We start from the raw sequence: 72,089 nt of genomic DNA, 5'->3' as shown, positions 1-72,089 counted from the left end.
CTTTGCCTTCTAGAACCTCTGCATATTCAAGATTGAAAATTAAGTGATAATACATAAAGTGTTTGATGCTGGATACAAAAATCAGCAAGTCATATGACAAACAGCCGATACAAAATTGCGGTAGAATGGTATATATGAAACTATAATTTGTCATTGTTTGGTAATACGTAGTCGTGTGATGCTGTTCTAAATCTGATTCCTTTCGAGAACAATAAGTAATAGTTCTTTCGAATGTAAATTATTAATACGTTAAAATGATAGACTGGGGACTTACAATTTCGAAGAAAGGAACCATGATGTCGTCAGAAGTAAGTTCCTGGACTTATAAAGCCATATTCTGGGGTTTGATAGCTTGTGGTGGACAAACTACAGATTGGGGCTATGTACGCTATTTAATAACATTATGAAACAAAATAATATGGATAAACTTGGCTGTCGAAAACTAACGAGAAAGAGATTCGTAATAAAAGTCATACCTCAGACTGGAGAAGAAAATTGTAGCGCCTTTTAACAGGCAAGAATTCACAAATACAAAGGACAATGACAAAAGCTGTCTACGTGACCCAGGCAACACTAGGCAAAAGAATCAAAAAGGATCTTTCTCTTTGAATAAACTATACAAGTTGCTTCAACGAAATATCCAGGATTAGAGATCCAGTTGTTGAAGACTCTATGAATATATCTATTCAATGCAAATGCAGTACGTCACGACACCCTACAAAGAGTATGTGCACTCTGTTAACTATGAAAACTTTGATGTAATTTTGTATTAGGAGACTGGTGAAACAAATTTTCAAAAGGTACATGACATACCGCGAAACTTTGTCGAAAGATTCACGATTATTAGTGAAATTGCACCAGAGATAAGTTATGAATCAAGAGGGTAGGTACAAAGGTCAAAGTATTTTAGTTTTGGAACTTCGTGCAAGGCTATTCGAGAGCCATCCTTTATTTAGTAGTGTCAGACTAGAGGAAAACCAGCTAGTCAACAACACCCACTGCTTTCTCTTGAGCTATTCTTACCAGTGAAAACTGAGATTGACTATTACATCATAATATCCTCCTTTGACTGAAAGTTTGAGCGTTGTAACCACCAGAACAGGTCAGAATATACTCTCGTTATAATCAAATCAATCTTCTTCTTACTTTGTACTGCATATAAATACAGAATTTGTAAGGAAAAGAGGCCTAATCAAGGACATGGACGGTTTTCTTTTAGTGGACATTATTCAAAATCGAGCCCTTTCCCCAGATATCGATTTCATACAGTTCCATTACTGGCTCTTCGGTCATTGAGCGGTAAATTTGAAGGTTAAAATAGCCCAATTTGTAACTTTGCGCTTGAAAACAAACATGGCCTTTAGTGTATGTGTTAGTTTTTATCGACAGTTTAGGTAACATATGAGAGGTTGATGTTTATTTGATGGTTTGAACTGCATATCTAGTCTTTCTCTGGAAATATAAAATAGTATAAACCTGTTTCAAGTTTATCTGAACATTCATGGTCGTAATATCAAAATGTATTGATTTCTCTGTTGAGAGTTATAAAATTTTTGGAATCAAATACCAGGTTTTTATATACCTTTATAGATGTGTTTGAATCTTACTTGGCCAAATCTACTGAAAAAAAAGTTATTTTATGCATGGACGAAAAAAAACATTATTAAAAACGTAAATGTCCTTTTAATCTGAAATTGATTAGTTACTGAGTGCTTTATGTGTTTTGGTAATATTATTTGTTAAAATCCTCCCATACATATTTTAACTTAGGCTTATTGTATTTACTTGCTAGACAATTTTCCACTGCATGTGCTGATATACATTTAGTGCAATGTCTACGCCTTCAAAACTTCAACTACATGATAAGAGTGAAATGACGAAAAACAAAACAAAGAGCTCACCTTGCTGGTGAATCTGGATTTTATCTTGCGGAAAAGAATTCCTGGTGACGAAAACGAAAGCGAAGAACATGAAGACGGTGCCGGTAACGTGTTTGCTCTTTCGGCCTCTTCGATTATTTTTTTCTCACCAGGGCTCCTTGGACTATCTTCTGGTTTTTTGTAAAACTCTGTAAAGTTGTTGACAATGATTGGTACAGACATCTCAATAACCACTACACCAGCAATACAGCAGACACTCCCAATCACTTTGCCAGGTAAAGTAACGGGAACCATGTTTCCAAAACCAACAGTCGTCATGGTAACACAAGCCCACCAAAAGGCAGAGGGAATGCTGGTGTAAAGAGTTTCAGGTTCATCTTTCTCTGCAAAATGAGCGAGACGAGAAAAAAACACGATGGAAATTACAAGGGATAAAATGAGCAACCCGAACTCTGGGATACTTTTCTTCATTGTATATCCCAAACTTTGCAAGCCTCTCGAATGTCGAGCCAGTTTTAAAATTCTCATAACCCTTGCCACACGGAAGATTAGGATAATTTCGTGAATGTTTTCAAAATCTTTAGGAACAATATTTGTAGCTACAAGAATTGAAGACACAATGAAAGGGGTAATAACTAGGAGGTCAACCATGTTTATTATACTTTTTAAAATCTTCCCCTTGTTTGGTGCAGAAAATAATCTTAAGATATATTCTATACTAAACCAAACCACACATGTGATTTCAATCATACCCAGTTTTTTGTTTTCTTTGTGTAGCGGAATTTCTTCATTGACATCATCATATTGTTCCTTTAAGGAAGGTATCGTACCCAAAATCTGTGTGATGGATGATAGCAGGATGAAGAACACAGAGAAGCTGGTAATGATCTAAAGAAAAAGTTAAATTCTAATCACTAATCGATACTTATTGTCACTTTATGTAAGTATATGTGTTTAAGACATTCACGAATTACGCAGCCCTGCAATGATTTTATTGTCTTGAAATATTCACGTTTTACAGTAATTCTTGTACGCTGAATTCAACAATGATACCAATTTTCTTCGTCGCGTACAGATTTTTTCATAATACGCCATATGTATGTTTAGACAAGTGAATTACTTTCATTAAAATCGGGTCACACTTTGTAACGCTTAAAATATTGACAATCGATAAGACGCTCGCTTCGCCGATTGGACTGTCACCCAAACATAATAATAAAAAAATGTTCATTGTGAGTAAACGAAATAATAATTTGATTCAAGTAAGAGTTTTTCCTTTTATGATTTGCAAATAATCTTTACATGAGAGACAAAATGAATATTATTTTCGAAATCTGCGTAGCTAAATTACGAAACATCCGTTATTAAAACGAAAACAGATTTTATAAAGTTCTAATTCGCAAACCTGTGTTACGTAAGAATTAATAAATAAATACCAGTTTTAAGAAAATCATAAGAAGTACATTTTGTAATATAACAAATAAGGAATAATTGCAGCAGTAGCACCCGAACATAATGTAAACAATGGGCAACCAATCAAAAAACTATTTTAAGGGTAAAGATCAAGTGCCAAATCCAATAATGTTTTTAGTTTAGCCATTCATTCCCTCTCCTTGGCAAGTTGTAGATAGATATGGATGTCCTTTAACAAAGTAAAATAACAATCACGGAAATGCAAATATTAAGTTTGACTAACTTTTGTAAGAAATGCCTTTAGCTTAGTTCATACTTGCAGTGATGAAGAAATGATAGATGGACGATGGTCCATGATTTTATTTAGAGAGCTCCATCTATTCTCTGTTTCAACTATTTGAACTGTACCTTGCATGCCTTTCATTTTATGAACCAAACACAAAATACAAAATGGGGACGTTATAAAGTGACTGTCAATCACACTATTCATTGGCAAAAGAGTAGCTCTAGAGTTGGCGGTGGGTGGTGATGACTAGCTGCCTTCCTTCTAGTCTTACACTGCAAAATTAGGGACGGCTAACGCAGACAGACATCGCGTAGCTTTGCGTGAAATTCAAAACAAACAAGACTTCTAGATGGACAAAACACAAAATAATTAGGTAGGCGTATAGTCCTATAGATAAATAAATCAATTAATCATACAATGAAAAATTAAATAATGTTGCCAAACCTAGTGGCTTTTTGAAGAGCTCGCTGTACATATAGCACCAGCTTTTCCCTCATGGCTCCCACCCACTGAACTGTTAGGTGAAACTAAAGACGTCTAACAATTCTACCATGCCACATGTTATTGTTGCATGATAATATATTTTGTAACCAACTTGGTGTCCTTTCTGTTTCGTGATATGTCCCGATAGTTCATCTACAACAATTCCTTCTGAGTTTTGTACTTTCTAAGACTGATGATCAACACCCATATTGTTATTTTGTTTGAATTTGAAGAACCAGCAAAACAAACAGTAACGCTCTTCTGCTTCTTGAAATACAGATTTTACAGTAAGGGAAGGTGCAACTTTTGCTTTGTACAAAACATGAAGATTTGTCAGATTTTTACTTTGCAAATTAATTCGGTTAAAAAGGGTTAGGAGAACAGTGAATGAATGTTAAACCATTCCTTGTTACCCATTAAACATTTACTTCCAATACTTACATATGCACAGAAACGGAGATTTGGAGGCTATTGGATTTGACCTGATTATTTGAAGATTTCGATACCGACCTGGGGCTATTATGTATGTATCTATTTTCCCAGATTCAACTATATTTGCTTCGAAGTTATTTTAGTGTACTAAAAGTCCGATCAAGGCCTGAGACATGCTTCTATCGATCTTTTAACATTGGGAAAGTAGAGGTCAGCGATACTTCTGGACTTAGAATGCTAAAATCCGGGATTCAATTCTCATCAGTATACGAAATACAGATAGCCCATTGTGTAGTCTCGCGCTAAAACAAACGAATGCGTCTGGGAAAGTTCTCAACCACAAATTGTGACAGGAGCTCAGTTGATGCCAAGTCTTTCGTCACTGTGGCTCATCTTATACTTAAGTGACAAATCTTATGAGAATAATTTTAACATCATGAGATAAGACATTCAAAACGGTGAACGTACTTTTCTACAATATATAAAGCCATAAGTTTAGCATATAATCTAAATATTTTTTTTCAAGTTACTAATATGCATACGCATATGAAAATACTTTACTTTTAACTTGCCCCCCGCTAGTACAGCAGTATGTCTCCGGATTTACAACGCTAAAATCAGGGGTTCGATTCCCCTCGGTGGGCTGAGCAGATAGCCCATTGTGGCTTTGCTATACGAAAAACACAAACACACACTTTTAACTCAGTACAAAACTGCAGAATGGGCATTCTTAGATAATTCCTTCCCAATGATTAAACCCTAAAAATTAGCGCTGTAGGTCCCCAAGCTTATTATTATTTTTACAAAAAAAATACAAAATGTTTATTCTACCATGCAATAAATCTAGATCTAATACCCCCACCAGCCAATCAACTTGGCTATTTTTTAAGGGTTTATTTAAAGATACATCCGTCACGCAAGCCTAATTCATTTCAATGTATATATATATATATCTTGGATAAAACATGTTTTTCTTTATTTCTTCCAATCGTATTGTCATTAGTATTAACTAATGATGACATCTCAAATTAATTATTATATTTAAATAATCTTTTTTTCGACCTTTAAACCCTAATTTCTAGGTTATATTATGCAAATAGAAAAATACGTCTTGGTACACGTGAAATACCGATGAATTTATGTAACCTTCCACTTATCACAGAGCCACTCGAGAAAGACGACTTCATGAAATAGATAATTTGGGTGTAGTTCAACAATTTCTGCTGGAACGTTATGGGTAAAGATTTGGGCAACAAGAGTATGTTGATGCGAAAAATAAACAAACAAAGGTTTACGGGTTTAATACAAAGTTACATTTAATAACTAAAATGCTATACATGTATTGGTATAAACACATTTTCTTAGCTGTCCAACTATAATTACAGTAATTAGGCGTATTGCGTTTTTAGTATTATGTTATTTATTCAGTTTCTCAACATTTCTTCTTGAAAAAACAACTAAGGGACTGAATAGCGAATGTAGTGTTAAAGTATAATAGATCTAATACTAATATTGTAAACTGTACGATCCGACGAATGGCAATAAATCCAAACGCTTTCTTTCTTTTAATAAAAAATATAAATAACTTGGATATTATTCAAAACTAGTATTTAATTTTATGATACTAATGTTAAACTTGTTTAAATAGTTACAAAAATGCTTTGACGAGGTTAGGTATATGAAGTAAAAGAGAATACAACAAGGATTAATTTAATTCCTAGTCTTCAAAACATTAAAATTCTGAATTTTAACAAAAATTACATAAATTCAGTACCTTTTTTTCCAGATTCTTCTTAAACTGTCCATTTGGGATTTATGTGCTTTTAATTTTAAATACGAAACTGACAATTAATAGGATCGTAAAATACAACAATAACAAAAACTCAGCAGCTTACGTGAACTTTATCACATACTTTAAGCCCAAAAAATAAACGTTACTCGTAAAATTATCATAAAGTTAAATAGTTCTGTTACGTATTTCAACGAGATGAAAAGCTTCGCCGAAACATAGTCTAGAATACACTTGTTAGTATTTAGCCAGTAATCCACAACATAGTGTTACGTACTGTGATTCACATCTACAGAACACACACGTAATTTTTTCAATCACATTAACTCTATACATCCCAACATTAACTTCACATGTGAACAAGAAGAAAGAAATCAAATATAATTTCTTAACCTCAAAATTACAAGAACCGATACACAATTTAAAACAGAAATCCACCGAAAAATCACCCATACTGGACTATATATTCCTTGGAACTCAGCACATGAAACAAAACAAAAACTCAACATACTAAGAAACCAAATAAACACAGCCATAAAACTATGCTCACCAGATAAAATGAAGGATGAATTAGACAAAATAGAACAATACTTTATCAACATCAATAAGTTTCCTTCACAAACCGTAGAAAACATTATACGCACACACCTAGACAGAAAGCAAAATCAACTAACAAAAGTAAATATATCTCACGAATTAAAAAATCACGAAACCATATACTACTGAATACCATATGTTCCCGACATCAGCAGAAAAATAACTAACATTTTGCAAACCTAGTAACAAAATATGGCATTCTAATTAATACCCAAATCTATTCCAAAACCAGGCACAAAACTAAGATCTATTCTATACTATGTAAAAACTACACTGACAAACGCCATACCAACATTATTTATAAAATACAATATGATAACTGCCGCGACTTCTATATTGAAGAAACAAGTAGAAAAATGGAAACCAGATTCAAAGAACACAAAAAGTCACCTTCACACATTTTCGAACACTGCAAATCAAATAAACACAACATAACCAAAGAAAACACCCAAATACTAAATAAAGGAACAAACATAAACAAATGCAAAATTAAAAAAGCCTTACTTATACAATAACTCAAGACCAAAAGAAACCAATACAAAGGTACACCTTTATACCTATATTAAAAATAATATAATAAATAATAATAATAAAATAAATAATATAAAATTATATAATCAAACATGGCACGCTCTCCACATTCCAACACTCAATTACACAACCCCCTTCAAACATGTGGTCAGCTATAGGTCAGTTACCTCTTTCTTTCTTTGGGAACCTCATCTACATAAAAATTTTCTCAATCCATATCAGCCATTTTTACATATATAAATTTGACATCTCAGACTCAGGTCAGATGGTCTCAACTCTTTTTACTCTTACTTTAGCTCTTGCAAATTTATTGTTTTTGCTTTTAAAACGTTAATAGTTGCTTCTTCCCATACAATTTCAGTTAAAACTCTTCAAATGCAAGAATGCACTCATTTATAGTAAGAAAATTGGGTTTTAAGAGAATTTATCATCTATGTCTGTAAAATATATACTTTCTGCATACCAACACAACATTAAATGTGGCAATGTCCGATCGTATTCACTAATCTGACACTTGATTCATCAACCTCTTCTTCTACCTGTATACCACACACATAAACATCTTCCTCTCCACTATTCATGGATGAGGCTTGGCTAACGCTTACGGATCTGGATCCTGCGAGATCAATCCTCAATTTGCTGATTTGACTGTTGCATTTGATAAGTTACCTACTGACACAACTCCTGAAGTTGTTGATTTGTCACTACAATTTGTTGATTAAACTTTCACTGGCCTGCTGCATTTGTCAATCCGGTTTGTTGGTTTATCAATTTCTTCAAAAAACACCTTGAACTGGCGATGATTAAGTGCATGACCCCGAATGAAGTTCACTGTAGAAATGACTGGTTTCAGTATGCAAGAAATATCTAAGTCTTTTCCACAGAGTGCTTGCTGATGTATGATGCTGTGTATGAAGAGAGCGCTTGGGAGTTAAAGATCTTCCAACTGTTTCCTGATCAGCCCCACCAGATCTTTCTTTCTCCAGCCATGTTTTTCCTCCATTAACTGTTACACCTCTAAGCTGATTCCACTGAAGGTTACAGTCTTGCAAAGTTTTATGCACTTCCATGAAAATGTCTTCTCCAGTTGTTCTTCCGTGCGTGCTGCAAACTGATCCTAACTCTTCCATGATCTGAAAGTCCAAATTAACTCCACGAATGAACACGAGAAGTTGTGACGTACTCGAGAGATCAGTAGACGCATCCAGTGCCAGAGAATACTATAAGAAGTTCCTAGCTTTTTGGAGTATCTGTAATGCGATGTTCTCTCCAAGTTCTTCTGCTCTCCGTACAACTGAAGTTGCTGAAAGGCTGATACTTTCAAAGAAATTGGCTTTTTCAGGACACAGCTCATTTGCCGCTTCCATCACACACTCTTTGATGAAGTTGCCGTCAGTAAAAGGTTTTCCTCGCTCTGCCATCCGTTGTACTATTTTGTAACTTGTATGAGTGACAGATTCATTTTCAGTAAACTTTCTCGTGCAGAGATTCTTTCGAGATTCAAAAACACGTTTCATGGATTCAAATTTCTCAGAAAGGAGCTTTCCTGAAAATTTCAAATATGTTGATAGATGTTTTGTTTCATAGTGACGCCAAAGATTGTACTCTTTTAAAACGGCAACACTTTCTGTGCATATCACACAAGTAGCTTTCTGGTTTTATGTTTCCACAAAGAAGTACTTTTCTCCCCATTCTTCATTGAAAGCACGACACTCAGAGTCCACTTTTCTTCTTTTAAAAGCAGCCATAACGATGGGTGAAAAAAAAACAGGATGTGAAAATAAAAAACACAGAATGCTGTGGGAAAAGTATTATACAGGTCCAAGAACGCACAAACAAAATATGTTGAAATGTACGTTTGCCACGACACTGACCTAAGAACGAGTTACGAAAAGCGCATAACCCCACTAATAAGAGAAATGAGCTTGCTGAAGCGGTAACCCTCGGCTGCTGAATTTACAAGACGAGTCGTTGGGACGAGTTCGAGTTTCACTGTGTGGGTATTTGGGTATTGATGTTAAATTCCCAGGATGGTCAGGTACATTAGACCTCTTCCTCCCTCCCGAACGTTGATAGCGTTTTTTTGTTGTTGTTTTTTTATAGCTTAGGACATAAGCAAAGTATAACATCGTACTCAGGCCCATTTCAGGGCACAGTCCATGCATGGACGCACAAGTTTGTTTGTTTTTTTTCCTTCCTTTAATTATTTCTCTTGTATTTTTTTTCTTCTTTATGTTTTTTTAATTATATTTTTTTTGTATTTTTCATATATCTTTTTTTTGTAATTTTTCTCCTTTTTCTTCTTATGTTGTTTTTCTCCATGGAGAAAATGCTACTACTACTTGTAGTAACAATAGAATAATTATAATAAAAAGAAAAAAAAAGAAAAATAAATAAATAAATAAAACAATACTAAAAAAAATAATAATAATAAAAAATTGTAATTGTCTAGTGCAAGGTGGCCAGCTTGTGTAACATTTCTTAAATACATGTTAAAACGGGAGAGGTATTTAGGACTATTTACATCATGTGCGTGGAATCTGTCGAGATCACACATTAAGTTATTCTTATGCCAATTCTTATTGAAATATTTTAGAGAATTATGCAAGAGTCTTTCAGATGTTGTGTCTATGTTTGCATACTTGTGCATGAATGTGGATGAAGTGCTTCGTGGTACTTTATATGCCGAAGTTAGAACTGAATTTTGTATTCGTTGAAGTTTCTGTAAATGTGTGGGTGCTATGTTAATCCACGCAGGTGATGCATATTCTATTACGGGTCTAATGTACGTTTTGTAGATCTTGAGTATATTACCTGGAGATGTTCCTTGGTTTTTACCTGAAAGACTTCTTGCATAGTTTGCTCTTTTCCAGATTCGTTTCATTATATTTTTAGTATGCGGTAACCACGTTAATTTTGAATCGTATGTTAGACCTAAAAGTTTAGCAGATGTAGCAGTCAGTAAAAGTGATCCATTCATGTAGAGCTTTGGTGGATCTTTTTTTCAGCTTGTTCAGTCTGCTGAATAATATCGCTTGGGTTTTCGGAATATTGATTTTGATTCTGTATTTCTGGCAGTATTCTTCGATGTTATTTAGAACTGGTTGTTGGTTCGTTGCTGCTATTGACGGAGTGGGGGCACTTTTCCAGACTGCTACATCGTCAGCGAACTGTGATGCAAAACCTAAATTTAGGTCCGACAGAGGCATATTACTCACATACATGATAAATAATATAGGGCTAACAACCCCTCCCTGCGGGACTCCTGCTTCGGGTGAAAAGGACCCTGAGTGGGCTCCATTCACATTTACTTTGCACATTCTGTTTTCCAGGAAGTTGGACAGCCGGCGAATAGTTTTCTGGGGTAATGCCATTTCATGTAATCTATGACGTAAACCGTTATGCCACACTGTGTCAAAAGCTTTCTCAATGTCGAGAAAGCAAGCTACAGTGCATTCGTATTTGTTAAAGCTATCAGTAATTGATTCTCTAAGTCGAATCAGGTGGTCTGTAGTTTGGCGGTATTTTCGAAATCCGTTTTGAATTTCTGGTAATTTTGAATTTTCTTCTAAGTATACTGACAGATGATTACTAATTATCCTCTCTAATACTTTGCCAATACAACTGGTTAAGCTAATCGGGCGGTAGTTGTTTGGTTTATTCGCTGGCTTTCCTTCTTTTTGGAACATTAATATTATTGCTTCCTTCCAAGAAACGGGGATATATCCTGCTGATAGTGATAGATTAAATAAAGCTGTTAGGTGTTCATATAATCTCTGAGTGCCGTGTTTTAGGAAGATAGCTTGAATACTATCTTCTCCAGGGGCTTTGTTTTTTGTGTTGTTAATAGCAGTTACGACTTCCGTTACTGTGATATTTTTAATCAGTTGATGTGTGCTCCAGTCTTTTGGTTTCTCTTGATGTGTAGTAGTGTTGACTGGAAATTTAGGGTGTAAATGCTTTTGTTGTGTTCAATAAAGTTATTAACTGTGTTATAAAAGTATTTGTTCATGTCTGGTTCATGATGCGTGTTGAACGTGTTTTCTAGGTGTTTTTTAAATATCTCGGCTTTTTCTGTGATAGTGTATGCTATTTCTCCATCAAGTTCAAGTGGTGGATATATTGTGTTTATTGTTCCTGTATTCGTAAATCTTTTTAAGTGTGTCCAGAATTGTTTTGGATCAGTTTTATGATTTAGTTCGGAACAAAAGGTGTCCCAGTTTTCTTGTTTTTGTTGTCGGATTAAATGTCGTATTTTATTCCTTATAGTGTTGATCTGTGTTTTAAGTGTGGGGTTGCGATTTTGAATGTACTGTCTGCGGAGTATACGTCTGTTTTTAATTAAGTGTATTATATCTTTATGTGGTTGCCATGAATGAGTTGTTGTGAAGTGTTTTTGTTTCGGTATTGAACTGTTGGCTGCATGTTTTAGACACTCAGAGATGATATGACAGTATGTATCTATATCTGATGCGTCCGCGGAAATATGTAGTACTTTGGAAGGTAAGGTTTGATTTAAGATAGTTTGAAAAACTGGCCAATTTGCTTTGTTATAGTTCAGTTGGTCTTTAACTTTAATTTTATTTAAGTGGGGGGTGAGATTGAAGATACACCAAACTGGGAGGTGGTCACTGTCCAAATCGTGACCAACATGAAAGTTTACGAATTTGCGACTCATATTAGACGAACACAGGCATAGGTCCAGTATTTCACTGGTGCCGTATGCGTACGAGATATGTGTCGGTGTTGCATCGTTTAATAAAGTCATGTTAGATTCATCCAGAAATTGAAAAAGTATATTGCCATTTGCGTTTGTACTTCGACAGTTGAATGCTATATGTTTACCCTTTAGATCGCCGGTAATAATAAGATTTGGATTGCTATTATACAATAAATACAGAAGATTCGCATCTAACACTGTACTAGGCGAGCAGTAAATGCCCGCCACAGTAACGTCAGTATGATTTTGCGTTTTTATATTGATGACTATAGATTCGTTACTGGAAGGGATACTAAGTTCCTGAACTATAAGTTCAGTCCTATACAATAATAAAATGACTCTGTTTGAATCTCTATTATCCTTCCTGTCATGCCTAATAATGGAGTAGCCGTTTAGTTTAAATCGATGGTAGTTATATAGGAGAGTTTCACTAATTATAATTACATCAGGTTTTATGGAGTTTGTTGTATCTTCAATCTCATATTTCTTGGAAGCAAGAGCACCTTGGATATTGATGTGTAGGACTGTAAAGTTATCCATTTTTAGTGGCGTTTATGATGGAGGTTAATATTTGCGGCAGGAATTTATGTATGTTTTTCAATATGATTTTAACTATTATGTCTGTGAGACTGTTGGTGTTTGTAGGGTTTGTATATTCTGCCATTATTTCCGAGAAAGTGGAAGTTATGGCAGATGTCAGTGTGGTTTCAATCGTTGTTGGTGTGGTTGGTTGTGTGTCTTGAGGTGATTTGGGTAGTTCGTCTTCGCATTGTGATGGTTTTTCCTGTGGGAATAATGAAGTTTTAACCACTGCAGTAAAAGTGTTTGTTTGTGTAGTTGTATTTTGTGGCGCTGGAGTGGTAAGTGTGGGTTCGTTAATTGTACGTGGTGGTGGCGGCTTGTTCGTGTTGGGATTTTTAATTTCATACAAGTGTGTTTTAATGGATTTATATTTCTGGCATCCTTTATAGTTAGCCGTGTGTTCCTCCGCACAATTGCAGCATTTGGGTTTGGGGTTTTGTTCAGTGCATTGTGAAATGTGGTGATTCTCCCCACAACCCACACAACGCGCATTTGCTTGACATGCTGCTGCTACATGTCCAAACCTTTGGCATTGGTAACACTGTGTGACAACCACTGCTGGTGTTTTTGTATGTTCAACTGTGTACCTTTGGTACCACATAGTGATACCATTATTAATGATCTGTGTAATGTCCTGGCTGTTATCTGTGACTACTTTGATTAAATTAGTGGGTTGTTTGGTAATGTTTGAAATTTTTCGGTCCACTGAAATATGTTTAATGTTTTGTGTACTTAACGCTTCCTTTATGTCTTCTGTGTTTAGTGACTTATGCACACCCCGGATCACAAATGATTTGGGTGTCGGTTTAGCTCCAGGTAAGTGGATTGTTATATTTCCTGTTTTAAACGCGTCTGAAGGCCAAGCTTTCAATAGGCCGTTCAAGTCAGCGGGTTCCTTTCCTTGAACCAGAACACCGCCTCTAGGCAGACGCTTAATGTTAATGGTCGTTGTTGTAGGTTTGCACCTGTATATTTCTTTAGCCAGTTGTGGTTGGTTGTAACTACCAGGGACTCCTTGGATTACAATGGCGTGTTTCGGTAATTTTGGTGCGGGTTGTGTACGTGTTTCAGTGTTTGTTGTTTTTTGTTTGAGTTGTTTTTTCTGACTACGAGTCTGCACAAGCGTGAAACCGTCGTCGTCAGAAAGAACTTCTTGTTCTGATTTAGTATGTTGTGGAATATCCAGGGTGGGGTTTAGGATATTTAAACTGCTAGTAGTTGGCTTATTATTATCTATTTCCGTAATATTAGCTACATTATCTTCAGATGTTAAAAGTATAATATCCTTAACTAGTTTTCTTTTTTTTCTAGTCCTAACAGTATTATCTATAGTAGGCGTTAACTTGGCTTTTAATTCTTTTTCAGCTTTCAGCTATAAACATTAATGATTTTAATTTTACATTTTCATTTAGTATTTGGCCACCGTCACTAGACTTACTTTTTGTCCCTGATATAGACGGGCTTGCTCCCTCTATTTCAGACGCTATAGCGTTCTCCATGGTGTCTGACCGCTCCGACAGAAGACCTTATTACCTTAAGAAGTAGCCTGAGACAGCGAGTTAAATTTCGTTAAACAGCGACGCCTCGCTGTTTAACGAAATTTAACTCGCTGTCTCAGGCTACTTCTTAAGGTAATAAGGTCTTCTGTCTCTGTATCTACTGGCTTGAAACTCGAAGTGAATAGTAGGAACTCGAAGAATATGAAACGAAATATAAGTTGTATAGCACGTAGAATTCAAGATCCTTTCAGAGGTAAACCTGTCTATACCCTCTCCAATCGCAGAATCGTTGGGACGAGGGTTAAGTCTGTTCTTGTTTTCGAAATCCTAATGCTTTCATAAATTCGTGCCTCGATATGAATAAACGGGCAGCAAGGACGAATGAAGAATTTTCCTATTAGTTACAAATGCGCGTGACAGCCTTGATTCTTTTTATCATAACGTCTTGTATTTGCCAGCATAAAGCGACCATCGGTGTGATTTATTTTGTTATGACAGTCGGACATTTTTATGTCACTTTTTATTTCCAAGAGGCTAGCTTCTGGCGGGCCGAAGAAAATGACTTCGAGGGCCAAATCTGGTCCGCGGGCCGTAGTTTGGTGACCCCTGATTTAAAGAAATGATTTATAATTTTGTTTTTTGAATTTCGCGCAAAGCTACATGAGGTCTATCTGCGCTAGCCGTCCCTAATTTAGCAGTTTAAGACCAGATGGAAGGAAGCTAGTCACTACCACCCATCGCCAACTCTTGGGCTACTCTTTTACCAACAAATAGTGGAATTTACTGTTACACTACAACGCCTCCACGCCTGAAAGGGCAAACATGTTTGGTGTAACAGGAAGGTAATAAGTATCTCAAAAAATAAATTAACTTGGTAGAAGAAAAATAAAATCGCCCCAAACGTACAGAAACAAAAAAACAATTTCTTCTTTTACGAATGCAAATTTTATCAACCGTTGCAAAATTAAAATACTTAAGCTAAAGAAAATATCAACCAAAGTGTTGCGTAAATGTAAATTCGAGGGTTTACATCTTAAATATTTGATGATGTATTTGTTCGTCCTTAAAGTGAAATTAAATAAACAAATAATCTTGAAATTCTTCAAAATTCTATTTTCTACTTTGTGGCCAAAAAGTATCTTCCCTTTCCAGCAAATAAACATCCATTGGCAATCTGCTGGCTTACAACGCTATAATTCGGGTTTCGATACCCATGATGTGTACAGCACAGAGAACCTATTGGGCATCTTCGTGCTTAACCTATACAAAATCTTACTGATGCCAATGAATCATTAGTTTAATTTTGTTTAATTACCCTGAGCTTGTTAAATCCGTTGTTTTAAACACCGCCGTATACAATCACTCATTGTACTGTAAAAATGTTTACTTCCAAAGATTAGCTCCCCAATGGCCCAGAGTTACGTCTGCGGACTTACACTGCTAGAAAAATGGTTTCGATATCTCTTATGGGCAGAGCACAGATAACCTATTGCATAGCTTTGTGTTTAACTACAAACAAACAAAGAAACTCAAATATTAAGCATAAGAACAAGCCAGTTGCAAATACTTTGGATGTTCGAGACGTGCTTAACTTTTGTTTTAAATGTCATTACAGATAAAGTTTACTTACTTTCCATTCAGAAGAACCCTAATTAACATGAATCATTATTAATAAACGATTAACCCTTCATTTGGTCAATAATAAAACAAGAAAAAAATACGTAAATACAATACTAATAATCTTTGATAAGATAATCACTAATTTTCTCTTTATTTGACAAAAACATTATGTAGGAACCAGTGATACACTAAAAAGCACTAAGTAGGTGTGCAAAAACGATTATTAGCAAAATTTTCAATAAAAAACAACAGTCTCAAATCACCCCAGATAAACAAAGTTATTGTTCGCTCTTTAGACAGTTTCACAAAAGTTGTCCAAATTTAGGTTCATTATTATAGCAGTTGTATTTTGTTTTAAAGGTTTGTTGGGGGTTAACAATAAACCTACGCAAGGGAAATTCTGTACTGTGTCCAAAAGGGATATCGAAAACCGGTTTGTAGCATTGTAAATTTACAATGACACACCGTTGAGCCACTGAAAGTGTATTTAAAGAAATCGTAATTAATTGTATTTTTATTTACAATTATTTAAATTAAGTTGTCTCCACAGAATATGATTGAGACAAATTAGTTACTTATAATGAATTATTAAAATGGATTGAAATTAATTTTCTACCAGAATTTGTTTTTCACATTTTCTTCACAATGGTTAGCGTGCTCAGAACGTGAATCAAGGATTTATGGTTTGCGTTCCTTTGCCACATAAGGTGCTCAACACTTTGGTGGCGTGAGTGCTTTATAAGAGTGGTAGTCACACTCAATATTTTTTTTTTACTCTTTTCATTCAATATCAGAGCTCATCAACTGACTGGAAGGTAAAACTTGTGATCAAAACAAGCTTTGTGTACAAAATCCAACGACTCGTATGAGCTGATAGTATCTAAAAACCAATTTTGAAGAAGTTTTTTTACAGATGAGTGTCATGCAACTCTTGATTGACCAGATGGGTGGATCAGAGGAAGGCTGAGACGTCATCAAGGAAGCGAAGGAGGAGTGATATTTTGGGCTGGTATCATTGGTAGTGAGCTTGGGGGTCCATTTAATGTACCTGATGATGTAAAGATAACTTCTGAAGCCTATTTTACATTTTAAGGAAACTTAAAACCTTGGTATAGGACCAAGTCTATGGGATTCAAAAGGTAACATTGAGTTACCTTTCAAAATTATACTTGAAAACCTCATAGAGAACTTGTGACACATCATGAAACTTACGATTTATGCTAGTGGAAGAAAGTTTACATCAAAGGATGATCTCTGGAATGTTGTACTATCATCTTCAAGGGAAGATGAAGTAAAAGACATTTAAAAACTGACCACCTCTGTCGATGTTAGGTTCATCAAAGTCGTGTCAGACAATGGTTGTTATACCAACCAATAAATGAGGAATCCTCTTCTGATTCTTATGTATTAAGCGGTTTGTGGGTTTTCTTTGGTTAACATAGATTTATTGTATCAGTTTTATTTATTGTTACCTCCAATGGCTGTTATTTTTGTGCTGTAGAGTCAGTCGTTTGCCAGAAACTTCCTTAATTATTTTCCGCTGTATAACTCATGGCATTTTAGAAAATCTTGTTTGTTAGTAGATTTCGATGACAATTGCACAACTTGTGTATAACAATATGGAAGCTAATCTACATAAATTTAACCTAGATCATAAATATACTTTTTAAAATATTTGTATGAACAAACCTTGCATAATGATTTGGCACGCACTTTACTGAACTGTGTGATCATACCTCTGCATATATCATAAAACTTCTTTTATCAGTTTAATACAAGTTATTTCGTTCGTATTTTTGAAATTCAGTGTGTAACTATTGGCGACTTGCTCGTTCTCAAAGGTAACCTTCAAAATATGTACCGAAACAATGACTAATTTATCTCAACATAATGACTCAGCAGTATATTTAAAGTTACTAAGTTGTATTCTATTACACATTTTTATTTTCTCTCATGTACTGTCTGTTGCTGCCCATTTATGCAGTTCATCTCTTAACTAACACGTTACACAATTTTCCTTCCATAAGAAGGAAATATATACCAGTGGCACAATGGTATGTCTGTGGACTCCCACCGCTAGAAACTTGGTTTCGATACCAGTGATGGGCAGAGCACAAATAGCCCATTGTGTAGCTGTGTACTTAATTCCAAATAATCAATCAATAATCAATTAGAAGTCTCTTTTCTTGGCCGAAAAGGGGAGGAAACTTTTTGCTGGTTCGCCATTCATTTTGAAAGACTGGAGTGAGATAACGTTGCAAAAAGAGAATATTTATGCTTCTCAAAATCCAACCTAACAGATGAATCCTGACACTGAACGTAAAGATTCTTGGGCAATAATTTGTAAGAGCCTAAAGAGAAATCTGTAATGTTATTTTTTATACGACTCTGATTCTAAGTCATAGTGTGAGATATAACATTTGCATTTAACTTTGTTTCTTACAATAATTTTTCCAATGCTTTGATTGTATTTGGTGTTTAAGTCGTAAAGTTTAGGATATTTAATAAGTTAGCACGAAAATGAAGTTTTATTTCATGAACTCTATAATTTATCGTTAAATAAGGCGACGGGTTGCAAGGTGATAATGCACAATTATAGAGTGCAATATTAATTTTCGATATAAACCTCTTAAACGCATAATGAGTTAAATTATTCACTTACAAAGCTCCTTTTGCCAAGTGCCAGTCATTTCTTGTGGCGTTGGCGAAGAGATACTGAAAAATGTATTTACTTTTAAAAGTTGTTTTTACTTTTCAAAAACATTGTAATCTGCAAGTCAAATTTTGTAATTGACAAAAAAGGATTGAAAATTGTATATTTAATAGAAAAACGTAAACGTACACCTGTCTCCCGCGTGAATACTCACCAGTTCACGAATTATAAATAAGTTTCATTTTATATAATTAGCACTTTATTCTTATTAAAAATAAAATAAAAAGAGATAGTGGTAGTTACGTTTCAATACGAAAGCTTAATATTGTGTATGTACATAAAAGAAAGTTAATATTTGTTACTTTTATCAACGCTTGCTCTTAAATTTTGTTTCTATTATTATCATATCATCAACCGCAGCAGCCAATTTTCTATCGTTCAAATATTTAGTGATTAACTGAAACTAACAGAAAATTATCGTTCAATTACTTCAAGTGAAAATATTGACGACGAAAAATAATTTCCTTTTGTCTGTGATGGACCTGCGTTGCAGCGCTATCTGTTATTAACTCATGCCACAATCTATTATTAAACACCAATATAATAAATTTCAGTTACAAGAAAATGAAGGAAAGTTAAATGAAATTATTATTAAAATGCAACTTGAAATTATTAATTTTTCAAAAGAGTTTAAAAAATAGTGCTCAAGTCTAGAGACGGTGTATGTCAAGCTACTTTAAACAAGTTGGAACTAAATTGTACAGTATTATAAGTTCTGACGTCTTGGTGATTCTAGCCTTAACATTCTTGTTGCAACGACTGAAACAAAGTTTATGAAGTATATTCAACTCGAATTAAAGCATGGGCTTACCGGGCTGAATTCCAGGGTTTCATACTAATTAGGGGGCCTCAAGCTATGACTATAGATGTATTGCATGCAAAGGTTCTGTCTCGAGGGGACCTGTGAGTATTTTGTCTAAATGTTTCCGATTAATAAATATCTTTTGATTTAGGTGATTACGCATCCTTTCGTTTACTTGAGTTAAATGAAAAAAAAAGTCATAATGAGCTGCAACCATTTGGATCGAAACTCGATTATTAGTGTTTCGAGCCCTCAAGCTTACCGTCATCAAGCGCATACGTTGGCTTAATTGTTGTTGCCGTGAGCTGGGTACCTGGTGGTATGGATCATATGTGATTTAAACCTGCTAAAATCTTGTCAAACAGGTTTCTATACTTTTGTTTATCCTTGATTTTGTAAGCACAATTGACTAAAGTGACATACTTTTCATGAGTGTAGGTAGATGCTGCAGCACTGGTAGCGCTATATAAACGAGGTTTCAAAACAAATGTTTCATCCTTCTGTTTCATATCATGTACTCACAGTAGAGAAAACATTATTACCGGATCTTCTTTGTAGAAAAGTCACGATATAGGAGCGAATTTTGTATGTTTATCAGTTTCGTATTTTCTTTTGTTTATTTAAGTTTGTCATTTATTGATTTTGAATAAATTACTCTTTTTTTCGGTAAGTTAACTCAATGTTTAGAAAGATGTTCTTGGAGTTACTTATAACAAATATGCAATATTTCCAACTCTGAAATTCAAATAACGTAAAATTTCGTTAATACGTATTTGAATATACATATCCTCAAAAAATTGGTGATCCTTTTATTGATGTAATAATAACGAAAGAAAATATGAAAATAGATTTAAATTTCCATAGGGTACATATCAAACAAAAATTTATTCTGCTGTAATTTAGGTTTTTTACTGGGTATTTTATTGTGGTTTAGGGCAAAGTTGGTTTTTTTTTTTTTTTCAGTTTGAACTGTATCTAGCCGATATTTCCTTCTAAGTACCAGTTTGATGGAATATTATGATGTCTCAGCTTTCTGTGCTATTGTTGCTTGCAAGTGCTTCTCTAACACTTTGGCCATGTCAAGCTGGAAGTGCCAGTGGTCAACAAACCTCAGATCAAACAACAGACATTGCAACTTCAGATTTCTAGAGGCACATCGACCTGAAGTCTCAAGAAATACCAGAAGGAATTAAACGAAAGGTCGCAGACGTTGATGTCAAAGAAACCAGTATCACAGTCGATGTAAGTTACTTTAATGGTATTTATTTTTCTATATTTTTTTAGCGTGAGAGTACTAACTCATGCGGATTCACTTACAACTAAGATAATAGATATTGTTATAAAACCTCTACTAAACACTTAGATAGAGCAGAATCTTAGTTTTCAGCGTATGCTGACAGCTATTTTGTTATTGTATTCTCAAGACACTGGTATAGGTAAAATACTAAACAACGTTTCGACCTTTTTAAGTCATATTCTGGTTAACAGGTCAAAACGTTGTTTAGTATTTTATTTTAATTAAAGTTTTAATTCCCATACCAGCTATCTTGAGATACATTTTTACTTCATGTGGGGAATTGTTAGTGATCAGTATCAAAACATAATCCTTACTTCAAATTAATTCGTTTAAAAATGGACAACAAAAGGACTCGATATTCCTACATATTTGCTCTATTGATGACAAATTTAAGTAAAATATGAAACTTATTTTATAATGGAGTTGTGACAGTTTATAACGTATATGAATGTTCATATTATTTGCCTATATACGTACTTAGTTTCAACTATTAGCTTTACACGCCAGGTTATCTACTGTTCAAGTAATGATGTCAGAGTAGTGACAAGATGGCGATTAATCTTTACTTGATATAGTACATTTTCTTTTGCTACACACAAGTTAACCAATTACATCATGTACTTAACTGAAGCTGCGATAAGTTCCAAGTTCTTTTACATGATTTAGCTCAAATTATGTTCCAAACAGATGTTCCGACACCACAACTTGTAATCGTAAGCAGTTTTTAACCACATTGTTATAAAAATTTAGATTTTTTGCAATTTAAGCAGTTTAGAGTAGCACCATCTTGAGTCCTGTACACGCAATGATGCCAATAGGTTTGACAATTATCAACTTACTGGCTGTAATGGTTTCTTAACAAGTATTGCTAGAAGATTTTACTGAATAGTTATTTATTCAGCATTACAGATTTATTTCCTTTAGACAAATTATTTAAACCCTAGTATTACCGATATACAGTATTGTGCAAAATTGTAAAAACAAAATAAAGAATAGGGTTTTAGGTTTCTGTCAAAGAACATTGGATAGTAAATCACAGGTGAAACACCAAAATGTTATTAATCTTCATATTTAGTACAACGGAAACTCAGTGGAAGGGTAGAGCTCAGTAAACATAGTTTAACAGAAACTCAGTGGAAATGTTGAGTTCAGTAAACATAGTTTAACAAAAACTCAGTGGAAGTGTTGAGTTCAGTAAGTATAGTTTAACAAAAACTCAGTGGAAGTGTTGAGTTCAATAAACATAGTACAATAGAAGGTCAGTGGAAGTGTTGAGTTCAGTAAACATAGTTTAACAGAAACTCAGTGGAAGTGTTGTGTTCGGTAAACTTAGTACAACAGAAACTCAGTGGAAGTGTTGAGTTCAGTAAACATAGTTTAACAGAAACTCAGTGGAAGTGTTGTGTTCGGTAAACTTAGTACAACAGAAACTCAGTGGAAGTGTTGAGTTCAGTGAACATAGTTTAACAGAAACTCAGTGGAAGTGTTGAGTTCAGTAAACATAGTACAATAGAAAGTCAGTGGAAGTGTTGAGTTCATAAAACATAGTACAACAGAAACTCAGTGGAAGTGTTGAGGTCAGTAAACATAGTACAACAGAAAGTCAGTGGAAGTGTTGAGTTCAGTAAATATAGTTTAACAGAAACTCAGTGGAAGTGTTGAGTTCAGTAAACAGCTAATATTTTGTGTCCCCCTTTTGGTTTAATAATTGTAGATAGTCTTTCAACCATCGTTGCAACACATCTAATAAAAGTGTCCTTTGGAAAATAACTTCAAATGTTTGTAATACGCTTCCATAAAGTTTCTTTAGAAGTAATTTTTGACATGTCTAGTTTTTGATCCATCATCTTCCAGATCTACTTAAGCTGGTTGAGATCGGAACTCTATAGGGTCATTGTATCATTTAAATGATTCTTGCAGCTTCTTGTCCTAGATCTACTCAAGCTGGTTGAGATCGGGTCTATATGGGGGCCATTGTATCATTAAAATGACTTCAGCAGTTTTTTTCTTAATGTTTGAAAGAGGGTAGTTATTTTCTAGGTAGTAGAATCCTTAACCAATAATACACAGATCACTGGATATACCATGGCGGATCAGTATCTGATGATATCTGTATTGGTTCATTATTCCGTTTATTTTGCAAATATCTCCTGTTGCATTAACAGAAAAACACCTCCATACCGTTACACTGACTCCACCTATATTTCATGGTTGGTGCTATGTTCTGAGGTAAGTATTTTTCACCTTTCCTCCGTCGGACGTACGACCTACATTTTGAACCAAATATTTCAAAATTGGTCTTATCCACTCATAAAGCCATTTACCAATCATTTGTAGTGTCCAGCTTTTGTATTTTTTAGCAGATTCATGATGATTGGAGATATAAGTAAAGGTTTATTAACTGCTTCACAACCAAATATTTCATTCTCATTGAGTCTTCTTGACACTGTATGTCAGGACTCTTTTCTGTCATTTGGTTCATGGCTGTTTATCTCGTGTAGTCTTCCTTCTGTCCTGAAAGCTGCATAAACAAAGATACTTAACATCAGTATAACTGAGTTTAGGTGTTCCTCTTCCTTTCCTATTTTCTAATTTACCTGTCTTAGTCTCATGATCTAGGGTGTACTTGACAGTTCTAGAAGAACATTTCAATTCTGAAGCAATTTGCTGGAGAGTCAAATCAGCACCACGTAAAGTTTTTGTACGAACTCTCTGCTCTAGTGACAATTCTCTAAGCTTTTTGGGCCATGAAAATAAAACTTAATATAATGTGTTAAACACTATCTGTATGAAGGTTTATTTGTGGAGTGTTATTAAATTGATTTCTAACATACACCGATACCATATGTTAGTTCCTTACTAACACACTGCTTTGAGCACCATGACAGTTATTTCAGACCTTAAATTTAATCACTATGTTCATTTAAGCAAACCCCTTATGATATGTCCTTGGTACAAGTTTACGGAAATTCTAAAGAATGACAAGTGTTCTCATACTGGTTCATCGGTTGTCAACAGTAAAGTATTACCATGTTGTTTCAGGTATAAAATATTTGAGTTTTCTTACGTGGTGACATGGAAGAATTAGCCCCACAAAATGGAAAAAATGACAAAATATTTTCTTGTCCTAACACTTTTGTGTTTGTGTTTTCTTATAGCAAAGCCACATTGGACTATCTGTTGAGTCCATCGAGGGGAATCGAACCCCTGATTTTAGCATTGTAAATCCGTAGACTTACCACTGTAACAGCGGGGGACAACACTTTTTTTCAGTACTGTAATTGAATACTTGTTAGATATGACTTTGGTTTGGTTTGTTGTAAATTTCGCGCAAAACAACTCGAGGGCTATCTGCGCTAGCCGTCCCTAATTTACCAGTGCAAAAATAGAGGGAAGGTAGCTAGTCATCACCACCCACCGCCAAATCTTCGGCTACTCTTTTGTCAACGAATAGTGGGATTGACCGTCACATTATAACGATTCCACGGCTGAAACGGCGAGCATGTTTGGTGTGACGGGGATTCGAACCCGCGACCCTCAGCTTACGAATCGAGTGTCTTACCAACCTGGTCATGGGGGACCTGTTAGATGCATATACCCTAATAAAAAATAAGTGACATTGAGAAAAAAAGAAGACATAATGCACTATTTTCACAAATGTATATTGAATGCTCTATTTGTTTCATATATAAAATATTTGAAGTCTTGCGTATTTTAGAAATAGAATATTTGAGTTCGCTATGTGCTTTATATATAAAACCAGTAATTTCATCCTGTTATATAGGTCTTTATACTGAATGTTGTAATAATAATATAGATGTAGCAATATGATGTAATGTGTAGAACCTACCTGTATGGAGACACCGAAACAGTCTGTAATGTTAATGTTAACTTAACACTGTTTCAAAACTGACTTTTAAATGATATTTTTTATAATGGAATTGTGAGAAGGCTTAAGGACTGTTTGATAATTTTGACTGATGGTAAAGATATTTTGTACTGTTTATTATTTTATATCATATTAAACAACATAATTGGTAATATTGCAACTTCCTAGGTAGGAAATACAAACAGGTAGTCATTTACAAAACTGTCACAGTTTCAAACAGTTGTACATAATTTTTTTTAGACTTTCTCACGGAATCATGTTTATGTGATACTTAGCTACAGATAAGCCTTAAAATCGTGCATACAGAACTATCTAAGTGAAGAATAAATCGAACACGGATAGTAGGGTAAAGCAAGTAAACCAAAGTTTAATTTAAAACAATAAAATTGTTTATTCAACACTAACACAGTATTCTGTTACCTAGGGGCACCTGGCGTTCGACTCACTGATTGTGGGTTTGAATCCCACCATCAAACATGCTCGATCTTTTAGCCGTGGAAGCGTTTTAATGTGACGATAAATTTTACTTTTCTTGTGGGTAATGTTAACTAAATTCTTTCCTATGCATTTATCAGAAGCTTATGTATTTCCTGTTTGAATAGGCTGTATTCCAAGAAATTATAGTAGAAGGATTAACTCACGTTTACGGACAACAAAAAATTTCGTTAAGTGCAAGGACAATTAGAGTAAAAATTTAAGGATATACCTGAATACGTTCATGATGTTAAGAAATCATAAATAAATAAATAAAAAAAGTTGAAGCCCTGTAGCCTAAATGATTTCAAAAGGTGGAATTTTGTTCATCAGGGATCTTCGAATAAAGATATATTCGAATAAACTGGAAACAGTTTGATTTAGTAACGAATAAAACTTTATTATAAATGCACACCGTCCGTTTCGACCTGATTATTTCATTAGCAGGTACAAATAGTTTACAGTGACACGGTAATACACACACTAAAGTATAAAGAGCTCATATGACTGGAGATTGCTTCACAACATGGAAGAGGTATCTTAGTACCATGGGTGTTGGTTTTTTGGCGGGGTTGTTTTGTTCAATTAAGATAGCTTCCTTCACTCTTTGTTTATCGTTATTTGGTTCTTTGTTTAAAATTACACTGTTTTTTGTGGATATAGTGTGGATTTTTGAGTTACAATGGTGGAAAACATGGGAGAGTTTTTCATTATTATGTTCAGTGAATCTGATTTATAATTTTCTTTCGATTTCTCTGATGTAAAATTCTGGATAGGTTTGGTCTGTCATGGATTTCGCTCAAAACTACACGAGCATTATTTGCGCTAGTCGTCCCTAATTTTGCTACTCTTTTACCAACTAATAATGGGATTGACCGCAAACTATAATGTCCTCACGGCTGAAAGGGCGAGCATATTTGGCTTAACGGGGATTCTTACCCGCGACCCTCGGATTAGAATCAAGTGCTTTAACCACTTGACCATGCCAGGTCGTAAAATGTTTGTTCCTTGTCATAAAATGTGAAGATATATTATATGTGGAAGGCTGCAATTTATTAATATTTCAGTCATGACACCTGCGAACTGTAACCGTCCTCCTATTTCTGCATTAAGTCAGTTTAATTAAAATTAAATGGAGCCAAATAAATTTCATAAAGCTACAGAAGATTAAACGAACGTAGTGACAGTAACAGGGACTTTATAAGTTGTGCTTTATTTTTACAGATTACCTAAAGTATATTCAGGCTCTCCGACGCCTCTCAATCAATAGAATCCTCTTCTTCCCTTCAAGGTCCTACAAGGTTTCCTCGTCATGTAAAGGAATCCACATCGAGAGGTAACCATTTCGACTTGTTTTAAAAACAAGAGTACCAATTCACACACAATATATTATAATGGTTTTATCTTAAACCTGAATAACCATCAACTTCTATATTTATTTATAACTTTACAACATGTTTGAATTATTAGGAAGAATTATATTATGTTCATATTCCAAATCCACCAAGTAGTAAGTGTGGATGTAGATTATGTTGTTCCATATGAAATATTTGAAGTAAGTGGTTGTATAGCCTGTTGTTTCTAATGGAATGTTTCTGCTACGTGGACGTAGGTGCTGTTGCCCCAAATGGAATATTTCTGGTAAATGGAATGTATATGTTGTTGCCCCAAATGAAATATTTCTGGTAAGTGGAATGTAGATGCTGTTGCCGCAAATGCAATATCTATGGTAAGTGGATGTAGGTCCTATTATTCCAAATGCACTATTTGTGGTAAGTGGATGTAGATCCTGATACTATATGATGTTATAGCTTATGCTCGGTAACATACGCTCATTGCAAGTCAAAATAAATTATAGATCTTTACATTTTGTACTTTTTGGTAACTTTTAACTCGTAAGTGGAGTAAAGACAAAACGTTTGGTCACGCTACAGTTCAGCTGGATCTTGTCGGTCATTACGTTTGTGAGTGTACATAATACGTTCCAATGTTTGAAAGACGAGACATATAACTTGTAGCACTGTTTAACTTGGATTTAACGTGGCTAAAAAGTGATAAATATTCACAAAAGCATCAAAATTTGATTTCTTTATTCTACGTACATTACACAATTTTAAGAATAAATAATTTTAAAATATTCAAATTATTACATAAAAGTATAAGAGTAATTTTAAAACAATAATATTCTTTTTATCTGATTTCTTTACAGAATTTAATCTTTCCTTGTTACTTAACGTGTCCATAATTGTAACATTGGTTTCAATACAGCTACAAAATACATTTGACAAATTGTCACATATCTAAAGTAAAAATAAAACAAAACAAGAAGTTTGAAAGTCGACGAGAATGTAAGATCCACCTTCATGATGATGACTTCATTTGATGGAAGTTTCTGGTTACTAAGAAGATGAAGAAATATATAATTATAAAACACTGTACGACGTTACCAAAACTGTTTTGTTTTTTCACAGATTTCGTCTAAACGATAACACCGTTGTTTCGTTTTATCAGAATCTTCATAATTCATAAACGTCACAAAAATGGGAAGTAATAAATATATTTATATACTATCTATATATAATATACGTAATAATGATGAAATCTGAAAACAGAAATAGCCAAAAATGTGTTCGTTGTCAAGTCACGGGGTAGCTTTGGTTTGTTTCGAGTTTCGCTACACTGGGGCTATCTGCGCTAGCCATCCCTAATTTAGCAGAGTAAGACTAGAGAAAAGGCAGCTAGTTATCACCACCCACCGCCAACTCTTCGACTACTGTTTTACCAACGAATAGTGGGATTGACCGTCACATTATAACGTCCCCACGACTGAAAGGGCGAGCATATTTGGTGTGATGGGGATTCGAACCCACGATCTTCAGATTACGAGTCGAGTGCCTTAACCACCTGGCCATGCTGGGCTCACTCGGGAGTTACAAATATACATAAAATTTAGAGATTTATAAAAATATCTGAAACAAAACAGAAACAACGATAACACACAGCACAATATTTATTAGAAATACAGGGTGTTCGGAAAGTCACTGTGCACTAATATATTTATTAACAGACATGTTTTAATATAGAATACAGGAGGTAAATATGAATGAGAATTACAAAAAAATGTTGAAAGTGACCCCGTTGGCATTAATACAGGCCTGGATCCTTCTTATTTTGTTTCTAAACATCGCTATCAGTTGCTGGCTTGAAATAGACTGAATGAATACTGTTATCGCTGCTTTCAAAACTGCACAGTGACTTTCCGAACACCCTGTATAATCTCACAAAAAAAGCAGATTACAATTGTAGTGTGTTATAAAATAGAAGGAAAGATAGTTTCACTTGATAACGAACCAGTAGACAGTAGAGATCAAACTTTAACAGAAACTGAAGGGCGGTCTTTAACAGGATAATTACGATGTGGTTGGCACAGAGAAATAGCAAGCTTTTCGTGGAACTGTTGAGAGTTTAATCCACACTGAAATACAAGGATGAAGGTAATATTGACAACAGTAAGATACACATTTAGTACGAAGTAATCCAAATGGGTGTATAGCCACTACAAAACTACCACTGACAACAGGTGACAGGATGAAATGTTTTAAGTGGACATTGAAACACACATGACGAGATGACCAAAGTTAGAAACGTGTACTTTTAGCAGGTGTATTCTATATCGAATTATCTAGTAAGGATGAAATCTCTACCGTTTGTCAACATGTAATTGTGGATTATCGTTAGAAATGTCCCGTATTACTCTCCACAATTTAGCTAAGCCTTTTAATTAACTTTCTCACTTTTTCTATAAGCTTATTCAGCGTAAAACATGTTAATTGTGAAATCCAAACCATTGTTGACAAACGGTAGAGCAGCATGGGAATACGGTGTAATGTTTCATGTGATGAGAAGGTCTCACATCAAAATGATAATCACGTCCCTCGTCATGTTGACAAAACGTTAAAATCCCTTCACTATAGATCTCTTTTAGTAGGGTGGTCAAACTCCTGAAATCTTTATGGATGTTATTCTGGTAAAGATCTCAATGCCGTAAGATAAACCAGATAGTAAAACTTGTGTCTATAAAGATAGTAACGAAGATGGTACACTACATGGAAATTTCTAAAAACGCTTTATCAAAAGTGTAGCATCTTTTTACGCAGTTATTTCATGACTTCCTTATACAGAAAAAAAATTTGCTTTTCTCTCCTATTACACTATTTTTTCTAGTGATGGTGAGCTTTTGGTAAGATGACACTGGTATTGTGGCAAAACTTTCTTTTGGAATACTTAAATGTCTTTTTTCTCTCAATCTTATCTTAATCATTAGGATAAAATATTATGGTATGGTAATATATACTCCATTGATAATTAGAGAGTTAAACAGTAGGATCAAATTATATGGTATGGTAATCTATACTCTAATATACTCCATTAATAGATAGAGAGTTATACAGTAGGATGAAATCATATGCTATGGTAATCTCTACTCCAACATACTCCATTAATAATTAGAGAGTTGGTGCAACAATTTATGAAACAAGTTTTAAAGTAGCAAATTCTCACAGCTGAGTACCTGTTCCATATATTGTCTTCTTTGTTCTTCTCTTTGCCTTCTAGAACCTCTGCATATTCAAGATTGAAAATTAAGCGATAATACATAAAGTGTTTGATGCTGGATACAAAAATCAGCAAGTCATATGACAAACAGCCGATACAAAATTGCGGTAGAATGGTATATATGAAACTATAATTTGTCATTGTTTGGTAATACGTAGTCGTGTGATGCTGTTCTAAATCTGATTCCTTTCGAGAACAATAAGTAATAGTTCTTTCGAATGTAAATTATTAATACGTTAAAATGATAGACTGGGGACTTACAATTTCGAAGAAAGGAACCATGGTGTCGTCAGAAGTAAGTTCCTGGACTTATAAAGCCATATTCTGGGGTTTGATAGCTTGTGGTGAACAAACTACAGATTGGGGCTATGTACGCTATTTAATGGCATTATGAAACAAAATAATATGGATCAACTTGGCTGTCGAGAACTAACGAGAAAGAGATTCGTAATAAAAGTCATACCTCAGACTGGAGAAGAAAATTGTAGCGCCTTTTAACAGGCAGGAATTCACAAATACAAAGGACAATGACAAAAGCTGTCTACATGACCCAGGCAACAGTAGGCAAAAGAATCAAAAAGAATCTCTCTCTTTGAATAAACTATACAAGTTGCTTCAACGAAATATCCAGGATTAGAGATCCAGTTGTTGAAGACTCTATGAATATATGTATTCAATGCAAATGCAGTACGTCACGACACCATACAAAGAGTATGTGCACTCTGTTAACTATGCAAACTTTGATGTAATTTTGTATTAGGAGACTGGTGAAACAAATTTTCAAAAGGTACATGACATACCGCGAAACTTTGTCGAAAGATTCACGATTATTAGTGGAATTGCACCAGAGATAAGTTATGAATCAAGAGGGTAGGTACAAAGGTCAAAGTATTTTAGTTTTGGAACTTCGTGCAAGGCTATTCGAGAGCCATCCTTTATTTAGTAGTGTCAGACTAGAGGAAAACCAGCTAGTCAACAACACCCACTGCTTACTTTTGAGCTATTCTTACCAGTGAAAACTGGGATTGACTATTACATCATAATATCCTCCTTTGACTGAAAGTTTGAGCGTTGTAACCACCAGAACAGGTCAATCTTCTTCTTACTTTGTACTGCATATAAATACAGAATTTGTAAGGAAAAAGAGGCCTAACCAAGGACATGGACGGTTTTCTTTTAGTGGACATTATTCAAAATCGAGCCCTTTCCCCAGATATCGATTTCATACAGTTCCATTACTGGCTCTTCGGTCATTGAGCGGTAAATTTGAAGGTTAAAATAGCCCAATTTGTAACTTTGCGCTTGAAAACAAACATGGCCTTTAGTGTATGTGTTAGTTTTTATCGACAGTTTAGGTAACATATGAGAGGTTGATGTTTATTTGATGGTTTGAACTGCATATCTAGTCTTTCTCTGGAAATATAAAATAGTATAAACCTGTTTCAAGTTTATCTGAACATTCATGGTCGAAATATCAAAATGTATTGATTTCTCTGTTGAGAGTTATAAAATTTTTGGAATGAAATACCAGGTTTTTATATACCTTTATAGATGTGTTTGAATCTTATTTGGCCAAATCTACTGAAAAAAAAGTTATTTTATGCATGGACGAAAAAAACATTATTAAAAACGTAAATGTCCTTTTAATCTGAAATTGATTAGTTACTGAGTGCTTTATGTGTTTTGGTAATATTATTTGTTAAAATCCTCCCATACATATTTTAACTTAGGCTTATTGTATTTACTTGCTAGAAAATTTTCCACTGCATGTGCTGATATACATTTAGTGCAATGTCTACGCCTTCAAAACTTCAACTACATGATAAGAGTGAAATGACGAAAAACAAAACAAAGAGCTCACCTTGCTGGTGAATCTGGATTTTATCTTGCGGAAAAGAATTCCTGGTGACGAAAACGAGAGCGAAGAACATGAAGACGGTGCCGGTAACGTGTTTGCTCTTTCGGCCTCTTCGATTATTTTTTTCTCACCAGGGCTCTTTGGACTATCTTCTGTTTTTCGTAAAACTCTGTAAAGTTGTTGACAATGATTGGTACAGGCATCCCAACAACCACTACACCAGCAATACAGCAGACACTCCCAATCACTTTGCCAGGTAAAGTAACGGGAACCATGTCTCCAAAACCAACAGTCGTCATGGTAACGCAAGCCCACCAAAAGGCAGAGGGAATGCTGGTGTAAAAAGTTTCAGGTTCGTCTTTCTCTGCAAAATAAGCGAGACGTGAAAAAAACACGATAGAAATTACAAGGGATAAGATGAGCAACCCGAACTCTGGGATACTTTTCTTCATTGTATATCCCAAACTTTGCAAGCCTCTCGAATGTCAAGCCAGTTTTAAAATTCTCATAACCCTTGCCACACGGAAGATTAGGATAATCTCGTGAATGTTTTCAAAATCTTTAGAGACAATATTTGTAGCTGCAAGAATTGAAGACACGATGAAAGGGGTAATAACTAGGAGGTCAACGATGTTTATTACACTTTTTAAAAACTTCCCCTTGTTTGGTGCAGAAAATAATCTTAAGATATATTCTATACTAAACCAAACCACACATGTGATTTCAATCATACCCAGTTTTTTGTTTTCTTTGTGTAACGGAATTTCTTCATTGACATCTTCATCATATTGTTCCTTAAAGGAAGGTATCGTACCTAAAATCTGTGTGATGGATGATAGCAGGATGAAGAACACAGAGAAGCTGGCAATGATCTAAAGAAAAAGTTAAATTCTAATCACTAATCGATACTTATTATCACTTTATGTAAATATCTGTGTTTAAGACATTCACGAATTACGCAGCCCTGCAATGATTTTATTGTCTTGAAATATTCACATTTTATAGTAATTCTTGTTTGTTGAATCCAACAATGATACCAATTTTCTTCGTCGCGTACAGATTTTTCATAATACGCCATATGTATGTTTAGACAAGTAAATTACTTTCATTAAAATCGGGTCGCACTTTGTAACGCTTAAAATATTGACAATCGATAAGACGCTCGCTTAGCCGATTGGTCTGTGACCTAAACATAATAATAAAAAAATGTTCATTGTGAGTAAACGAAATAATAATTTGATTCAAGTAAGAGTTTTCCTTTTATGATTTGCAAATAATCTTTACATGAGAGACAAAATGAATATTATTTTCGAAATCTGCGTAGCTATATTTCGAAACATCCGTTATTAAAACGAAAACAGCTTTTATAACGTTCTTATTCGCAAACCTGTGTTACGTAAGAATTAATAAAATATACCAGTTTTAAAAAAATCATAAAAAGTACATTTTGTAGTATAACAAATGAGGAATAATTGCAGCAGTAGCACCCGAATAGAATGTAAACAATGGACAACCAATCAAAAAACTATTTTAAGGGTAAACATCAAGTGCCAAATCCAATAAAGTTTTTAGTTTAGCCATTCATTCCCTCTCCTTGGCAAGTTGTAGATAGGTATGGATGTTCTTTAACAAAGTAAAATAACAATCACGGAAGTTTTACTAGCTTTTGTAAGAAATGCCTTTAGCTTAGTTCATCCTTGCAGTGATAAAGAAATGATAGATGGACGATGGTCCATGATTTTATTTAGAGAGCTCCATCTACCCCCTGTTTCGATTATTTGAACTGTACCTTGCATGCCTTTCATTTTGTGAACCAAACACAAAATACAGACCTCAAGATGGACAAAACACAAAACGCAACCTCAAGGACCCGACATGAGGGTCGTGTGTTTGAATCCCCGTCCCACCAAACAAGCTTGCCCTTTCAATCGTAGGGACGTTATTAAGTGACGGTCAATCACACTATTTATTGGCAAAAGAGTAGTTCTAGAGTTGGCGGTGGGTGGTGATGACTAGCTGCCTTTCTTCTAGTCTTACACTGCAAAATTAGGGACGGCTAACGCAGAAAGCCCTCGCGTAGCTTTGCGTGAAATTCAAAACAAAACAAAACAAACAAGAACTCTAGAATCTAGATGGACAAAACACAAAATAATTAGGTAGGCGGATAGTCCTATAGATAAATAAATCAATTAATCATACAATGATAAATTAAATAATGTTGCCAAACCTGGTGGCTCTTTGAAGAGCTTGCTGTACATATCGCCCCAGTTTTTCCCTCATGGCTCCCACCCACTGAACTGTTAGGTGAAAACTAAAGACGTGTAACAATTCTACCATGTCACATGTTATTGTTGCATGATAATATATTTTGTAACCAACTTGGTGTCCTTTCTGTTTCGTGCTATGTCCCGATAGTTCATCTACAACAATTCCTTCTGACTTCTGTACTTTCTAAAACTGATGATCAACACCCATATTGTTATTTTGTTTGAATTTGAAGAACCAGCAAAATAAACAGTAACGCTCTTCTGCTTCTTGAAATACAGATTTTACAGTAAGGGAACGTGCAACTTTTGCTTTGTACAAAACATGAAGATTCGACAGATTTTTACTTTGCAAATTAATTCGGTTAAAAAGGGTTAGGAGAACAGTAAATGAATGTAAAACCATTCCTTGTTACCCATTAAACATTTACTTCCAATACTTACATATGCACAGAAACGGAGATTTGGAGGCTATTGGATTTGGCCTGATTAATTGAAGATTTCGATACCGACCTGGGGCTATTATGTATGTATCTATTTTCCCAGATTCAACTATACCTGCTTCGAAGTTATTTTAGTGTACTAGAAGTCCGATCAAGGCCTCAGGCGTGCTTCTTTCGATCTTTAAACATTAGGAAAGTATAGGTCAGCGATACTTCTGGACTTAGAATGCTAAAATCCGGGATTCAATTCTCATCAGTAAATGAAATACAGATAGCTCATTGTGTAGTCTCGCGCTAAAACAAACGAATGCGTCTAGGAAAGTTCTCAACCACAACTTGTGACAGAAGCTCAGTTAATGCCAAGTCTTTTATCACTGTGAATCATCTTATACTTAAGTAACAAATCTCATGAGAATAGTCCGAACATCATGAGATAAGATATTCAAAACGGGGAATGTACTTTTCTACAATATATAAAGCCATAAGTTTAGCATATAATCTAAATTTATTTTTTTTCAAGTTACTAATATGCATACGCATGTGAAAATAGTTTACTTTTAACTCAGTACAAAACTGCAGAATGGGCATTCTTAGATAATTCCTTCACAGGGATTAAACCCTAAAAGTTAGCGCTGCAGGCCCCAAGCTTATGGACGTGCCACGTGGGAAGTAATTGGGGGACTAGTGAAACAAACAAATTAATTATGAATGTACTTTATTTATACGACTTCATATAAGATAAAAGGATAATAAAATGAATGCAGTATTCATCTGGTAGTGATAACATAAATAAATAAAAATGAACGTACTTTGGCAGCCACTGAAGTATCAGGTCTTTCCATTAGGTTCCAGACAAACTGCTTACATTGCGCATACTTTCCTTCTTCAAACTTATCAACTTCTGTTCTAAATGTAAACCGTTGAACGTCTAAGTCAGTAAAAATTGGTTTATTTTTTTCATAGTATTTACTCATATAGTAAGGCTCCATGCAAGTTTCGTTTAACATCCAGTAATCAAAATCGTCAGTGAGCGCCCTCACACAAAGTTCGTCTACCAAATGGAATTTTCCAGTGCGGTAAAAATTATCAAATTGAATGATGCAGGACTGTGATCAAAGAAAAACTCGTTTTCATCAGAATTATACTCGTCACAGTATTCTTCAAATTCATCAGGATCTCGGCATAGTCGTAAACGACCTAAGCGGGTTTGAGGGAAGCGCTTCAAAGTATTCCACATCACTTGATGTTTGACACCACCAACATTTAGAGTCACCCTGTGGTTTTTGGTTTCAGTAAGATCAGCCACAGAGTCATTTGGAGACAAATCAAGAACATCTTGTGTTTGCGCATCATTTATATCTATTAAGGAAATGGGTAAATTACAAGAATATTGTGACTCTTCCACAGATAGGACTGAATGGGGCCTGGATGGCCTAGCGCATTAAGGCGTGGGCTTCGTAATCTGAGGGTCGCGGGTTCGCGCCAAAACATGCTCGCCCTCCCAGCCGTGGGGGCGTTATAATGTGACGGTTAATCCCACTATTCCTTGGTAAAAGAGTAGCCCAAGAGTTGGCGGTGGGTGGTGATGACTAGCTGCATTCCCTCTAGTCTTACACTGCTAAATTAGGGACGGCTAGCACAGATAGCCCTCGAGTTGCTTTGTGCGAAATTCCAAAACAAACAAGGACTGAATGGTTACTTTTTATTTGATGCCAACCAGAGACATCTCAATGAGGTGAGTTATTCGTATGAAGTTTCTCTACCAAATCCCTTTCTTGAAGTGATACTGATGACCCCAGCGTAGACATTCAAGTCAGTTTTAATTCACTGGAAATATGAATTCGTTTCACAGGGACTGTAATGACTTCTTGGTTTCAGAAGCAATTGAAAGAAGAATATTTATGATAGGATATGTAACATCTTTCATCTTAAAATGTGAAGGGTGATAGGTTTTTGCAAAAGTTTTCAACTAAAGAACGAAAAAAAGATGAAAATCTGGAAGAATACGAAACAGTTATTATTATTTTCACAAAGAAATACAAAATGTTTATTCTACCATGCAATAAATCTAGATCTAATACCCCCACCAGCCAATCAGCTTCTGAAAACTCTACCAGCAAAATATTTTCAGAATCTATTTTTTTAAGGGTTCATTTAAATATACATCCGTCACACAAGCCTAATTCATTTCAATGTATATATATATATATATTTTTATTTTTTTTTTTTTGAAGAATTGTGAAAGGAGATGGCAAGTTTTCGGAGGAAGATGTGTGACGCGGAACAATATTCTTATAACTATAATGTTTTGATTGGAGGTATTCCAGAGAAGCCTAATGAGAATTTGCAAGAAGTTTTTGAGAAGATTACAACTACTTTTGGGGTTGACTGTGCTCCTACAGATATTGACACTGTTCATCGTATAGGAAAGAAAACAACTGAAAATAAGAGTCCGAGACAGATTGTTGTTAAGTTTTGTCGTAAGCAAATTAAATTTGATCTGCTTAAACTTAAGAAAACTAAATTTCGCTCTCTTAATACTAATGATATTAAGGTCTGTAATGAATCTTATCCAGTTAATGTTAACGAACATCTCTCCCCCATATTATCGTGATATTTTCATGCAAGCAAAACGAAAACAGAAAGATCTTGGCTATAAATTTCTTTGGGTATCGAATGGTAATATTCTTATTAGGAAATCAGAAACTACTCAGCCCATTGTTTTACGCTGCTTGATTGATCTTAATAATTTATAAATACTGCAATGGCTGATGATTTTGATGATATTGTTGGTGTTACACCAACTTTGTCTTCTTTTTCTGATTTACCAAATGTTTTTTCTGTTGGTCATTTAAATTTAATACATGTTAATATTCGAAGTCTTACTCAAAATTTTGACCAATTTCTTGTTTTTTTACAATCAAGCGTTGTTAAATTTCATACAATAGCTTTTCTGAAACTTGGTTTGTTGAGGATGGATTTGTTTCCTTTTCGATTCCAGGTTACTCCTTTTATTCTTCATCTTCTGGTCTAAATAAGGCTAGTGGAGTGGCAGTTTTTGTTAAATTTGAGATACTGACTATGATAAAAGAAGTACAGTACATTAAGTCTGATGCTTTAATTTTATTTTGTATGATTCAAAATTAGAAATTTAATCTTTTTGTTGTTTATCGATCTCCTAGATTGCCTGTATTGAAATTTATTGATGAGCTTTCATTAGAATTGAATTTATACAAATATGATATTAATATACTTGTTGGTGATTTTAATATAGATGTTTTGGCATTTGATGATGTTTGTTATAAGAATGCATATTTTAAGTTTTGTCTGAGAACAATCTTCGTATTATTATTTCTTCTCCTACACGGATAACCAATGTTACTAATTCTTGCATTGATCATTTTTTAATTAGTGGAAATACTGTTAAAAATTGTTATTCTTATATTGTTGAGAGTTTTTTGACCGATCATTTTCCAATTGTTTTATGTATAGACATTTTATCGGATCTAGAACATGTTTCAAATGTTCAAAAGATTAAGTTTAATGAATTGAGTTCTTGTTTGAATTTTTCAGATTGGTCCTGTGTTATGAATTGTTCTGATGTTAATGTTACTTATGATAATTTTGCTGAAGTGTTAACTGATTGTATTCAAAGTTGTACTACTACTGTTTTTGTGTCACGAAAGTTTAGAAAAATTAAGCCATGGATTACCAATGAATTGGTTTTGTTAATGATTAAAAGAGATAAGTTAAAAAAGAAAGTACATCAATTTCCTGATGATATTTATCTAAAGATTAGATTAAAGTGTTTAAGGAATTATGTTGTTAGCTTGACCCGTAAGACTAAATGGACTTATTATCATAACCTGTTTAAGAATGCTAAAACTATTAAACAGAATTGGAATATTGTTAACTCTATTATTGATGTTAAAAAAAAAATAAGAAATTTTGTAATTTTGGTACTACTGATTTATCTGATTTGAATTATTTTTTTGTTAATGTTGCTAAATCTACTTGCTCCGATACTAAATTTTGTTCTCAGGGTATGCCTCCTGCTCCTTCTTCTTCTTGTCACCTATATCCTGTTACTGTATCTGAAACTATGAATAATATTTTCTCCTTATCAAATTCAGCTTCTAATGGTGTAGATGGTGTTTCGGTTAAGATTTTGAAAGCTAATGCTAATCTTTTTGCACCAATTTTGACTTTTTTAATTAATTTATCTTTTACTCAAGGGAAGTTTCCTAATGCTTTAAAGTTATCATTGGTAATTCCTATTTATAAATCTGGTAATATTTCTGATTTTACGAATTACCAATGATAACTTTAAAGCATTAGGAAACTTCCCTTGAGTTTCCTAATGCTTTAAAGTTATCATTGGTAATTCCTATTTATAAATCTGGTAATATTTCTGATTTTACGAATTATAGACCTATTTCCTTATTAATACATTTCTCTAAACTATTTGAAAATCTATGAAGATTAGAATTTTATCATTTCTTGATAGACATTCAGTTTTGTTTCCTTCTCAATTTGGCTTTCGGCCTGGGCTTGGAACGGAGGTTGCTGTTGCTAAACTTGTGGGAAGTATTACAGAAGCTTTGGATTCTGAGCTTCATCCAATTGCTGTTTTTCTTGACTTAGCCAAAGCTTTTGATTCTGTTAATCATAAAATATTGTTAAATAAATTATCTTATTATGGTTTTAGAGGCATTGTTTTTGATTGGTTTTTTTCTTACTTTCACAATAGAAAGCAATCGGTTTGTATCCATAATAATTATAGTGATTGGCTTACAATTAATGTTGGAGTACCACAAGGTTCTGTTCTGGGCCCTTTATTATTTCTCATTTATATAAATGATATTCTTTACCAACAGTTTTTTGGAGATATCCAAGCCTATGCCGATGATATTGCTGTTGTTTATAGTAAGCCAAATCTAATTAATGAAGCCATTATTTCTAGTGATCTTAATAAAATTAAAATTGGCTTTTCTGTAATGACTTATCCTTAAATATATCTAAATCTTTTCTTCTTCAGTTTAACCTTTATGGTGTCATTCCAGCTTTTCCTTCTATTTTTATCATTCTAGTGATTGTTATACTTACCCTAATTGTAAGTGTCCCAAATTGACTCAAGTTTCCTCTGTTAAATATTTAGGAATTATTTTAGATCGAAAATTAAATTGTCAATTTCATATTAATTCTTTAGTTAATAAATTAAAATATAGTTCTATGCTAATTTTTGAACTTAGTCATTGTGCTCCTTATCATATTTTGTTAAGTGTATATTATGCTCTCTTTCAATCTTTCTTACAATATTGTATTTCAATTTGGGGTGGCACATATAAGACTTTTTTAATTCCTATTCACAAGTTGCAAAAGTGTTTTCTCTCTTATTTTTACTCATAGGCTTGATACCGATTTCAGTAAATTTAACTCCCCTCTTTCATATGATAAGCTTTATTTATATTTTTTAGCTTTATCTACATTGCATGTTTCTTTTAATAGGCCTTTTAAAGTCACTTCATATTTTACACGACTTCAATCTTTTTTTCCAATTAATGTACCCACACCACGTAAAACAGTTACACTTCATAAATATCTTTATTTGGCACCTCGTATTCATAATTTTATTCCTTATAGTATAAGATCTTCTATTAATCGTGTTAATCAAAAGAAATACTTAAAACAATGGATCTTAAATACTGATGATAATATTCTGGGTCCTTTATATTGATTTTGTAAGTTTTGATTTTACTTTATTATGTGTTTAACCATCACAGGACGAGTTAACTCTTTGTTGATGGTTTTATATTGTTATTTGATTTTTTGTGTCTAATTTATTGCTTAATAAATTTATTATTATTATTATTATATTATTATATCTCTTGGATAGATTTTCATAGACATGGCAAAGTGGTTAGGGCGCTGAACTCGTAATATGAAGGTTCGAAACCCCGTCACACCAAAGCATGCTTGTCTGTTTCAGCAGGTGGGGGCATTATAATGTGACAGCCAATCAACTTGTATTTAGTAAGAGTAGCCCAAGAGTTGGCGGGGGGGGGGATAACTAGCTGCCTTCTCTCTAATCTTACACTGCTAAATAAGGGACGTATAGCGCAGATAGCCCTTGTGTAGCTTTGCGCGAAATTCAAAACAACCCAAACTGTTTATGTCTCTACTAATAAACTTGTACCATTTATATCTGTACTAATGTATTTCATTAATCATTCAAAGGTAATATTTGCTATATTTAAGTTTTCAATAGTTCATGGTATTTTAGGTCACGGGGAGGGGTAAATTAATGAGTCAGAGGTGTATTGCTGAGTTATTGTTAGGTAACCCCTGTTGGTCCGACAAAACGGATAATCCAGCAAGGCTTTGGAACCAAGAGTGCAAGAAATTCGGTGGTGTACCTTTACCACTTAAGAGTCTTCTTGTGTGTAATTAGATTATTTTTATGTTTTTATTCTTCTTCTAAAGTGTTTTGGTGTAAATATCTATATCACTGTAATATATTCATTTGTTTTATTTGTACCGTTTTTACCATATGCCCTCAACATATGACGGATTAAATAAATTAATTAAAAAGGCACTCGACTTTCATTTAGAAGTCACTCGTTCAAATCACTACTGTAATATTCATTATTATTTTTCAAATGTACTTATTACTATACTTATAACAAATTCTTTGCATATTTGGAAAAACAGAAATACAGTTATGGATTCATTCTGGAATAATATTTGGAATAATGTATATAAAAGCCAGTTGTATTTTGGTAATGCTGTGGTTTGTCTGTGTCTTTGCGATAAAACTATGACCTGATATTGTTGTCTTAAATACGTACATAAAACTTCGAAGTTTACGAAAGCTAGTTTGAATTCTACTTTTTCATCGCTTTACCTTTTACTTCATACACACGTTTATCTTGATGAAAACGTTTAGAAGGTCTTGTCGAGTTTCAAAACCATCCAATGTTTTTATTAGGTTTTAGTGAAGTTTGTCAGTTATATTACTACTTTTTAAAAGATAAAACATGTTTTTCTTTATTTCTCCCAACCGTATTGTCATTAATATTAACTAATGATGACATCTCAAATTAATTATTATATTTAAATAATTTTTTACGACCTTTAAACCGTAATTTCTAGGTTATATTATGCAATTAGAAAAATACGTCTTGGTACACGTGAAATACCGATGAATTTATGTAACCTTCCACTTATCACAGAGACACTCGAGAAAGACAACTTCATGAAATAGATAATTTGGGTCTAGTTCAACAATTTCTGCTGGAACGTTTATTATTATTATTATTATGCTTTTCGATTCCATGAAGGAACATAGGGCCGCAATCGCTTGCGGATTCATTAACAGGCAGTTTTTTTAAGTGAGTAGATGGTTAGCCTACTGTACAACCCCCGACCAGGAGGAGAAACCTGAGCCGTCCCTAATTTTGCAGTGTAAGACTAGAGGGAAGGCAGCTAGTCATCACCACCCACCGCCAACTCTTGTACCAACGAATAGTGGGATTGGCCGTTACATTATAACGCCCCCACGGCTGAAAGGGCGAGCATGTTTAGCGCAACTAGGATGCGAACCAGCGACCCTCGGATTACGAGTCGCACGCCTAACGCGCTCGGCCATGCCGGACCACACCACTTGAGAAAGACAACTTCATGAAATAGATAATTTGGGTCAAGTTCAATTTCTGCTGGAACGTTATGGGTAAAGATTTGGGCAGCAATAGTATGTTGATGCGAAAAATAAACAAACAAAGGTTTACGGGTTTGATACAAAGTTACATTTAATAACTAAAATGCTATACATATATTGGTATAAACACCTTTTCTTAGGTGTCCAACCATAATTATAGTAATTAGGGGTATTGCGTTTTTGAAAAAACAACTGAGGGACCGAATAGCGAATGTAGTGTTAAAATATAATAGGCCTGATACTAATATTGTAAACTGTACGATCCGACGAATGGCAATAGTTCCAAACGCTTTCTTTCTTTTAATAAAAAATATAAATAACTTGGAATTATTCAAAACTAGTATTTAATTTTCTGATACTAATGTTAAACTTGTTGTTTAAATAGTTACAAAAATGTTTTGACGAGGTTAGGTATACAAAGTAAAAGAGAATACAACAAGGATTATTTAATTTCTACTCTTCAAAACATTAAAATTCTGAATTTTAACAAAAATTACATAAATTCAGTACCTTTTTTTTCCAGATTCTTCTTAAACTGTCCATTTCGGATTTATGTGCTTTTAATTTTAAATATGAAACTGACAATTAATAGGATCGTAAAAAACAACAATAACAAAAACTCAGCAGCTTACGTGAACTTTATCACATACTTTAAGCCCAAAAAATAAACGTTACTAGTAAAATTATCATAAAGTTAAATAGTTCTGTTACGTATTTCAACGAGATGAAAAACTTCGCCGAAACATAGTCTAGAATACACTTGTTAGCATTTAGCCAGTAATCCACAACAGTGTTACGTACTGTGATTCACATCTACAGAACACACACTTAATTTTTTCAATCACATTAACTCTATAAATCCCAACATTAACTTCACATGTGAACAAGAAGAAAGCAATCAAATATAATTTCTTAACCTCAAAATTACAAGAACCGATACACAATTTAAAACAGAAATCCACCGAAAAATCACCCATACTGGACTATATATTCCTTGGAACTCAGCACATGAAACAAAACAAAAACTCAACATACTAAGAAACCAAATAAACACAGCCATAAAACTATGCTCACCAGATAAAATGAAGGATGAATTAGACAAAATAGAACAATACTTTATCAACATCAATAAGTTTCCTCCACAAACCGTAGAAAACATTATACGCACACACCTAGACAGAAAGCAAAATCAACTAACAAAAGTAAATATATCTCACGAATTAAAAAATCACAAAACCATATACTGTTACATACTATATATTCCCGACATCAGCAGAAAAATAACTAACATTTTGCAAACCTAGTAACAAAATATGGCATTCCAATTAATACCCAAATCTATTCCAAAACCAGGCACAAAACTAAGATCTATACTATGTAAAAGCTACACTGACAAACGCCACACCAACATTATTTATAAAATACAATATGATAACTGCCACGACTTCTATATTGGAGAAACAAGTAGAAAAATGGAAACCAGATTCAAAGAACATAAAAAGTCACCTTCACACGTTTTCGAACACTGCAAATCAAATAAACACAACATAACCATAAAAAACACCCAAATACTAAATAAAGGAACAAATATAAACAAATGCAAAATTAAAGAAGCCTTACTTACACAATAACTCAAGACCAAAATAAACCAATACAAAGGAACACCTTTATACCTATATTAAAAACAATATAATAAATAATAATAATAAAATAAATAATATAAAATTATATAATCAAACATGGCACGCTCTCCACATTCCAACACTCAATTACACAACCCCCTTCAAACATGTGGTCAGCTATAGGTCAGTTACCTCTTTCTTTCTTTGGGAACCTCATCTACATAAAAATTTTCTCAATCCATACCAGCCATTTTTACATATATAAATTTGACATCTCAGACTCAGGTCAGATGGTCTCAATTCTTTTTACTCTTACTTTAGCTCTTGCAAATTTATTGTTTTTGCTTTGAAAACGTTAATAGTTGCTTCTTCCCATAAATTTTCAGTTTCAACTCTTCAAATTCAAGAATGTACCCATTTATAGTAAGAAAATTGGGTTTTAAGAGAATTTATCATCTATGTCTGTAAAATATATACTTTCTGCATACCAACACAACATTAAACGTGGCAATGTCCGATTGTATTCAGTAATCTGACACTTGATTCATCAACCTCTTCTTCTACCTCTATACCATACACAGAAACAGCTTCCTCTCCACTATTCATGGATGAGGCTTGGCTAACGCTTATGGATCTGGATCCTGCGAGATCAATCGTCAATTTGCTGATTTGACTGTTGCATTTGATAATTTACCTACTGACACAACTCCTGAAGTTGTTGATTTGTCACTACAATTTGTTGATTAAACTTTCACTGGCCTGCTGCATTTGTCAATCCGGTCTGTTGGCTCATCAATTTCTTCAAAAAACACCTTGAACTGGCGATGATTAAGTGCATGACCCCGAATGAAGTCCACTGCAGAAATGACTGGTTTCAGTATGCAAGAAATATCTGAGTCTTTTCCACATAGTGCTTGCTGATGTATGATGCAGTGTATGAACAGAGCGTTTGGGAGTTGAAGATCTTCCAACTGTTTCCTGATCAGCCCCACCAGACCTTTCTTTCTCCAACCATGTTTTTTCCTCCATCAACTGTTACACCTCTAAGCTGATTCCACTGAAGGTTACAGTCTTGCAAAGTTTTATGCACTTCCATGAAAATGTCTTCTCCAGTTGTTCTTCCGTGCGTGCTGCAAACTGATCCTAGATCTTCCGTGATCTGAAAGTCCAAATTAACTTCACGAATGAACAGGAGAAGTACTTGAGAGATCAGTAGACTTATCCTGTGCCAGAGAATACTATAAGAAGTTCCTAGCTTTTTGGAGTATCTGTAATGCGATGTTCTCTCCAAGTTCTTCTGCTCTCCGCACAACTGAAGTTGCTGAAAGGCTGATACTTTCAAAGAAATTGGCTTTTTCAGGACACAGCTCATTTGCTGCTTCCATCATACACTCTTTGATGAAGTTGCCGTCAGTCAAAGGTTTTCCTCGCTCTGCCACCCGTTGTACTATTTTGTAACTTGTATGAGTGACAGATTCATTTTCAGTAAACATTCTCGTGAAGAGATTCTTTCGAGATTCAAAAACACGTTTCATGGATTCAAATTTCTCAGAAAGAAGCTTTCCTGAAAATTTCAAATATGTTGATCGATGTTTTGTTTCATAGTGACGCCGAAGATTGTACTCTTTCAAAACGACAACACTTTCGGTGCATATCACACAAATAGCTTTCTGGTTTTTTGTTTCCACAAAGAAGTACTTTTCTGCCCATTCTTCATTGAAAGCACGACACTCAGAGTCCACTTTTCTTCTTTTAAAAGCAGCCATAACGATGGGTGATAAAAAAACAGGATCTGAAAATAAAAATCAGAAGGCTGTGAGAAACGTATTGTACAGGTTCAAGAACGAGTTACGAAAAGCGCATAACTCGACTAATAAGAGAAATGAGCTTGCTGAAGCGGTAACCCTCGGTTGCTGAATTTACAAGACGAGTCGATAGGACGAGGGTTAAGTCTGTTCTTGTTTTCGAAATCATAATGCTTTCATAAATTCGTGCCTCGATATGAATAAACGGGCAGCAAGGACGAATGAAGAATTTTCCTATTGGTTACAAATGCGCGTGACAGCCTTGATTCTTTTTATCATAACGTCTTGTATTTGCCAGCTTAAAGCGACCATCGGTGTGATTTATTTTGTTATGACAGTCGGACATTTTTATGTCACTTTTTATTTCCAAGAGGCTAGCTTCTGGCGGGCCGAAGAAAATGACCTCGAGGGCCATATCTGGTCCGCGGGCCGTAGTTTGGTGACCCCTGATTTAAAGAAACGATTTATAATTTTGTTATTTGAATTTCGCGCAAAGCTACATGAGGTCTATCTGCGCTAGCCGTCCCTAATTTAGCAGTTTAAGACCAGATGGAAGGAAGCTAGTCACCACCACCCATCGCCAACTCTTGGGCTACTCTTTTACCAACAAATAGTGGAATTGACTGTTACACTACAACGCCTCCACGCCTGAAAGGGCAAACATGTTTGGTGTAACAGGAAGGTAATAAGTATCTCAAAAAATAAATTAACTTGGTAGAAGAAAAATAAAATCGCCCTAAAGGTACAGAAACAAAAAAAAATTTTTTTTTTTTACGAATGCAAATTTTATCAACCGTTGCAAAAATAAAATACTTAAGCTAAAGAAAATATCAACCAAAGTCTTGCGTAAATTTAAATTCGAGGGTTTACAAATATCTGATGATGTGTTGGTTCGTCCATAAAGTGTAATTAAATAAACAAATAATCTTGAAATTCTTCAAAATTCTATTTTCTACTTTGTGGCCAAAAAGTATCTTCCCTTTCCAACAAATAAACATCCATTGGCAATCTGCTGGCTTACAACGCTATAATTCGGGTTTCGATACCCATGATGTGTACAGCACAGAGAACCTATTGGGCATCTTAACCAATACAAAATCTTACTGATGCCAATGAATCATTAGTTTAATGCTGTTTAATTACCCTGAGCTTGTAAAATCCGTTGTTTTAAACACCGCCGTATACAATCACTCATTGTACTGTAAAAGTGTTTACTCCCAAAGATTAGCTAGCCAATGGCATAGCGTTACGTCTGCGGACTAATCATCAGTACCCACTGTCAACTTTTGGGTTACTTTTTATTGAAGAAAAGTAGGATTGATTATAATATTATAATGACTACTTGGGCTGAAAAAAACAAGCATGTTTGTTTGGACAAGGATTCAACCCACAATTCACAGACTGCGAGTTGAAATTGCAATATGTAAGATCATAACACATAGTTTTGACACTAAAGGATGTAGATTTCACAAAAATATCAGAATGAATCTAAATGCATATCTGTTTGACATCAACTTTCCTCTCATTTATCTGGCTAGCCGTCCCTAATTATGGCGTAAGACTAGAAGGAGGGCTAGTCATCACCACCCACCGCCAGCTCTAAACTATGCTTTACCAACGAATAGTTGGATTGACCCTCTAATGTTATAACGCCCCCACGGCTGGGTTGGTAAAATAGTTGGCGGTGGGTGGTGATGACTAGATGCCGAAGCGCAGTCTTAAACTGCTAAATTAGGGATGGCAAAAAAGCACAGATAAACCTCGAGTATCTGAATGCATATCAAAACAAACAAACAAATCCACTCATTTATTCATTTTTTTTATTTTTATCAAAACACATAATAAAAAAATGTTCATTGTGGAAAATAAAATAATAATTTGATCTAAGCAAGAGTTTTATTTATTCCTAGTTCGTAACAACATTCTTACATGGAGGAGAAATGGATATTATTTTCAAAATCTAAGAAGCTGAATAATAGGAAGTCGTGGCACCCAATATACTACTGCTCTTGGAGAAATCTAAGAAATACAATCTGTTAATTTTCTTGTCCTAAAATGATGCCAGTCTTCATGGCCAATATATTTCAACATGTATGTTGGGATATTTGGTTTTTGAGCTATTAATGTGTATCTAGTTATCACTGTAGTGGGCTGTATTGTCACTGGTCAGCTACTTCAATGAACGGATGCTGTGTTAAATAATAAAAAAAACATTTGTTTAACAAAAGTGCTTATTATACATAGTGTTCAGAAAGTCACTGTACACTTATATATTTATTAACAGACATGTTTCAATACAGAATACAGGAGGTAAATATGAATGACAATTATAAACAATGTTGAAAGTGACCCCTGTTGGCATCAATACAGGCCTGGATCCTTCTTATTTTGTTTCTAAACACTGCTATCAGTTGCTGGCTTGAAATAGACTGAGTAGACATATGATTACAAAACTGCACAGTGATTTTCCGAACATCCTGTATATCACATACAGTTTGTTTAATTAGTCTCTTTATATAGTACTGTGTGAAAGTGTAAGTAAAAAAGAATATTTTGTCATTCTTTCCATTTTATGGGCTAATTCTTCATGTTATTACTGATTGTAAATTTCAACACCATGGTAGTGATTCACTGATCACTTTTTAACAATTAAATCAGCTGGGGTGAGAACACTCAGTTTTTAGAATTCCCTACACTTGTACCTTGGACATGTCATAATGGTTCTGTTTGAATGAATATAGTGATAAAATTTAGGGCCTAAAATAAATGTCATGGTACTACACACAATGTTTTAACTGTGTAGAAAAAATCTAGCATATTGAACAAGTATATGCTAGAAGGAATATATTTAAGAGCAATCCACAAATAAATCTTGATAAAAATAGTAATAACACACATATGACGTTATCATTCCACAACTCAAAATGAGGAAATAATTGTCAGTAGATCAGAGACTTTGCATAACAACTTTATGTGATGCTAGTTGGACTCTTCATCTAATTGCTGTAAACTTGAACCACAGAGAGTTTACAATATGATAACCTCACCAATTTTGGATGTAAATTCATTATTACTATCTCTAATGTTATTTAAAATTTTTGTCATCACTAGAGAAATAAAAAGTTTATGGAAGTATTCAGAGGTTTGGTAAGAAGATCTCTTCCACAAATAAAACCTCTTAATAGTAACTAATAACAATCAATATAACATACTTCTTTAAAAACTGCTGCTATTTCATTTTCATAAACACAGGTTTGAGCAAGAACATCAGTCATTCAGCCAACTGCTAAATATTCTATTATTACCTAAACAAACAAAGTTTAAAATTTCACTTACATTTTATTATTTAATAAAATTATACATAATAATGAGATAAAATAATTTATTTTCATCTTTTAATAATATTGTAAGTAACCATATATCTAATAAAAACAGAAAAGTTTTTCAAACAATTGTTCATGAAGTGGGAACTGAGGTAACAACAGTCGTTTAACATTATTTAAGTGTAAGATTTTTTATTATCTAGAAAGATTTGTGGTTCATAAAAAATATTACAAACTCAATTTCAAGTGTTAAGAAAGTGTGAATTAGCTTTGTTTGTTTTTGATATTTTGCGCAAAGCTACACAAGGGCTATCTGCACGTGAATTAGCAAAGACCACTTTTCTACTTTTTTGTTACTTCTTCAATTTCTAACTTTTATTTTTCTACCTCAAAGATGTTTTTCGTTTTTTTGAAGTACACTCTTTTTATATATTGGTAACTAATGCTGTAATCTGATTTCGAACAGTTGTAAAAGATTACATTGGATTGTATTTTGTGTAAGAGACTGAAAATTTAATAATTTAATATTTATTGTATTACACACTAAACAATGTTTACAGTTTTGTAAATAATGCTACATTTGAGAGTATTGTATAAGCTGCAAATAATTTAACAAATTCAATCTTTCTTGAATAAATTAATTTCAACAACCATGTATATAACACTGTGTGTGAAACATACAACAAAGATGAATCAAGCATAATAAAAACTAAAGAGTGCTGGTTAGAAATAACATACTGGTAGAAGCTTAGAATAGAAATATATAAAGTTATTTCAAAGTTATTTACATGTGGAATGAATTAAAAAAGTCATTGTGTCAGAACCAAATGTGGCTGCAACCTCCCACACTAAAACTGTCACGTATTACTTACAACTACAATTTAAACAAAGCAGACCTGTGAGAGTGATATATAAAAATATTCTCAAACTTGTAAAAGTGCTTGAAATTGACCACTTAATTAAATAAAGACAATATGTTAGTGTACACTCTATAACAGGTAAGATTAAAAATACAAAAATTAACTAAAATGTAACATTAATAAGACTAACCCTAAGTTCATCACCAACAAGATAGCTAACCAAATAGTTGACGATGGTTTGGATGTTTACTTTTGTCCACCACTATAAGTTCGGTGACGATAAGCTCTTTTCTTGGTTTTCATTGATCTCTTTAATTGTAACTTAAAACCCAGTAGCAGTTACTATGGCTGTGTAGATAGTTCCTGAACCACTGAAACAATAAAAGTATCATTAGAATTTGTAATGTGCTACAACGTGAACATATTACCACATGCTACTTATAAAATTATTGTACCTTTTAAAAAGTAATGGATGAACACATATTTCTAGTCTTATATTTTTGTAAGGTGATAAAAACTTTCCTTGTAAGTTTATTATATAGCAGTTAGAAAATTGTGCACAGTTACTTTTTAATCATATTAATTCTACTCTAAAACACTGATAAAAAATAAATGGTGCATTATATTCACACAAGTAAGCACCATTCCTCCAAGTTATATTAATAACCTTTTGGAAGTGTGTGTAGCTGTTACATTCACGATGTCCTCATAATATGATGTTAGTTTTGAATATTTAATACAACAGTTCTGCTAAGATTGTATGCAGAAATTCATACATTTTAGTAAATGTATGGTTTTAATCCTTACAATAGTAATAACACTATGGATTCATACAAGTCCTGTTGTTTCAGCAATAGTATGTGAGCCATGAACTTCAGTTTTACAATATGGCATGCATTGGGCCACACTAGGCCTAATGGAATGTACAAAAACGGAATTCTGTACAACATTTAATTTTTATAATAACAATGTTGCTTGAACAAAATTCTGTTGATATTTCTACTGTTATATGTTGCATCTTTTATTTACATTTAACTTCAGTTATTAACTAAAACAACTACAGCTGATGACAAAACACATCCATTTGCTATAATAAATTTTTGATGAAAGAATATATTAAAATTACAAACGTATGTATGAATGTATGAATTTCTGCTAAGATTGTATGCAGAAATTCATACATTTTAGTAAATGTATGGTTTTAATCCTTACAATAGTAATAACACTATGGATTATTTTAATCTATAAACCTTGTAACCATTACTGTGATCACACTTTGAAAGTTCCTTGGAAATAATATATTTCTACGCTATTATTTTACTCTTCATAATTTGTCAAATTTCCCCTCTAAATCAAAATGTACAATTATTTAGTTACACATTTTTCACACTTTCTGAGTTATGCAACTATTTTTGCTGGGACTGAAATAATTACTACTGAATGTAAGCTCTTTTTGGTTGAATCAAATTATCAACTTGTAACACTACGTTTTTTTTCTTTCCTTTGCAGGTCATAAAAGTGTTAGATGTTTTTAATATTCAAAATTACTAAATTTTATAATTTGAATCATATTTTCAATACTTCAGGAATACCATTCTACAGACTGATTAGCCTGCATATTTATTTTCAATCTGCATCACGTATTCTATAAAATTGTTGTGATATTTATAATTTTTTGTACTAAAAATGTAATTCCAAGAAGTACTTATCTCCTTTCACACAGGCCTGGAATAACCAGACAGTTAAAATCCTCAACTCTTAATCTAAAGGTTGCTAGTTTCAATTCCCATCACACCAAACATGCTCACCCTTTCAGCCCTAGGGGCCTTCTAATGTTACGGTCAATCCCAACATTCATTGGTAGAGAAGTAGCCCAAGAGTTGGCAGTGGGTGGTGATGACTAGCTGTCTTCCCTCTAGTTTTACACTGCCAAATTAAGGATGACTAGTGGAGATAGACCTCATGTAACTTTCATGAAATTAAAAAGAAACAAACAATCCTTTTACATCAATAGATATTCTCATTCAATGCTACCATCTATTTGTAAAACTTGTTTTCAACCATGTCATGAGTTTTTGCCTCCTCTTGATTGCAAATTATTCATTAAAATTATCATGTGATAACCCTCCATCAGTAATAGTGCAAGGTATTCTCATTATGCTTATGTCTTCCTCTATTCAATTCTACCAGATATCACTTTGAGTTCTCTTAGAATTTGGAAGCATCAGGTTTTAATGAAGAGGTTAGATGGGAAATGTGAAGTGAGGTAAGAACCTTCCAGAAATACATTTACAGTTTGAAAGAATTACAAATTCCAATACAGTACATTATATCATATCAACAGATAGCAAGAATCTTACATTGAATAGGCGGAAGAAACAGTTTGAGGGAAGGAAAGAAGCATCCTCCAAAGCCATCCAGAGGACACACCTGAAGACAAGAAAGTCAAATTTGGAGAACTGGTGTAGAGACCGTCTGAGCCAGGTATACATTTCACCCATATAAGAAAGGTGTGGTACTTATGGGAAAACTGGAAAGTAATAAGGGCTACCAATCTTCATTAGAAGAAAAGTGAGGGCATAGAACACAGTGGAGAGTCTGAAGAAACAACAACACCTGAAACAGTTTAATAGATGACCACAAAGACCTATTTTCAAATGCAGACCATAATGATTCACTCAATACAAGGCATGGTAGGGATGAAGAGTATTCTATTCTACCTTAACCATATATGTTTTGGTTTGGGATAATGGCTACTTTGATAATACTTTCACAGTTGACTAGATGCCCCCATTAGTTCTGTCAAGGCTATATAAAATAAACTTAAAACAGATTTATCAGAGATCCATAGTATGAAAAATCAACTTTGGAAGTACTGATGTGATTAGTTATTGTAATTTACAAAAACAGAGGCATTCGTGTAATCCACACTCTGCATACTGACAGACTTGATGATTTATTGAGATGGAAGATTAGTGTGAGAAAATAATACATTATAAAGAACATGGAGTTTACCAAACACAAGTTCTAACTTGTTGATAATCTATAATTATTTCACATGTTTACCACTTTGCAAAATAAAATTGACAAGTACCATCTGTGATGACTCATGTTAGGTACAGCAACACCTAGAAGTCAACTAGCACATGCCCTAGTAAGAAGTTCTGAGCTAGAATCATAAAAATAACTCAGAAGTTTATGTTTCATATTTATCAAGCTGAGGTACCTGTCCTTTATTTGTACATAAACTTAAACAAAATCTGGAGGTGGAAGATATGATGAGAAAAATCCTGATTTTCATACAATTCATTTATAACATCCATTTACTACACTGTATAATGGTCATTATTACCCTGTAGAAAGAGGTAGTATCAATTGTAATGTCAGTAGGGGTGCATTCTGTTACTTGCTTTCAACACCCAGCTCATCACATCTTTTTACAGCGTTTTAAATGATTACTTAATAGAAAACCAATGGCTACAAAAGTGTCTTACAGACAGGTTAAAGTAAGAAATTATTATAACTCAAACAACAGCTTTTCATACCAGCCTTATGGTGGCTGTTGAAATGGAAACTTCATCTCAGTTTATGCATTATTGCAACAAAGGCAATCATTTTTGTTCATTTAATTCCTCCAAAGAGAGCCCAGTGCATTCTCTGGGATATATATATTAAATGTTTGTGTGCTTTCCTCCACACTGTGTGCAGGCATATTAGAGAAAATTGTATAAACGTGTCTTACTTTTTAGTTTAAGGACAAGACACCATCTACGAATATAATTAATGTTAACTTAATCAAAGTGTTCAATAACAGCAATAATGGGGGTGGAGGAGTTAGGAACCCTCCATTAGCATGCTCCCTTTTCCAAATTATCTTCACATTTACTCTCATGAAGAAGGATAATCATCTATTGAAAGCACTGCTGTTTTTGGTTTTCTTTGAAAACATTTCACACAGTTTGGTTAAGACTGGTCCAGTGAACCTGGATTAGTTAGATAATGGAACAAGAGACAGACACAGAATTTTGTTTTATATATATACACACAATATAGCAATGAAGTATATGGTATCTGTATACCAACTAATTCTACTTTCAACAAATCAAGACTGGATTTAGAAAGCTATTTTCCTTCTTTTCTCAGACATAGATATAAGTTTCATTTCCAGAACACTGAGAACAGTTGTTATTCTATTTTCCAGGTGGGTGTCAATAGTACTTTAAGTCCACTGCCACGTTTGTTGATTTATGAAAAAAAAGAGTAAAATTAAATATAATACAGCTTTATTATTGTCTGGTTACTCTGGTTGTTATCATCTATAATTTGATTAAACAACCTTTAATTACTTTTCATGAAGATAGCCAAAACAGCATGTATGCTAAAATACGTAAACAAAACTTTCTCAACAAGAGGCTCCTGAGTAAATGAAGTTTCACTTTACAGAATCAGGAAAATAAATTTAAAAAAATTCTTACAAGCTTTTTAACAGTTGACTAGAAATATCCACTTATCAAAACTTGTGTTTCCAGTTCAGCATGTGAATGCTTTGCTTGTGCATCAAATATGTTTGCCTTTAAAAGTATTAAAGCTTATAAAGCAGTTAAATGTTTCTATTTGCAATAAATGTATTTTAAAACATTTTATCAATCAGATTTTTTTTGGAAATAATAAACATAAACACCACTTTCTTCTTTTCAAACAGAATAAGAACATGTAATTATTAGATTCATTATGTTTGACAATCAAACACATTCATCACTACCAGACATGTGAAGAGAGAAAAGAATATTGTTTTTCACCTGCTCTGGATCCATCAGACCCATGGGGTCCAACATGGTCACCACTTGCCACATGCAAAAACAGCTATTGACCTGTGGTGAACTGGTGCTTTACTTCTACCACCTGTTTTTTAGTATAATTAATTCTATTAATACATAATTGAAAACATTACTATGTACCATCTGTAAAAACAGAGTTAATTCTTTTTGCCACATAGCAAAAATTGTAAGACATTTTAAACAGTTTTGGTGACTAGGAAAATGCAGTTTTGCCACATGGTAAAAATGTAAACACATTTTAAACAGTTTTGGTGACTATGAAATACAATTGGACACTGGTGTATTAGACCTAAAAGCACACCCACCCCTACAGCTTTTTAAAGAACCACAATTATTCCAATGTTCTGATTTCATTCCAGTTAGAAACATACTTTTAAATAGTGTATATAATAATTTAAATTGGTGTGTTGGACTAAGGATTCTTTAACAGTGGGTGTTTGCCACTTTTTGGAGATAAATTCAAAAATAAATGAACAGCATGCATTCCACTTATTTTAAAATATGTTCAAAACAAGTGAAACATATGACAAATTCTTCACACTACATGTATCACAACTGGATCTAAATACTGTGTGGTTCTCTTGACAAAAATCCATTTTGGCCAAATTCAATTGGTTTAAAATGCAGTTGACAAGCCAAACTATTTTTCTATTTTTTAAATGATTAACTTCTCTCTGACTGAAACTCTCTTTTCCTTGACTTTACTTTTGGTACACTTCCTACTCTGTGGTCTCTTTTATGGTTGTTTACACTTTTTATATCTTGCATTGAGGCATTCTAGAAATCTCTGTAGCCTTAATATCAATTACACAACTTCCAATAACCATCTGCTTTCAACTCTCTTATTGTGAAACAAAACAGTCATGAAATATTAACTCACAAAATAAATTAACACTACCTACATTAAACAGTGTATTTTATCTTATAACCTTGAACTTATATTTTTAGTCACTACACTACTTGCCATTGGTTGAAAACACTTAAAGTTTGTTGTAATGCAGTTTTTGAAGAGGAGGAAAAGAGAAAGTGGACTAGTTTGAACAATCCTTGAATTTCAAAAGATAACTTAATTTTAGTGAAATACTTGATCAAAAACTTTGAATTTTTTTGTATACAAAAAACTAGTAATATTTACAGAAAGCTAGTCAGATTTTGTGAAAATACACATACCATTTTAAAAGTTACAGTGTGGAAACTGATGGTTATAAACAAAATCACACACAGTGAGTCTGTAATGAAAGGGGTCATTTGTTTTATTCCTATCCCCCTCTTACATGACATTTTAAGAAAAGAAATGTAGTTCCTCTATCCAGTAAGTATTTATTGCACTGGTTATTGAACCTTACCCTTCCAAGAAGCCTACAGTTATGAACTACTATTCACAGCAGTGGAAATACTAATTAGACTCCTTACTGAAAACTTGTATGCATCTGTTCAATGCACTTTGTTTCACTGTTACTTTGTGTTGTATCTTACCACTTGTACTTGAATGAAAGGGAAAAGAAAGAGAGTAAGATATTTGATATAGACCCCAAGACAGTTTAGAGACAGCAGAGTTGTTTTATAGCACCTAAAAAAAACAAGATAACATCCCATACCACTTTAAGCTTTGATGTTATGCTTATAATGCCAACAAACATCTCACCAGGGTCCGAACAACATAAGAACTGGTAACTCCAATTTTCTCTCCACATGTAAAATCTAGGTGATTTTCACCCAATCATCTAAAGCATTTTGAACTGTATGTAATTATCATAACACAATAACAATTTTAAACAAATGTGTTCTTTCATTTTATACTTAAAATAATTACTAAAAATACTCCAGTTCTTATCTCACAATAAGGCACAAAGCCTTCTAGAATGAAATTTCAGTCATCACAAGACATTTGATAAGTTTGGTTTTTAATAGGAGCTCAATAACACGAACAATGGGGGTGGATGGGTGGATTAAAGTACCTGCCTTTCTCCTCTTATGCTCCAAAAGTACTCTTTTTCTTAGTGATAAAACATTGTCCATAATTAGACCTTGTCTGCTGTGAGCTTGGAAATACAAATGTCAGCTTTAAAAATAATTGACACATATACACATATAATTTGATATACAAGAAATTGCTGTTCAATTTTACATTTTAAAAGGGTTTGTAAGACTGACTGAAAAGAATGAGAAATCTACATCAATCAAACTGTATGTAGCAGAGGAAATCTACAGCCTTCTGTAACCACTCCCTCATAAAAGGTTTTGCATCAGATTGCTTAAAAACTAAGCCCCCATTTTGTTTATCCCCTGCCTTTATAATATCCTCTAGATGTTACTGTAGGAGCTACACTATGTATGTTTAGCTCACTTCAAGAAATTTAATGTTTAATAAAATTTTTGTTTAAAACTCAACAAAACTAAAAGTAACATAGCAACATGCCTAAACAAAAAAAAGAAAAGAAAAAGAAATGGACAAATGTGTACGTGCTGTGGACTGACTGACACCTCTACTCCCATAGTTTCACCTCCACTGTTTATTTGTACCTTTCCTTCTGATAGACAGATTCTTCATTCACAGGTTTCTTCAGATTAATCTTGTTCAGCCTCACTGACTTGACTACTAGGAGCTGGAAAGTTGAACTTGAAGGCCATTCACACAGTAAAAAAGGCTTAAAATCGTATAGTTCTGTAAAGAAGAAAAATACACTTTTGTTCATACTAAATCTTGTTCTGAACACAAAATCTCAATTTAGTCCCAATTAATTTTTAGCATTTTACTAATTCCTGGACAATTAAGATTCAAGTTACCTAAAATTTGCATAGCTTTTCTTTTCCAGTTAAATATAGAATTATAAGAAAGTTAACTGTTTAACAAGTCTTACTGCTATTCATTTAATGTTCCTATAAAAAATTACCTTTGAGAAAAAACAGAATAGTATTCAGTAAAAATCTTTACAAAGTTCTTAAATGGAAAAACTTGAAGTAGGCACTTCTTCATGTGCAGCAAGCAATATGTAGACTAAATTAAAAACTACAATACCCATACAGTAAGACAGTACAAACAATTCATGAGGTAAAAAAACAGCAAAAAGCACAATACGAAATTATTAAAACAATATAAAAGTAATAGAAAGAACGGCAAACAAAGACTTAATCACAGCCAACATTTAAAGAAAATATTAAGAAAGTGAGAGATACCAGTACAGTATTATAAGCAAAAGACCCTGGAAACATTTCAAACAAAAATATAGTAACATTCTTACTGTTTTGTAAGAAAATACTAAAACTCCCACAATCACAGTAAACAGTATGATTTTGTAAAGTTCATTATAACACTATTTCTTACATCTAGAATATTGCAATAACCTGTTTTGTTTTTCGTACTCAAGTTCAAATTCACTCCTCCACAACAACCAACAGTTAAACACACTCACAAGAAACAACAGAGTTCTAAACATTAATATGGATAATACCCCATACCATTTTTAACAAATGACTTGAAGGTCACCATTTATCAAGCCTGCTCATTCTACATAAAAATATATGGCAAACCTATTTAGTAGAAATATACAATTCTGGTCAAAACAATGCTAAACAGAAGTAAAACTAACTTAAACCTAATGTTAAGAGCTTACATACATGCTAAAATTTTAATGTTCATTATACCTTAAATAACATGATTTGTTTAGGTCACTTCAAGTTTAAAATATGTCATGTAAGACAATATTACTATAACTGTACATTTATGTGTCAAGTTATTGTTATAACATTGTTGTAAATATCTGCTGAGGTTTTACACACAATTTGTTTGTGCAGAGGTAAATGAAAATAAATAGATAACCATAATACAGTTGATTTTAAACTTTGACTACATACATGTCTGTCTTGGAATTTTATTTTTAAAGTTATGTAGTCTGAACTAGGTAATCATGTGCAAAATACTGTTTACAGTAGTGTACGTAGTCATTACAAGTTATGAAAAGGTATATACATGGTTGTCATGTATACAGTAAATTTAAAATAACTACACATTGTGTATACAGTCAAATTAAAACAATTCACTTTGCACTCATCCATATGTATTTTAAAACTGTGGAATATTACATACTGTTGGCTGCACCTAGGTAAGCTACATACTAATCAAATCTAACCATATGTACACTATAAACTATGCATATCATAAAAATGATAACATCTTAGCTTACACACTGTTATCAAATTTAATTTTCTACATGATAAAGAAAATGAATAGAAAATATAGTACAACTATCTTACTGTTCCTGATTCAAATTTAGAAAAAGGTAAATAACTAATATACGACTCTTGATATTAGTAATACATTACTTAAGACAGATGTGCCGGTACAAATTTATAATGATTCTTGGATGTTTTTCATTGTTCTTTAAATCTGAGATTATTTCTCTTAGACACAAATTTATTCTTGCTTAACGTGGGTAATATAGCTTACCTTTCATCACACTTTAATTTAAAAAAATACAACTAAACCATGCTCCAAGCATGTACAAGTTCCACATGCATTGCTGCTAGCTCTGCCTAGCAATCATATAAATCTGACCATATCCATTCCCTCTCTTTAGTTGATCACTCATCAAATCAGCTTCTACATCTTACAACAATAAAGTTTCACATATACAAGGAAGTGTGAAGTACAATACAACTATTTCATGACTCTATGGATATGACTCTTTGAATGTTAACCCATTCTTAGATATCACTCTTTGTGTAACACTGAAGGGAGAGTCTGCATGATATATTTCAACTAATGATATGCTATGACTTGTTAGTAACATCTCAGTGATTAGCTTTCATTATGCTCTAACTGCTACATGTAATGTGTAGAAATTCGCACACCTATATGTGGTGCATTAATACAACAGCATTATGATGTTGAACAACCAAGTTACTGCTACTATGTACCCTTCTTTATTGTTGACATGATTTTACTGGTATTTACCAAAACCAAGTTTTGTGTGTCTGCAGCATTGTTGCCCTTGCAAAAAATGCAATTAGAAAGCTTTCATGTCCAAAGCACACCACTCTTTCATGCATGTTTTCCATAAACCATACAGTATATGAAGACAGTGCTTTCACAATGCATGTTACAACAGTACAATAGCATATATAATCTTTAAGTATTGCTTCTGGTGGATTGAATGTTATTTATCATTTTATACTAGTAATTGTATTTGTTTCATTCTACAGCTTCTTAACCCTATTACTATGTGTAAGGGTCAGAGGGTGTTATCACATTTGTAGATTTACATTCAAAATTTTATTGAACCATTATTTTATGAACATATGTGAATACATGTGGTAGCATGTAATTCAAATGTAATAGCACACAATAATTAATTAATTTAAAAATAAATATTAAAACAAATTCCTAAATATCAAATTTTGTTTGTCATGTACTATACTACATGCTTCTTTATTTAAATTATATTTCTGATGTCCAAAGGCAAAGTTTATACTTTTTCACAAATAGAAATTTAAATTAACAAATTTTGACAAGCTAGAATATAAAATAAAAAACCTCCTTTCCTATGTATTTTCTGAAATATTACTATATTTAGAAAATCAAAAAAGTTAATTCTGTCTATTTCTTTGGTTTTTTGGAAATGATTGTTTACACATTCTTACTTTGTTCTATGAAATGTTTATAACCAATTGAAAGCTCAGAATTTTTCCTACATGGTATTTTAGGTTTTAAAAAGTGTCTTCATGGGTAGATCCATTTTTTTTTTTTGTAGACTCACAAGGAAAGGTAAGATGAATGATGTTTGAAAAACATTTTTTAGACATAAATACACTTTAATTAATAAGAATTATTAATTACACTAGAAATCTGTGGTACTTAAATATAACCTATGATGTTCTTTATATCAATATGTGTATATTAAACAAGAAAAATATTTTACATACTCCAGTTCTAAAATATGACAAGGCTTAGCAAACTGTGGAAAGTGAGTACACATTCATTGAGAAGGAAACATCATTGTTTTTCTGTATTTCTTTACTTAATGTTCTGTGCTCTATGAGAATTGATATTTCAAGATTTATTTGTAGACAGTAATAATAATAATAATATGTATGTATATAAATATGCATAAAATGTACTGTTTTACAACTGAAACATGATTGTATTCTACAAAATACTGGTCTTCAACAAAGTTATTTCATCAATATCATATATATCATTCTCAGCAGTTTTCAGTTCATTTCTGTGTACTTGTACATCATAATGATTTAAAGATTTATAAAAAGAATCCAGTTTATGATTAACATTGTAATTGTGTCTGTTAAGGTTCACACAAATAGTGGTTTTCACTGTTTTAGTTACTGATGAAGTCGTGATCAGAAAATTATTTTTGGGAGCACTTTGGTCGTACATAAGCAGTTTAATATTTCACTGCATATAGTAGGTATGCAGCAGCCATTCCAGATGTATGATACATTTTTTAGTGTTTTTCATAAACTGGTTTTGATTCATAGTTTTAACACTTCACATTTTTTAATCTTTTTGCTTATTTTATTTAGTACGTTACATTTTCTGTTGTTACATGCTTTTTTAAATGCAGTTAAAGTGTCTGTGTACATCAGATGCAAGTCTTATATGAATACTGATCTTTTATTTTAGGCAAACATTATACGCAGCATCTATTGTGCTGTAACACTTGTAGTTGTGTTTTTATTGTCATGTCATCCTGAAATGAGGCTATTTTAAATCATTACAATAATTAGTATTTCCTTACTATGAAATGGACTGTAGTACAATGCACTAGGTTCAGAGTTAGAATTAACAGTGTGGAATATGTATTAATGTTATTGATTTCATCTCTATCTACACATCTTGTTCAATTCTTCCTGAGCCTGTTGTAGTCTTAAGAAACCTATAAGACAGTAGTTGGATGGAGACTTAGGTTTAAGGTTTGAGTAATGATTACTTTGGTGATTGCACAATGATATTCGCTTGGATTTCTTATTGTTCATGTTTGAAACAATTCTGTGCAAAACGTTTATGGATTTTTATTTTGCAGCTACTTATAAATGTATGATAGGCATTACTGTACTTGAATACCACACATTAAGGTCAATCTGAGGCTTAATTTAATAAACTGAGTGCTAGCTCAGCGAGTGTGCTTTCTAAAGAGAATAAACCATGGTTACATGAAAATTTAATTTCAATGATTAGCCAAATGTCTCATCATCCGATTAGTGACGTGCATGAATGGATTAAGGAGATTCCCACTATCCCTGTCTACTATCTAGCAAAACCACAGCCAAGGGAACTGGCTTGGAGAAATTAGCATAACCAGTCAAAAGTTCACAGTTCCTCCTGCACAATTTCTCAGCCTTTGCAAAGTGTATTCACAAGTAAACTTGTTTTTTTTGTTGTTATTGTTAGTCTCATGAAGAAAGGGTGATGTTCAAAAGCTTTTTTTTAGACCAGATACAGTGTACCTAATAAAAATGATTAATTACAATGGAATTTTGTAGTATGGATAAAACAACTTGTGATTTTGTATTATTTCAAAATGGTTACTTAAAAAAACATAATTTTTTACATACTCCTTTTGGAAGTTTGAAACTAAGGTGGTGAAAATACATATTCAGTTAACACATGTCTACTGAATGGCTTAATATCATAACATTCATTTCAACTTCTATGACTCAATGATGAAAGCTGGATAAGAAAAATTTACTTACCACAAAATTTTTCATTAAACGTTTTCTTCAAAACACTAATTTCAAATCAGGTGGTTAAGGCACTCAATTCATAACCCGTGGGTTGCGGGTTTGAATCCTCGTCACAACAAACATGCTGACCATTTCAACTGTGGGGATGTTAAATGTGATGGTCAATCCCACCATTCACTGGTAAAAGAGAAGCCCAAGAGTTGGTGGTGGGTGGTGATGACTAATTGCTTTCCCTCTAGTCTTACATTGCTAAATTAGGGAAGTCTAGCACAAATAGCCCTCGTAAAGCTTTGCTTGAAATTCAAAACAAATGAGTTTAGTTTCAAATTGTAAATTATAATTCAAATTTTAGTACAATACATTAGTTAAATAAGTGGGGTGCCTGGCCACTGGTTTTTGTGTGTTACAACTTATTGTATCTCTAAGATTTTCTGCTAATAACCGATTTAAGTCTCTTAAGTATAATTTTTCCGAACATCAGCAAATATACTGTTTGGTTAGCGATACCTGGAGAGGGCATTGCTCGAAACGTTGTATAGACAAGAGTATATGTTAATATACATATACATATCTGAAGTGAATTTATTGACGGTTTTACCTTCGACATTTTTCTTTTATGTCTTTCAACAACCACTACGCGTAATTTCCTACGCAGTTTTATGAAACCTAATTTAGACTTAACATTCTTAAATCTATGAATACTCTTAATCTGTTAGTCACCACCACCAAATTGTCTATATCTTTTGATGCACAAGCATACGTATGGACGTATAAGAAAATTGTCAAATCTCAATCACTGTGTCCATAAAGTTTCAAGATGTAGTTGGATGTTGAACGATGCTATAGAATTGAACATCGCACAACACATTAATTATAAAGAACAAGTCTACTTGTTTACGATACTTTGCCAGCTTTCAGTTGTAACCTGTAACATTTAAAGTATTATGCGACACATATAAATCGAGTTTCAGAACACTTATTTTTCATCGTACCGCCCTACTGACGAATTCTGGTATTGAATGAAAGGACTCTGGGGTTATAGACTTGTGGGAGTCAAATGGCATATTTACGCATCCATAGTTTACGAGATATTTATATTTACCACAACACTTTATTGAAGACATAAACCGGATTTATTGCCCTCTGTCATACAGTCTAACCATGGGACTATAACTACTTATAAACCAACAGAAATGGTATGATAAATAATGGACTTTCTTTCGATCTGTTCCGACTTTAACTAATAGAATGCTGAGGCGTGAAATGTACATAGAAAGACTTTAAATGGAATAAAAGTCTTTTTCTCCTTCTTTTCTGGATAAAAAACTTGTTTGCAGCTCAAAGGAGTGTAATTACAGAAATACATATACAGGTCATGGCTCCTATTTATCAAGTGACTTGAAGTTAATCTTAAATCCCGTCTGTCATTCTGTTGAAACATGAAAATGAAACATAAATTAGTATATACCATTTCATTTAGCTCCACCAAGTTTTCTCCATAAGCTTCACATAATTTTTCATACTGTTGTTTCTGCAAAGTTAACCTGATAATTAGAGCAAAGTTGGCTCGTAAATTGCGGAATCAAAGCCGTTGCCAAACGTACTCGTTACCCTTAGCAGTGAGGCGTTATAAAACGACAGTCAGTATCACTATTTGTTCGTAAATCAGAGTGTCAGTAATTGTGTTGTCTTCCGTGTCAAATACTTTGGCTCAAAATTCAACAAACAATCTACCAAAACCTTAAAGGTATTATTCATTACAACGTAAAATTTGTTTCTGTCAGTTGGAATTCATTAATATATCGGGCCCGGCATGGCCAAGCGTGTTAAGGTGTGCGACTAGTAATGTGAGGGTCGCGGGTTCGCATCCCCGTCGCGCCAAACATGCTCGCCCTTTCAGCCGTGGGGGCGTTATAATGTGACGGTCAATCCCACTAGTCGTTGGCAAAAGAGTAGCCCAAGAGTTGGCAGTGGGTGGTGATGACTAGCTGCCTTCCCTCTAGTCTTACAGTGCTAAATTAGGGACGGCTAGCACAGATAGCCCTCGAGTACCTTTGTGCGAAATTCAATAAACAATAGAATATGCTTACCATAAAATAACCTTTTTTATGGAATAATATTTCCAATACGTTTTAGTAATTAGAGTTTCGGACTTATAATCTTAAGAACTTTGGTGTGCCGCATCTTTAGCTACAAGTACGTTATAAGAGTGATATTTTATCATGAAATTTGGTTAACAGTCGCTGATGACTGGTTGCCCCTTCCACTATGTCTGGATCTATTTTGTCTTTCTAATTTTTTTATCTCTAGGTGTGAAAACATCTTTCCGATAGGCTTAATATCGGCCTGTCCTATAAGAAGACTAAAGTTCTGACCAAGGGCCAATTAAAGTTTAGTTCTTTAATTAATTAATTCATTAATATATTCTATACTCTATTATCTTAAATAATTTCACAATCAACTTCTCGAATTAAGTAGCAAATATTTGGCTTTGACATTATGACATATTTTACTATAGAACCATAACCACACTTAAATTTGTGTTTCGGAAAGACGTTAGGAAACCATTTTTACCATTCTTCGCACTGTTGAGGTTTGTTGTGTTTTAAAGGCGAGATACAAAACCACATGTTTGTTTCTGAATTTTGCACCTACCTACACGAGAGCTACCTGCGCTAGCCGTCCCTAATTTAGCAGTGTAAACATACATGAAAGACAATTAGTCATTATCACTCACAGCCAACTCTTGGGCTACTTTTTACCAACGAATAGTTAAATTTGGTGTAACATAACATCTCCATGGCTGAAAGGGTGAACAAATCTGGTGTGATGGGGATTAGAACCCGCGACCCTCAGATTATGTATCGACTGCCCTTACCACTTGGCCGTCCCTGGCCGACGTCGAGTTTTCCCCATTAAATATAATTTTTTATCAATTGAATTTGATAAGTCAAAAAACAGGAAAGTTATTGATGAGTTATAAACCTTCAAAACATTGATCTCGTAGTGGCACATGAACAAAGCACTGTTACAAAATTATATAACGAATGGTGTTACAAATAAAAACAGGAAAGTTATCAAAGAACGTAAAATTCAGAAACAATGATCAAGTTGTGACACCCGAACAGGACATTGTTACCGTTACTCAACAGAAGGATGACGCGGCACACACTTTAACACAAGCACATTATTGAGGCACAAAATTCTGTTCATCACTCCATCATTTTAAATTTGCTTGATTAGGTTACTAATCGTTACTTTGGTTAACTTACTGAGATTTTAATTTACCAACAAATTTATCAATTCAATACATATTTTCTTATACACAATGAAAAGTATATCATGCTTGTGTTTTATACGACAGTGTTATAATATATATTAGTATAGATATTTGGATATTACTATCAAATGTTAGCACTATTTCTCTATATCTATGCCCATTTTAGGTATCTCAGCCTACATATATGAAAACAACTCCCTTGTATACGGCTGTACTATAGCGGGAAAAAATATATAACAGAGGAATCTACGGATCGTGTTTAGCAACATATTACGATTCAACATTGACCTTCCAGTAATCAATCTTAAACTCTTAGCTTCTATACACATAGTCGTGCATTATGAGAAAAAAATGTAACAAATAAAATAGGTAAACTTGTTCAGTATCACAGAATGAGTACACCAGGTTCACACTAAGAACAGGGTTTTATGTTCATTTATCATAACTTTTCCGTGATGGAGACGTCGGTATTTTTAGTGTGTTTTTTTTTTCATTTTCTTTCACAGCGCTAAGCTACAAATTGTTTTATCTGCATTCTGTCCACTGTGAGAAACCGAACCCCGCATTTAAGTGTTGTAAGGGCGTAAATTTGCTGTTGATTCACTGGAGACTTTTTGTCTTAACACGTTGTTATAAGTAACTTTTGGTTAACTTCAGGTATTGAATTCCACGTCGCAAAAGGTATATATATTTATAATACAGCTTAAATTGTTCGGTAGCATATTACAGCCATCCTAGTCCCAAGGTACATACTGACACTAGGGTTACACCAAGTCTCAATTAATGGGTAACTAAACTATCCACGACGATTTTTGGTACGCAAAAGCAAATTTTTTCACAATACTTTGCGCAATTATGTAAAATAAAATGAAACTGGTTTACTGTGGCCAAGTTTAGTTATTTTTATTTTATGTTCATAAGTCGGATGTAGGCCTGACATGGTCTGGTAATTATAGCGCTCAATTCGAGATATGTGGGTTGCACTACTCGTCACTTAACATGTTCGTCCTGTCAGCGTTGGAAGCATTCTAACGTTACGGTACATCTCATAATTCGGTGATAAAAAAGTAGCCCAAGAGTTGACGATGAGTAACGCTGACAAGCTACCTTTCATTTAAACTTTCTCTAGTAAAATAGGGACGGCTACCTGGAGAGCAGATGGGTGCCCAAGAATCACCGATGGTACATTGGCTTCTAAGGTGCCCCAACGATTGTAAGAAGTCCCGAAACTCACGCTGTAACACGCAAAGTGTCGGATATTAACAAAAATATGTCATTTATTCTCTTATGTAACATATGCAAATTTTCTTGAAAATTGTACAGTGACAATTTTTTTCCAATGCCAACCCAATAAAAAGGCTCTATCTTTACTATTTAATATTACAAGGGAAGTTTTATTGTACATGTTTTTTATGTAGTTGTGTCGTTGAATTTGAAATTACTTCTAAGCAGGTTTTAACAGTTTCAGCAAACTATAACGTTTTAGGTATGTAGTGAACAGGTGGTTTGTAGTAACTGAATCATAAAGAAATATTATTTTTTAAATAGTTCTCTGAAGTTTTCTTGTTCAGAAGTTATGTTAACCAACAAAAATTAAATGAAATACGAACTTATTTTCATCGTTGAAAAATTCAACATTTATATGATTACGCTCACTTGTTCTCAAACACTGTTGCATTGGAATTTATGTTTTTGCGAATATCTTATTGGCTTTAGTTTGTTTCACTATCGACTTGAAGGAGTGTATGGCGTTTCGAGTGAATTTGTTGGTTGACGGAAAAGTACCAGGAGACGTCACTTTGAAATGTGTAATATTTTTCTCTTTTGTCGCCTCAGTGGCGTAACACGTGTATATAGCACTGTGTAGTAATACATCGATGTAATATATAATCCGGGTTCAGTGGAAATGTAAAAATATGTTTTTATCTTACAACAACTTCGTTATTCAAGAACTAGGTGCTATTCATAAAGTAATATCTCACGTTATTACAACAACAACTAGCTCTATGTCTTTACAACCTGAACCAATGTTACATCTTTGGCTTTTACGTCCTTAGAAGTTGAACATTACATAAGGTGTTTTTTTTTTTTTCTGTATAACCACGACGAACCTTTACATCCCAACATATTGGACAGTAATCACACCTACGGTTTTAGTTCATTAGTCCTTACAATAACAAACAATTTTTAAGTACTTAAAAGTAAAACTAGTCCGTATGGTCTTACACTACAATTATAGCTTTTATCGCCTTACAAGTACAAGTAGTTTATACATTCTTACGACTACAGCTACAGCTTTCATCTTCTTAGAACTACAACTAGTTTTTATCTCTTTAGAGCTAGAAATAAACCTTACATCGTTACAATTATAGGTACATCTTACGTCCTTACAACCACAACTAGACCATACATGTTCACATCTGCAACTTGCCCTTCTGCTCCAGCTCCAACTCAACCTTACGTCCTTAAATCTGGAACTAGCTTTCATCTCTCCTTAACTGCAACTAAACTTTGCGTCTTTAAATCTATATCTAGCTTCTACACTAGATCTTTACGTCTTTTCATCTACAAAATAATATTTATTTAATAATAGTAAAAACCTATTGTTAAGGCACTGAATTATTTTTTTCGAATATACTATGACCAACTGGTGAAATTTAAAATTCATCTTTAGAACTGATCGTGATTATCTATAAACACTGAAAAAAAAAAACAAAGAAGTAAAAGAAATAATTTTGTTGAATATAGTTTAGGTCTTTTAAGAAAACCAAACACCATGTATTGCTGCCATGTTTCTATAACATTGAAACTCTATGTTTTTAATTTATTTTGTCGTGGTTTTCCACTGATGTGAATAGTGCAGTTACATAGCTGACAACCATGGTTCTAATATATGTTCCTATAAAGGGTCAAAACAACACAAATACAAAAGTTACCTCACCGTCAACCTTACTTACTTTGGTAAAGTTTATTTTCTACACTTTGATATTCATGTTTTCACACAGAATGTTCACCATCATAAACTAGCAGATTATAGATATTATATATTTTATAATAAACTAAGCCCTAATTACACACACACACACACATATATATAATATAACTACATTTTTCATAAGTGATAAATAATGCATTTTAATGTATGTACATTGAATTTTCATACGGGAGTAGTTACCTTAAATACCTAAAAAGTGACAACAATGACATGTCGCTTTCATTCATGACCTATGCGCTGTTTTACATATCTACGTAATTATAGTTTTAATGAGAGAATAAAACCAAGCCTTAATCACAGACACACGACGGATAGTGATAAAAGGAATATCGTATCAACAGTTCCTGTATTTTTATGCACTGTTTATTGGCGAACAAATGACGTGTTTGAATGTACTGGAAACCACTTACTGATAAACCAACCGCTGATTAGTACAATCAGAAAATAAAAGTTCCTGTTTGAGATAAAATGAACTTAACGGGAAAATATGTTAAAGGAGTAGAGAGAATTATTTAGTTAAGTCTAGAGTTCCTTTTGTATGTTTGAAACTTTATAAAAAAATCATAAAACTGAAATAAATCTTAAACTCATGTCAATCACTATCTTGAGGTCGAATATTCATTATTGAAGAACAAAAAGCGCGATAACAGTGACTGACAGACTCCAGAAACTGTTAAAACAATGCATCAAAATCCCGTGACGTCTATCACACACATATACATATGTATAATTCAACAACATTTTTCTAGAAATGAGAAATATTTAACTTTAAGATATGTATATTGAATTACACTATGTAACACAACTTTTGTTCCTGGATAGTATCTGTTATTTATTAATTGCTTATGTTGTAAAAGTACAGAAAATGGCTATTATGCCCTTCATACTTTGCTTTTGTGACTTGGATAATGAAATTTAGAAATTAACCTATTTTCTACGTAAAACAGGCAAATTTGCACATTTTAATTAAATAAGGTCTGAATAAAAAAACATATAAATCAATATTTACATGTACTTATACTTAAGTTATACAAAAGTGTTTAGAAGTGAGTAGTTTTTCCAAATATGCGATTGTAATGTAAATCACTTTCACGTGTCAGAACCAAATATAGTCTACTGTCATGTTGTCATTATACGCTCCTTGACAGCTGCGTTCAAAATCCCGTATGTCTTGATGGAAGCGGTCGCATTGCTCCTCTGAGTGTGCTCCCATGTTCTCCTTGAATTTATCAAGATGAGCATCAAGGATATGGTCTTTTAAGGACGTCCTGCAGCCAATTTTGCTTTAGTTCTTCACCACAGCCTTAACGAATTCCACATAATTTTCGGCCTTGTGATTGCCCAAGAAGCCCCGAACCACTGCGACAAAGCTAATTCAAGTTTTTTTTTCCAACTAAACTTCTTGTGAAATTCTGTGCACTCCAGGGTCTTTTTTATTTGTGATCCAACGAGAACACCAGATTTGACCTTTGCCTCAGTCAGCTTAGGGAAGAAGTCTCGAAGGTACTTGAAGGCTGAAGACTCCTTATCAAGAGTTGTGACAAATTGTTTCATTAGACCCAATTTTATGTACAATGGTGCGAGTAACACCTTCTGGAGATCCACTAGTGTCTCACACTTGACATTGTGCCTCCCCACAGAAACTCGATCTGTTGTGACCAGTGCTTCCTGTTGTAGTGCGCTGCGGTGTCCCTGCTGTTCCAAAGGCAAAGATAACAGAAAAAACTGGGTACAGCGTCCTTGGAGACCCATTAGGAATGCCACCATTTTGAAGGAAGAAGCTTCCTTTGACTTATGACTTGCACACTTTCATTCTTGAAAATTATTATAGGTTCTACAACATTCTAGAAAGTTCTTGAAACTTCTTGTAAGTTCGAGAAAATTCTCTATCAGCTACTCAGTACTGAATCTACCTGGAATGTTGTCGAAAATGGGTAAATTTGAAAATTTCATTACCCCGGTCACGAAAGCAAAGTTTGAAGAGAAAAATAGGTCTTTTTCATTATATGAATATATAAGGTGATAAATAACACTATGGAATATTTTTTTATTATTTTTTCTTGTTTCTTGGCAGAAAGTGCTATTTCCCAGCTTAAATATTCATATAATGTTCACAATTGGAGTTTCAAAAAGTGCAATATATTCCATGTTTGTAAAAAAATTAATAATTATAGTGACAAATATTACCCTTTATTCAAAAATGATTATAGCTGTCTTATAATTTTGTCGCTAGAGAAGGGCGTTTGTAAATAGTTCGTGGATGTATGACAAATGGAATATTACTGACCCGTGTTTCTGGTTTTCTGTGACAAGTAAGTGATAGCACGAACGTAAGCAAACGTCGTATTTGCCCGGAAATGATTCGTCAAATGAATTGACTCATTCAGGAAAGGAGGTTTGACTAGATTACAGACGCGTCCCTCATTATTTTTTTATTTAATTAAAGTTTATGAGAAAAGCACATTTTACAGAAAACAAAGAAAAGAAATATAAGGCAAAAAACAATTTGTTTCTTTGTCTTCTGTGCTCTACTAACTATAGTATTGAATCCCGATATTTATCGTTATAATTTTAAAACTTACCTTTAAGCCGTTGGGGACTTGAATATGTATCGTTCCTAAACAACAAATGTATCATCTGATTATGGGGTCAATTGTAGTGCTTATGTTGAATGCTTACTATTCATGTTGATTTATTAGAAAGGCTTATTTTTTTGACAGCTTCGATGATATAACAGCAAAATAGTTTAATTCAGAAGTTTAGAACATTGAGTTGAAGGGGAAAGTATTAGCTTGTAAACTAGTTTCCAACAAAGCTTTACGTTATGTTTTTATACTAAATTAGCCTCCATCCGTTGAGACAGTGGTAAGTCTTCATATTTCCAATCCTAAAATCAGGCGTTCGATTCTCCTCGGTGGCCTCAGCAGATAGCCCAATGTGGCTTCGCTATAAAAAAAACTCATGTTAAATTAGACTCGAAGTCGGTCTAATATTACCTGCGTTATAGAATTACTTTTTCTACTTCCTGACCTACAATATAACAAAAAGGCTGAAGAGTGCTATTTAAGTCTCTTTTAGAATGCACACGTACTTTTGTTCACGATAACATTTTATTTTTCTGTGTAGTTTTTACTAAAACTATAATGATTAAAAAATAACTTCGATATGGATGAACAGAGTGAAGAGTAAGCATATTTTAGGTTTACAGAAAAAATCATATAAATTAAATTCAATAACTTTCATTAATCGTAATTCAACAATGTTTTCCCATCATTTTTGACTGGGTTCTATACAAGTGTAATATGTGATATTTAATATGTAACACAGCTTATCAATTGAAAAGGCTGAAAAGTTCGCTTAGTATATTTCCTTTAAATCAAATTGAACTGGGTTTCAGAACTAGAACTGTGTTAAGTAGTAAGGGCTCCACTTCAGCATCAAAAGGATGCTGTTGTAGTGATGGGAGGGAGAAAGAGTAATGTCAATAAAGATGATTCAGGCATAGTTCCATGTTTACTACCAGAGGGAGCAGCGTGCACATGTATGTCGTCTTTGAAGATGAGAAGGTCATAGTTCCAAGTTGTACTACCAAAGGGCACTTTTCTGGACCGCCATGATAGGCTGCTATAATGAATGAATACATAATAGTATCATAAAGTAGTAAACATGTTTATAGCCAGCTATGACTCATACAATGCATGTATTATCATGTTTATAATTAATAACGCATTAATTAATAAACTCCTCCTAAAAGGATGCTTAACA

At 33.6% G+C, this 72,089-nt stretch overlaps 2 long non-coding RNA genes and 2 pseudogenes across 5 annotated transcripts; 1 reads left to right on the top strand and 3 right to left on the bottom strand.

Moving 5' to 3' along the window:
• Positions 1-1,835: 1,835 nt before the first annotated feature.
• LOC143224207 (potassium voltage-gated channel subfamily B member 2 pseudogene) lies at positions 1,836-4,776 on the bottom strand (annotated as a pseudogene). The gene is made up of 2 exons (XR_013013270.1): positions 4,504-4,776; positions 1,836-2,768 (listed from the first exon to the last, which is right to left on the bottom strand). The product of XR_013013270.1 is annotated as a potassium voltage-gated channel subfamily B member 2 pseudogene (transcript).
• A 14,999-nt stretch (positions 4,777-19,775) lies between these two features.
• Positions 19,776-27,067, top strand: LOC143224206 (uncharacterized). Of its 2 annotated transcripts, XR_013013269.1 has the most exons (4): positions 19,776-19,932; positions 20,311-20,589; positions 26,232-26,343; positions 26,620-27,067. It is a non-coding gene; the product is annotated as an uncharacterized LOC143224206 (long non-coding RNA). The 2 variants fall into 2 exon arrangements; XR_013013268.1 differs by having other exon boundaries at positions 26,232-27,067.
• A 168-nt stretch (positions 27,068-27,235) lies between these two features.
• LOC143223950 (potassium voltage-gated channel subfamily B member 2-like) lies at positions 27,236-35,175 on the bottom strand (annotated as a pseudogene). The gene is made up of 3 exons (XR_013013183.1): positions 34,996-35,175; positions 31,483-32,351; positions 27,236-27,406 (listed from the first exon to the last, which is right to left on the bottom strand). The product of XR_013013183.1 is annotated as a potassium voltage-gated channel subfamily B member 2-like (transcript).
• Positions 35,176-49,399: 14,224 nt separating this feature from the next.
• LOC143224205 (uncharacterized) lies at positions 49,400-62,533 on the bottom strand. The gene is made up of 4 exons (XR_013013267.1): positions 62,059-62,533; positions 56,875-57,016; positions 51,322-51,481; positions 49,400-49,884 (listed from the first exon to the last, which is right to left on the bottom strand). It is a non-coding gene; the product is annotated as an uncharacterized LOC143224205 (long non-coding RNA).
• Between the last annotated feature and the right edge of the window lie 9,556 nt (positions 62,534-72,089).

Source organism: Tachypleus tridentatus, chromosome 8 (genome assembly GCF_004210375.1).
Source record: "Tachypleus tridentatus isolate NWPU-2018 chromosome 8, ASM421037v1, whole genome shotgun sequence".
NCBI classification, from domain to species: Eukaryota; Metazoa; Arthropoda; class Merostomata; order Xiphosura; family Limulidae; genus Tachypleus; species Tachypleus tridentatus.
Note: the sequence above shows the minus strand (reverse complement) of the source record. Positions and strands in the feature narration are given on the sequence as shown.